Here is a 72,089-nt window from a genome sequence, read left to right as displayed (position 1 = left end):
TTTGGGCATGGTCATGCACTTTGTGGTCTCACTCTATTAAGAATACCGATGTCTCTCCCGTCATATAGGAGGGATAGATCCCATCTACATCACTACATCCCTCTGCATAATTCGTTACATACCCAGTAATCGCCTTTATAGTCCACCCAATTACGGGTGACATTTGACGAAACCAAAGTACATAACCCTTTATGTAGGGATCCATGGTGACTTCAGGTCCAAGGACTAGTAGTCATACTAATAGCCACATGAGAAAGTATGTGACACTCATATAACAATCCATGATACTTTCTCATGGCGGGTCATTCAGTATACATTCTCTAATGCATACCCATGTGTCAAGTTGATATCTCTATATCCATGACTTTTGAGATCAAGTTATCGAGTTGACCTACATGCTAGTCTTATTGCTTTAACATTGTCCCTGAATGTTAATACTCGACTAGGAAAGATTAAGAGTAGTGTTCCCTATATCATCTCACTATCGGTTCAGCTAACCGATTGATATAGGTAAGAACCTTCTACTCAAGGACGTTATTATACTTAGTTTATTTGGCACCAATACAAATAAGTATAATAACCAAAAACCAAATGCCTTTATTTATATAGAATATGATACAACAAGTCCATAATACAATCATCAAATGATTGGCTCTAGGGCTCTAGCTAACATAAGCTATACATATGAGTATTCTATTTTAGAATAAAAAGGGAAATGGAAATAGAATCAAAAAGAAATAAAAATAGAGAAGAGTTAAGGTTTGAACCTTGAACCTCTCACAATAGTAAAGCTAAATTGGTGTATGATAACCACTAGAGTCATGAATGATATATGAATAGAAAAGAATGGAAATTGTATTTAAAAGTAAGAGTATGATTAAGTAAGGGAACAAGAGAAAATCAAGTAGCTTTTCTCCTCTTCCTCTTGGTTAAGAGAAGAAGCAAGCAAAAGACAAGTTGCCTTTCTTCTCTCTTCTCTCTATTTTCGTGGGAATGAAGAGGCTGAGAGAGTAGAGGAGTCAAGGGGATGAATTGGGACATGTTTCATCCTCATTGAGAATAAATAGGAATGAGAAGAGAAAGGAGAGAAAGTTTGGCTACTTCTTCCTCCTTCCTCTTCCTCCTCCTTCCTTCTCCTTCTTCCTCCTCCACTGAGACCTAAACCTTTCCCTCTCTCATTTCTGAAATCCAAGCTAAGGTTTTCTTGCTAAGAAAACTAATTCACAAGAAGGAGTCTTTAAGATCTACTCCTTACAAGCAAGAGAAGAAAAGGAAGAACTAGGAAGAGAAGCTTCTTCTTCCTCTTCACAAGAGTACTTTCTCTTAACTAAGCAACAAGTTGTGAGTATCCCCTCACCTGTGGTACAAGTTGTTCATATGTTTTCCATGAGTTTAGATTGTGTAAAATAAAAACCTAAGGTTCTTCTTTAAACTTTCGGCCATGGTAAGATTAAAGGCTTAGGAAAGCTTAAAATAAAATCTAATGTGCTCATGGTTTTCTTTATGATATGATATGAAGTTCTTATGCTTATATGTTGTTAAAAACCTAGACACCTTCACTTAGGGTTTCGGCCATGGTGAGATTAAAGGCTTAGGAAAGCTTAAAACCAAATCTAATGTGCTCATGGTTTTCTTTATGATATGATATGAAGTTCTTATGCTCATATGTTGTTAAAACCTAGATAATATGCTCATGGTTTTTCTTTATAATATGATATGAAGTTCTTATACTTACATATTGCTTAAAAACCTAGATGCCCCTCACTTAGGGTTTCAGCCATGATGGAATTTAAGGGCCTAAGAAGGCTTGAAACCAAATATAACATGCTTATGATTTTCCTTATGATATAATAAGAAGTTAGCTTGGTGTCCTTATGCTTGTAGGTTGCTTAGACTTAGTTTCATGCTCCTTAAAGTTTTGGCCACAATCAATTAAAGGACCTAGGGAGCTTAGAACCTAAACTAAATATGCTCATGATGTTCCTTATGATAATTATTATGAAATTGGTTTAGGGTCTACATGCTTTTATGTTGCTTGTAACCTAGAAACATGCTTAACAAGTTTCGGCCACAATAAGTTAAAAGACCTAGGAAGCTTAGAACCAAAACTAAATATGCTCATGATGTTCCTTATGATAATTATTATGAAATTGGTATAGGGTCTACATGCTTTTTATGTTGCTTGTAACCTAGAAACATGCTTAACAAGTTTCGGCCACAACAAGTTAAAAGACCTAGGAAGCTTAGAACCTAAACTAAATATGCTCATGATGTTTGTTATGGTATATGATATGAAATTGGTGTAGGGTCTATATGCTTTTATGTTGCTTGTAACCTAGAAACATGCTTAACAAGTTTCGGCCACAACAAGTTAAAAAACCTAGGAAGCTTAGAACCTAAACTAAATATGCTGATGATGTTTCTTATGGTATATGATATGAAATTGGTTTAGGGTTTACATGCTTTTATGTTGCTTGTAACCTAGATCCATGCTTGCCAAGTTTCAGCCATAATAGGATTAAAAGACCTAGGAAGCTTAGAACCTAAACTAATCATGCTTATGATGTTCTTATGATAATTATTATGAAGTTGGTTTAGGGTTATATGCTTTTATGTTGCTTGTAACCTAGGGAAAACCCTTGCATGTTTCGGCCATTATATGGAATTAGGGTTAGAGAGCCAATCATGATTCACTATGTGTTTCACATGTTATGATATGAATTAAAAGGTGCTAGTCAATGATTTCCATGCATGATTATGCTTCTTTATGATATGTTTTATGCTTACTTATATATGCTTATGAATCATGTATGATAATGACTTTATGATGAGCTATATGCTCAAGTATGCATGCTTTATGATATGACAAGTAAAGGCCTAAGAGATGCTTCCCTTTTGTTGGGACTAAGAGCACTCTTTATGATATGACAAGCAAAGGCCTAAGAGATGCTTCCCTTTTTGGGACTAAGAGCACTCTTCATGATAAGATAAGTAAAGACCTAAGAGTTGCTTCCCTATTAATTGGGACTAAGAGCACTCTTCATGAAATGATAAGTACTATGACATGCTATTTTACTTTGTATGGCTTGTACCAAGGGTGGGCTCCATAAGCGCCCCTAGGCCGACGGTCTATAAAAGGGTCTAGTAAAAGGGATGGACTCCTAAGTGCCCCTAGGTCGATGGTCTATGAAACGGGCCTAGTTCCTAGTAGGTTCAAGATTTGCTACCTTGGATCTATTTAGGATGCGCGCATTTATGTATGTATTATATGATATGTTTTCTTTAAAAGACATCTTGCACATGACATGATGCATGTTTTTGAAAGACATCTTGCATACACTTATATGATATGATAAATTATGATATGATATGTTATGAGATGATATATAGCATGATGTTCCTTTATGACATGATATGATATGATGCTCTTTTATTTTATAAGACGATATAGCATGATGCTTCTTTATGATATGATATGATATGATGCTCTTTTATTTTATGAGATGATATAGCATGAGGTTTCTTTATGATATGATATGATATGATATGATGCTATTTTACATTATGATATGATATGTTAGGATGCTCTTTTACATGATATAATGTTCAGATGATTATGTCTCCATTGATGTGAACCCAACGAGAGAGATATCTCAAGAACCCACAACGAATTGAAAACAGAAAGAAGGAAGGTCTAAGTCGATAAGATGGATGAAAAGAAACCTCGACCCAATGCTTAGAAAAGCACGAACCTTGGTATAGAAGATGGAAGACGCCAAAACCTTGGGATTGAGGTTGATAAGTCTTCGAATGCTACAAGGAGATGCCTTGATAAGTTCAAGTTCAATGAAGAACCAACAAGCGAGAGCCTCACCGTGTTTTAGATTGAAAAATATATCAAAGATACATGTGTGGCCGTCACCCCCTTTATTTATAGCTATAAGGTGACCAAGAAACCCTAAAAGGCCAAAAGAAAGCCCATTTAGTAAAGGCCCATATAGACTACTTAGCCATTTTAAGCATATGGCATTATTACAACCCAAATAAAGGTAAAAATGAGTCCAAATTGAGCCAACATATCCATACTACATAGATATGAGACTTAAATACTAATTTAGCTCATCTAAGGATCGAATTAGGTTGACTAAGTCGGATGACATGCTCTTGGTCAAACCTTCTTCAATAGTAGCTTTGGCCTTCACATCTTCAATTAGCACATTAAGTGCTTCCTTCATCTTTTTAGCCCTAGCCCTTGTAATTGGTCCTCTGTTGATGCATAATGGATCATCATTAATATCTGGAGTGGATTGAGCATGCCCCATATCACTAGCTCGTTGCACAACTTGTTCTCTTTCATTTATTCCATCATTCCCCCTCTCCTCAAAAGGATTCGTCCTCGGATCTTGATCACCTACATCAAAAGGAGAAAGATCAGAAACATTAAATGTAGCACTCACATTATACTCACCTGGTAAGTCAAGCTTGTATGCATTATCATTGATTCGAGCAATGACTTGAAATGGACCATCTCCTCGTGGATGCAACTTAGTACGACGTTTAGCTGGAAATCTTTCCTTCCTCATATGAACCCAAACCCAATCTCCGGGTTCAAAGATCACTTTCTTTCGTCCCTTGTTGGCTTGCGCAGCATATTGTTCAGTCCTCTTTTCAATTTGCAATCGAACTTTCTCATGCAATTGCCTCACAAACTCAGCTTTTTTGGTACCATCTAAACTGGCATGCTCAAAGATAGGCAAAGGGGATAAATCTAAAGGAGTTAAAGGTTTGAACCCATATACCACTTCAAAAGGAGAAAAATTAGTAGTAGAATGCATAGATCTATTATAAGCAAATTCAACATGTGGTAAACAATCTTCCCAACCTTTTAAATTCTTTTGAATGATAGCTCTCAACAAAGTAGATAAAGTTCGATTTACTACCTCAGTTTGTCCATCTGTTTGTGGATGACAAGTTGTGGAAAACAAAAGCTTTGTTCCTAACTTTCCCCACAATGTCTTCCAAAAGTAGCTTAGAAACTTTGCATCACGATATGAAACTATGCTCCTCGGTACTCCATGAAGTCGCACGATCTCCCTAAAAAATAGATCAGCAATATGGTTAGCATCATCTGTTTTCCTACAAGGAATAAAATGAGCCATTTTAGAAAATCTGTCCACAACCACAAAAATAGAATCCATACCTCGTTTAGACCTTGGTAGTCCTAAAACAAAATCCATGGAAATATCAACCCAAGGTTCACTAGGAATTGGTAAAGGTGTATACAGTCCATGAGGTAAAGATCTAGATTTCGCTTGCCTACATATAGTACACTTCTCACAAAATTTAACTACATCCCATTTCATTTGTGGCCAAAAGAAATACTCTACCAACACTTCTAGAGTTTTTTTAACTCCAAAATGTACCATTAGTCCCCCACCATGAGATTCTTGGATTAATAATTCCCTTAATGAACAATTAGGCACACACAACCTATTCACTCTAAAAAGAAACCCCCCATGTCTATAAAACTTCCCAAATGCAGTATGTTCACAAACTTCAAACACATTTCCAAAGTCAGAATCATTAGAATATAAATCTTTAATGTATTCAAATCCTAACAATTTAGTGTTTAAAGTAGAGATCAAGGTATACCTTCGAGGCAAAGCATCAGCAACAATGTTTTCCATACCTTGTTTATACTTGATCACATAAGGGAATGATTCAATGAATTCTACCCATTTTGCATGACGTCTATTCAACTTACTTTGGCTCTTCAAATGCTTCAACGATTCATGATCAGTGTGAATAACAAACTCTTTGGGCCACAAGTAATACTGCCAAGTCTCTAAAGCCCTCACCAATGCATACATCTCCTTGTCATAAGTTGGATAGTTCAAAGCTGCTCCGCTGAGTTTCTCACTAAAATAGGCAAGGGGTCGACCTTCTTGTATTAGCACAGCTCCAATACCTATTCCTGATGCATCACACTCAATTTCAAAAGTTTTAGCAAAGTTAGGTAATGCAAGTAATGGTGCTGAACTTAGCTTCTCCTTAAGTAAGTTGAAAGCTGAAACTTGTTCACTATCCCAACGAAACCCAACATTCTTTTTAACAACTTCAGTCAAGGGTGCAGCTATAGAACTAAAATTTTTAACAAACCTTCTGTAGAAACTTGCCAACCCATACGTACCTCAGTTATCGTTTTTGGTGTTGGCCATTCACGTATTGCCTTAACCTTTTCTTCATCAACTGCTATTCCTTTAGCACTAACAATATAACCAAGAAACTCTATCTGATTAGTGCAAAAAGAACATGTTTGAAGGTTAGCATACAATTTTTCATTTCTCAAAACAAGTAGAACTTTTTGTAAATGATTAAGATGTTCATCTAAATTTTTACTATAAATCAAGATGTCATCAAAATATACTACAACAAAGTTTCCAATATAAGCACGTAAAATATGGTTCATTAATCTCATGAAAGTACTAGGTGCGTTAGTTAGGGCAAATGCCATGACTAACCATTCATACAAACCGTACCTAGTCTTAAAAGCAGTTTTCCATTCATCTACCTCACGCATGCGAATTTGATGATAGTCAGACTTCAAATCAATTTTAGAGAAAATGCAAGAACCATGTAGTTCATCTAGCATATCATCTAATCTAGGAATAGGATGACGATACTTTACCGTAATCTTGTTGATAGCCCTACAATCAACGCACATTCTCCAAGTTCCATCCTTCTTAGGCACAAGCAAAACAGGAACTGAACAAGGACTTAAACTTTCTCGGACGTACCCTTTTCTCATCAATTCTTCAACTTGCTTTTGAAGCTCCTTCATCTCCATAGGATTGCTCCTATAGGCTGGTCGATTAGGGATAGCTGCTCCTGGGATGAAGTCAATTTGGTGCTCTATTCCCCTAAGTGGTGGCAATCTATCAGGAACTTCTTCAGGAAAGACATCATCAAATTCCTGCAAAAGAGATTTAACAACACTAGGCAAAGAAGGGTTAAGATTGTTAATGTTGAAATAAGCCTCCTTATACAAAAGTATAATCATCGGCTGTTGAGAATAAAAAGCTCTCTTAACCTCTCTTTCTTTTGCAAAAAAGCTCCCTTTTTTACTCTCTAGATTTTTTGTTTCTTTTTCATTCTTTTTTTCACTCCTCTCATCCTCACTTTTTCTTTTCTCACACTCATTTTCTTTTCCATTTTTTTTTCTGATGCGAACCTCGACGAACAATGCCGCGAGACCCGGCAACAATAAGATTTGGAACTCAGTTCCGGGATCGTCCAAAGGAGGTTTCGAGGGATGGAATATTGACTCGTTGATTATAGAGAATCAAGAACCAATATTATGAGAAAATGGAGAATATCGACCCAATAGTTATAACAGAACCAAGAACCTATATATAAGAGTGCTGAGAAATTACAAGTGCTCACCCGTAATCCCTACAGAGTTGCTGAAGAACAACAAGGAGGAAAACTCTCTCAAAATAGAATGTTTGCTCCCTCTTTGATATCTACTCAAGACATTATATAGAACTGAAAATGGTAGTTTCCAATGCATGGAAAGAGAAGATAATGAATGCAAGTCTTCATGCAAACTCCTTCTAGCTGTTCTCCACTTGGGAATTCGTCCAAAATGTAGGTGGCATTAAATGACACACCAATTCCAACCAAAATGGTGTGTTTTCCCATCATTCTAGTATGGTATTTGACTAGGAACATGTTGCATCATGATATTTCATTCTTCCGCAGCTGATTGGCCCAATTTAGGGTCGACTTGTATGAAGTTGATCATTCGGCATGGCATCGACTGTAACTCCATAGCCTGCCCTTCCAAGATATGAGATGTCAATGCTTGCACAACACGTTGAACTTGCTTGACCTCTGTTTTCGTTATCGGCTCAGCTGGTATGTGCAAGTCTCCTTCATGCTCCTCTTGGTTCGGGACGTACATCTCGACTTGCAGTCCCGTTTCATTGGCTTGGAGCTGATCCGGAGTTGTATCATCCCCCCCTTCCTCAAAAGGATTCGTCCTCGAATCTTAAACAAAAGGGGAAAGATCAGAAATATTAAAGGTTGAACTCACTTGGTACTCACCTGGAAGATCCAACTTGTATGCATTGTCGTTGATTTTCGCCAATACTTGAAATGGCCCATCACCACGTGGGTTCAGCTTGGATTGCCTTCGTTTCGAAAATCGCTCCTTTCGAAAATGAACCCAGACCCAGTCTCCAGGTTGAAACGTAATCGGCTTTCGTCCCTTGTTGGCACGGGTTGCAATCTGCTCATTCCTCCTCAGCATGTGTTGCCTTGCCTTGTCATGGATCCTTTTCACCAAATCAGCCTTTGCTTGACCTTCAAGGCTAGCAATCTTATCCATAGGTAATGGAATTAAATCTAATGGAGTTAAGGGATTAAAACCATAGACAATCTCAAAAGGTGAATACTTAGTAGAAGAATGTGTAACCCTATTGTATGCAAATTCAATGAATGGTATGCAATCTTCCCATGCTTTCAAGTTCTTCCCAATGGCAGAATGCAACAAATTTCACAAGGTTCGATTAACGACCTCGGTTTGCCCATCAGTCTTTGGGTGACAAGTGGTAGAGAATAACAACGTTGTCCCAAGTTTTCCCCACAAGACTCGCCAAAAATGGCTGAGGAACTTCACATCTCGATCACTAACAATTGTTCGAGGGACCCCATGCAAACGGACCACCTCCCTAAAGAATAAATTTGCCACATGTGTAGCATCATCAGTTTTATGGCAAGGGATAAAGTGTGCCATTTTCGAAAATCAGTCCACAACCACAAGAATAGTATCTCGGCCATTCCTAGTTCTAGGCAAACCTAACACAAAATCCATTGACACATCAGTCCAAGGGTGGCTAGGCACAGGCAAAGGCATATAAAGTCCATGTGGTTGCACCTTAGACTTGGCTTTCTTACATGCAATGCACCTAATGCAAATCCTTTCAACATCTCTTTTCATATGAGGTCAGAAAAAATGTTCTTTTAAAATGTCCAAGGTTTTCACAGTTCCAAAATGCCCCATTAATCCACCCCCATGTGACTCCCTAACAAGCAATTCACGCATAGAACTTCGGGGAACGCAAAGTCTATTTTCTCGAAATAAGTAACCATCATGCATATAGAACTTATCAAATGTACCCTTTTCGCATGCTTTAAAGATATCAGCAAAGTCAGCATCATTCACATACAATTCCTTCAGGTGCTCAAATCCAAGAAACTTTGACCCTAAGGTAGAGATAAGGGCGTACCTGCGTGACAAAGCATCTGCTACCACATTCTCTTTTCCTTGCTTGTATTGGATCACATAAGGGAACATTTCAATGAATTCAATCCAACGAGCATGTCTACGATTCAACTTACCTTGGCCTTTCAAATGCTTTAGTGACTCATGGTCCGTGTGAATGATAAACTCCTTGGACCACAAGTAATGTTGCCATGTCTCCAAAGCTCGCACTAATGCATAGAGCTCCTTGTCATATGTTGAGTAGTTCAATGCTGCACCATTGAGCTTCTCACTGAAGTATGCAATTGGCCTCTTTTCTTGCATAAGAACGGCACCTATACCAATACCAAAAGCATCACATTCGATTTCAAAAGCCTTAGTAAAATCGGGTAGAAGTAGTAAAGGAGCAGTACTTAGCTTTTCTTTTAATGCGTTGAAGGCTTTCTCTTGTGAGTCTCCCCACTTGAATCCAATATTCTTCTTGATGATTTTCGTCAAAGGGGCAGCTATGGTGCTGAAATTTGGCACAAAGCTCCTATAGAACCCGGCTAAACCATGAAAACTCCTTACTTCAGTGATGGTGCTAGGGGTAGGCCATTCCCTGATAGCTTTCACCTTCTCCTCATCAACTTCCACGCCTCTGGAACTAACAACAAATCCAATAAAAACAACCCTATCTACGCAAAAGCTGCATTTCTTAAGGTTAGCAAACAATTTTTCATGCCTCAAAGCTTCAAGCACACATTTCAAATTACTAATATGGTCATGCAAACTCTTGCTATAGATCAGAATGTCATCAAAATAGACAACAACAAATTTTCCAATAAATGCACGTAGCACATGATTCATGAGACGCATAAATGTGCTAGGAGCATTTGTCAATCCAAATGGCATCACTAACCATTCATATAACCCCTGTTTTGTCTTAAAAGCTATTTTCCACTCATCCCCTTCCTTAATTCGAATTTGATGATACCCACTCTTCAAATCAATCTTAGAAAATATAGTGGATCCATGTAATTCATCAAGCATGTCATCTAAGCGAGGAATAGGGTGACGATACTTTACCGTTATTTTGTTTACAGCTCGACAATCCACGCACATCCTCCATGTCCCATCTTTCTTTGGAACCAGCAGCACAGGCACAGCACAGGGACTCATGCTTTCACGAACATGTCCTTTAGTCATAAGTTCTTCAACTTGCCTTTGAAGCTCTTTGGTCTCTTCTGGACTACTTCGATAAGCTGGTCGGTTTGGAATGGAAGCTCCCGGAATGAGATCAATCTGATGCTCGATTCCTCTTTTGGGTGGTAACCTAGGTGGCGTATCTTCGGAAAAGACATCCTTGAAATCTTGCAAAAGAGACATCACAGCACTAGGCAAAGAAACATTATGGTCAGCCAAAGAAAGATAGGCCTCCTTGTATAGAAACAAGATCATCGGTCTATCGGAGTTATAAGCACTTTTGATCTCTCTTTCTTTTGCATAGAAGCTCATTTTTCTTTCTTCTTTCTTTTTCAAGGCTGAACTCTCAATCTTTTCTTTTTTTCCACTCTCTTTTTTCATTCTCATTCCACCATCTTTTTTCTCATTTTCACTCTCATTTTCTTTTTCTATCTCAGCCACACTTTTTCCTCTTGCTGCAATAGACTTTTTGATCTGGATCTGTTCCTCAAATACTTGACGAGGTGTCAAAGGTGCAAGTGTAATGTTCCTACCATCCTTGCTGAAGCTGTAGCGGTTCTTGTACCCATCATGTGTGGTCCGTCTATCAAATTGCCATGGCCTTCCAAGAAGCAAATGGCTAGCTTGCATGGGTACAACATCACACAGAACCTCATCCGTGTACCTTCCAATCGTAAATGAAATAAGGACCTGCTTGGTTACCTTCATTTCTCCACTGTCATTGAGCCATTGGAGTTTATACGGCTTTGGATGCTTCAAGGTAGGTAGACCAAGCTTGTCCACCATTAACTTGCTTGCAACATTAACACAGCTGCCACCATCAATAATCAAACCGCATACTCGATCTTTCACATGGCAGCGGGTGTAGAAGATGTTCTCCCTTTGCAGCCCATCATCGTCTTCTTTGGCTTGCATATGGAGAGCTCTTAGCACAACAAGAGCTTGGCCATCAACAGCAAGCTCAACATCACTAGTATCTTCAACTGATGGAGTGGACTCATTTCCTTCATCTTCCTCTTCAGTTTCGATCTCCCCATTATCCAATATGATCATTGATCGCTTGTTTGGGCATTGAGAAGCAATATGACCTGATCCTAAACAACGAAAACATTTGATGTCACGATTTCTTTGAGGTTGGGAAGATGAGTTACCCCTATCTTTGTTGCTAGGTTGTGTCTTGGCCACATTCGTCTCTCCCTTTGATTTTGAAACTGTTTTCTCAGTTGGTTTTGATGATCCCCACTTCTGCTTCCAAGGGGATGAACTCGCAGCCTCATACTTGGAAGATGATCGCACTCCTTTCTTGAGTTGTCTTTCAACTTTCATTGCCATGTGTACCACATCGTCAAGCTCCACGTAGTGATGCAGCTCAACAATATTGGCAATCTCACGGTTCAGGCCACAAATGAACCGAGCCATGGTCGCCTCTCGGTCCTCCTCAATGTTAGCCCGAATCAAGGCTATCTCCATCTCCTTGTGGTAGTCTTCCACAGTCATGGACCCCTGCTTCAGACTTTGCAATTTCAAATGTAAGTCCCGATAATAGTGAGATGGAACAAACCTTCTTCTCATAACGGCTTTCATATCCTCCCAATTGTCAATGGGAAGCTCACGGTTTCGACGTCTACTTAGGGTCAGCTGATCCCACCATATAATGGCATAGTCAGTAAAAGCCACCGCAGCAAGCTTCACTTTCTTCTCCTCCGAATAATTGTGACAATCGAATACTAGCTCAACTTTCCTCTCCCATTCAATATAAACATCAGGGTCATTTTTACCTTGAAATGGAGGAATGGACAGCTTGATGGTGCCCATGTTACGATCTACGGCTTCCCTTTCTCTGTGTTGCCTTTGAGCATGCCTTGGTCTTTCGGGTCTGATAGCCCTAGCCCTCCTCCAAGTAGCATTGGAGACTACTTCATTGCTCGCCCCATCATCATAGTCATCATCTGGGACATTTGGAGCAAAATGTGGCCGCGGGTCGGGTCTCCGAGGCCTAGGTAATGGCTCTTGCTGAAGTTGTTCGAGTCGATCCTCATGCCTATCCAGCCGATCTCGAATCTCATTGAACACAACATTCATGCGCTCAAATTGTTGCTGCATAGCCCGCATGATCGTAGTCTGATCAGTCGCTCCTCCATCACTCGGATCAATCCTGCCACCATGCTCTTGAGACATAGTGAGCTGCAAATGAAATATTACAAACAAAGGGGAATCCTCACTCACTCCCTCACGTGTTGCACTCAGTTGAAAAAAAACACTCGTGTTTCACTCAGAAAATTGAGTTCTCTCTGCTTACTTGTTTTCCTCCAAAAAGTTCTAGAGAAACTAACCAAGTCAAATAAGTAATCACTTGTTCAACCCAACAAACTCAGAACACCGATTCTAGGCTCAATTGGATCGAGGTTACGATGTCAATCAAGGAATGATGGAAAGACGATATGAAGTAAACAGAAATGATGATATGATGAAGTAAAATAGAATAAAGCAAATCAAAGCAGCACAATGGAGATGGTAAGTAGAGTAGAAAAAAAATGCAAATGGAAATGGAATCACGGCAGCCACAAATGGCACTAGAGGTATATCACGAGATGCAGTCCAACAAATCAAACGATCTTTGTTCTTCCTTTTCTTTTCTGCTCACTCTTTTTTTTTTATTTTGTTCTTCTTTTTGTTTTTCCTCTTTTTTTTCCCTTTTTTCCCCTCTTCTTCTTCTTCTTCTTCTTCTTCTCTTCTTCTTCTTTTTAATTTATATATTTTTTTTTACTGAAACAACTAGAAAGTAGATGAAGATAACAAGATGAGTATGGACTGATTGTGATAAAAAATATTAACACTACGATAGATAGATAAACCTGATTTGGAGCCAAGCTCTGATACCAAAGATGATGCGAACGTCAACGAACAATGCCGCGAGACCCAGCAACAATAAGATTTGGAACTCAGTTCCGGGATCGTCCAAAGGAGGTTTCGAGGGATGGAATATTGACCCGTTGATTATAGAGAATCAAGAACCAATATTATGAGAAAATGGAGAATATCGAGCCAATAGTTATAACAGAACCAAGAACCGATATTATAAGAGTGCTGAGAAATTACAAGTGCTCACCCGTAATCCCTACAGAGTTGCTGAAGAACAACAATGAGGAAAACTCTCTCAAAATAGAATGTTTGCTCCCTCTTTGATATCTACTCAAGACATTATATAGAACTGAAAATGGTAGTTTCCAAGGCATGGAAAGAGAAGATAATAAATGCAAGTCTTCATGCAAACTCCTTCTAGCTGTTCTCCACTTGGGAATTCGTCCAAAATGTAGGTGGCATTAAATGACACACCAATTCCAACCAAAATGGTGTGTTTTCCCATCATTCTTGTATGGTATTTGACTAGGAACATGTTGCATCATGATATTTCATTCTTCCGCAGCTGATTGGCCCAATTTAGGGTCGACTTGTATGAAGTTGATCATTCGGCATGGCATCAACTGTAACTCCATAGCCTGCCCTTCCAAGATATGAGATGTCAATGCTTGCACAACACGTTGAACTTGCTTGACCTCTGTTTTCGTTATCGGCTCAGCTGGTATGTGCAAGTCTCCTTCATGCTCCTCTTGGTTCGGGACGTACATCTCGACTTGCAGTCCCGTTTCATTGGCTTGGAGCTGATCCGGAGTTGTATCATTTTCTCTCACAATCTTTTCTTTTTTTACTCTCATTTTTTATCCTCAATTGATCTTCATATACTTGCTTAGGAGTTAATGGTACAAGAGTTACAAGTTTACCATGCATCTTAAAAGAATATTTATTTGTGAACCCATCGTGTATGACCCTCCTATCAAATTGCCATGGTCTACCTAAAAGCAAATGACTTGCATGCATTGGTACTACATCACAAAGAACATCATCATGATACCTACCAATGGATAATGAAACCAATACTTGCTTAGTGACCTTAACCTCCCCGCAATCATTCAACCATTGTAGTTTATAAGGTCTAGGATGTTTAGTGGTAGGTAAGCATAATTTCTCAACCAAGATAGTACTAGCAACATTAGTGCAACTTCCTCCATCTATAATCATACTACATACCTTGTCTTTGATGTGGCAACGGGTATGAAATATGTTGTCTCGTTGTTCTTCATCTTCTTCCTTCACTTGCACATTTAGAGCACGCCTAGTGACAAGGGCTTCACCTTCAACGGCATACTCTTCTACATCACTTTCCATCAATGGTGTCAAGGCATTATCATCTTCAGATTCACTCTCAGTTTTAATATCACCATTTTCTTTCAAAAGCATACTTCTTTTGTTTGGACATTATGAAGCGATATGTCCTCTTCCCAAACACTTAAAGCATTTAATATCTCTATTTCTTGAAGATTGGATAGGTTCTTTACCTTTAACCATTGGAGAATCAGCATCTTTATTCTTCAAAAACTCGGTCTTACTCTTTGATGTAACTTTATCATCTCTTTTGTTCCAACTAGATTTCCAAGTGGATGAATTAGAACTTTGACCATGTTTGATTGAACCCTTCCTTTTGAGTTGCCTTTCAACTTTCATGGACATATGCACCATATCTTCAAGCTCCACATAATGTTGCAACTCTACTATATTTGCAATTTTTGAATCCAAACCTTGTAAAAATCTTGCCATAGTTGCTTCTCGGTCCTCCTCCACATTGGCTCGAATCATGACAATCTCCATCTCTTTGTGGTATTCCTCCACGGTCTTGGATCCTTGGGTTAGACTTTGTAGCCGTTGGTACAAATCTCGATAGTAATGTGATGGAATGAACCTCTTCCTCATAATTGATTTCATCTCATCCCAAGTGCCAACGGGTCTCTCGTTGTTTCTTCTCCTGCTTAGAATAACTTGATCCCACCAAATAATAGCATAATCAATAAATTCGACAGCAGCAAGTTTTACCTTTTTCTCTTCAGAGTAGTTGTGACAATCAAATACTAATTCCACTTTCTTTTCCCACTCCAAATATGCGTCTGGATCACTTTTGCCTTGAAAAGAAGGAATCTTCAATTTGATATTTCCCAAGTTTCTATCAACATAATCAGTCATCCTTCCCCTTCTACCACCAATTCTGATGCCACCAGATCTGCTACTAGAAACTCTATCATCAATGTCCTCAGAAATGCCATCATCATCATCGTTGTTGTCTTCACAGTTATATTGCCTTGAAATTCGTGTGGGAACTCTACCAGCTTGGCTATTTTGTAATTCAGTAATTACAGCATCTTGTCTCTCCAATCTATCGAGGATTTGATTGAATCTGATTTTCATGCGTTCCAAGTGTTGTCTCAAGGCACGTTGTTCAAGTGTTTCTCTAGGTCTTGCTTCTTCTCCACTTGTCGCCATTAATGCAATCTGTTGTCACTCAATCACTCAACTCGCTAATGTTAGCTCTTTAAGGAACTTAGAATTGTGGCAATTCCTTGTAAACGATCATTGACTGATTGAAAATCCCAAAGGTATAGGATAAAAGAAAGGAAATGATAGAAGAATGCAAATTGCAGAATTGAAAAATTAAATTAAGTTCAGAAAGGAAATTTGCAAGAATTGAATCTAGGCAAAACTTATGCGAATACGGGACTAAGAGATAAAGATATTTGAAATAAGAACTGAAAAGGATCTTGCCAGAACTTAATTTAGGCATGTGTAGAATTAAATCTAGGCAAAACTTTAAAAGAAATGCGGAATAGGAAAGTGCAAGTATATTAGGCAAAACTTTAAAGGAAATGCGAAATAGGAAAGTGAAAGTATATTAGGCAAAACTTTAAAGAAATTGCGGAATTGGAAGGTGCAAATATACTAGGCAAATTATTAAAGAAAAATGCGGAATTGGAAAGTGTAAATATAATAGACAAAACTTTAAAAGAAATGCAGAATTGGAAAGTACTAGTATAGAAATAACAATTCCCTACACTCAACTTTTTTTTTTTCGATTTTTTTTTTTTGAATTTCGGCCCTTTTTTTTTGCCGAAAAAAAATATTTTTTTTTTTGAATTTCGGCGTTTTTTTTTTTACAATTTTTTTTTTGCCGATTTTTTTTTAAATGTCAACTCTTTTTTTTTTACCGAAAATAATTTGCTAGCACCAAGACGAATAAAACTCACTAGAATTGAGATGATAATGATAAGCAGATAATTTTGAACAAATTGACAAAGTTTCAAGCACAAAGAGAAAAGGATAACCAAATCGATTTAGAAAAACTTGGCTCTGATACCAAATGATGTGAACCCAATGAGAGAGATATCTCAAGAACCCACAACGAATTGAAAACAAAAAGAAGGAAGGTCTAAGTCGATAAGATGGATGAAAAGAAACCTCGACCCAATGCTTAGAAAAGCACGAACCTTGGTATAGAAGATGGAAGACGCCACAACATTGGGATTGAGGTTGATAAGTCTTCGAACGCCACAAGGAGTTGCCTTGATAAGTTCAAGTTCAATGAAGAACCAACAAGCGAGAGTCTCACCGTGTTTTAGATTGAAAAATATATCAAAGATACATGTGTGGCCGTAACCCCTTTTATTTATAGCTATAAGGTGACCAAAAAACCCTAAAAGGCCAAAAGAAAGCCCATTTAGTAAAGGCCCATATAGACTACTTAGCCATTTTAAGCATATGGCATTATTACAACCCAAATAAAGGTAAAAATGAGTCCAAATTGAGCCAACATATCCATACTACATAGATATGAGACTTAAATACTAATTTAGCTCATCTAAGGCTCGAATTAGGTTGACTAAGCCGGATGACTTGCTCTTGGTCAAACCTTCTTCAATAGTAGCTTTGGCCTTCACATCTTCAATTAGCACATTAAGTGCTTCCTTCATCTTTTTAGCCCTAGCCCTTGTAATTGGTCCTCCATTGATGCATAATGGATCATCATTAATATCTGGAGTGGATTGAGCATGCCCCATATCACTAGCTTGTTGCACAACTTGTTCTTTTTCATTTATTCCATCATCCATGCTATATGCTTATGTGATTATGCTATGATATACGGTTTTTTTTGTAAGTAGGAAAAGATCTCACTAAGCCTATGTGCTTATAGTTACTTTCCTTGTACCGCAGATAAAGGCAAAGGATGGGTGAACTAAGGGAGCAGCATGAGAGGCAAGAGATGTGTGTGGTAGTGGCTCAGCTAAGGAAAAGACCTGCTTATATTAATTTATGCATGATATGAACCATGTCTATCTTATGTTAATGATTTGCATGATTCTTGTCACTTGTTCATGTTTATGGTAGAAAATTTATTTCATGACCTCATTCACTTAGAGGTATGCAATAATATATAAATAAGTACTTCCGCTGTTTTAGAAAAGAAATTGTAATATGCATGTATGTTCCCCGTACCGTACTGTAAAGTAACCCCACCCTACTAGCAGGAAGGGCAGGCGTTACATAGGTCACATAAATGAGAGTCGCATATCCCAACTCCATAAAGGATGGACTTTTGGACTCATTTGATTTTGAATCATATGAGGAATGCAAATCTTGTCTTCGAGGCAAGATGACAAAGACTTCATTTAGTGGACATGGAGAAAGGGCAAATGATCTATTAGAACTCATACATACTGATGTATGTGGCCCTTTCAGAATAAAAGCTAGAGGAGGCTATCATTACTTCATTACCTTCACTGATGATTTCAGTAGATATGGCTATGTGTATCTGATGAGACACAAGTCAGAATCCTTTGAAATGTTCAAAGAATTCAAGAATGAAGTACAAAACTAACTTGGTAAGAGTATTAAGATGCTTCGATCAAATCGAGGTGGGGAATACCTTAGCCAAGAGTTTCATGACCATCTCGTTGAGTGTGGGATCATATCTCAACTCACTCCACCTGGAACACCACAATGGAATGGTGTATCAGAAAGGAGGAACCATACTTTATTAGATATGGTACGATCGATAATGAGTCATACAGATCTTCCTACTTCCTTCTGGGGACATGCTCTAGAGACAGCCACTTTCACACTTAACCGAGTTACATCCAAGGTCGTCATAAAGACACCATATACGATATGGACAGGGTGGAGTATACGATATGTCTTTTATGAAGATTTGGGGTTGTGAGACTTACATTTGACGACAAGTCTCTGATAAATTAGGACCCAAATCAGATAAGTGCTACTTTGTTGGATATCCCAAGGAAACAAAGGGATATTACTTCTATGATCCCACACATGGCAAGCTGTTTGTTGACAGGACTGGTGTGTTTCTAGAAAGGGAATTTATTTCAAGAAAAACTAGTGGGAGTGAAGTCAATCTTGAAGAAGTTCAAGATACTAACACTAACACCTTGATGGAAATTGAACAGGTACCATAAGATGTTATGGATCAGGAGTTTGTTGCACCACAAGAGGTTGTGGAATAACAACCTGTTCAAGTATAACATGCTCTACGCAGTTCTGATAGGATTCATCGTCAACTTGAGAGATATTCTTTTCTCTTGTCTGACCACGGTGATATAGAGCTTATTGGTCTTAATGAGCCTACATCTTATCAAGAAGTTGTACAGGGCCCAGATTCTGAGAAATGGCTAGAGGTCATGAGATCCGAAATGGAATCCATGTACACTAACCAAGTATGGACTTTGTTTGATCCACTTGAAGGGATCAAACCCATTGGGTGTAAGTGGGTCTTCAAGGTGAAGACTGACATGGATGGAAATATGCATACCTATAAAGGTAGATTGGTGGCTAAAGGATTCAAGCAGATTCATGGTATAGACTATGATGAAACCTTTGTTGGTCCCCGTGGGTGTTTGGAAGTAATCAACCAAGTTGGTTAGGTCTTGCTTTGTGTTTAATCCTTGTGTCTGAGTGTGCAGGAGCTTAAGAGCACAGGAAGTCAAGCGGAAGACGCAGCTAGCGAGAAGGACTGCACGGAAAGGGAGCCGACAAGCTCGGTGCGTCCAAAGGATGAGAGAACTGCGGAAGAGTACTCCGATGGACGAGAAGAACGTGCGCGGTGTTCGAGGGACGAGTAGCCGGACGGAAGACTGCTCGAGGAGAAGGCTGGAAATTGGGTTCGGGTGAGCCCTATTTCGGTTGGCCGCAATCATCCAACCAAGTGAAGCTTCGGAAGTCAAAGTAAAGGAGAAAGATGTGCTGGAATTACAGCTCAAGGCGCCTCAAGCAGTATTTGAGGTGCCTCAAACCCTTGAGGTTCCTCCAAGTTTGTTTAAGGCGCCTCAAGCCTGGTCAAAAGAGCCGTTCGAGCATGGATAGAGTTCTATCGGTCAAAAGTCATGGAGGCGCCTTCAAGGCTTATAGAGGTGCCGTCAACCCTTGGGATAGACTTTCCAGGAGCTATATAAAGGCCCTTGGAGCTAGGAAAGAAAGAAACAACTCAAGCAATCAATTCTGTAGTCCTTTCTAGCAACTAGTGAGCATTTCAAGTGTGTAAAAGGCTTCTCCGCCTTCGGCAAAGGAGTTTTTTTTTATTGCGCTTTTCTTACTGCCCTGGATTAACAACCCTCTTAGTTGTAACCAGGTTAATTTCTATCTCTTTTTATTTCTGCTCTTAATTTTATTATAGTTGCTTTATTTTTGAGTTGAAAGATCCGAGGAGGGTAGTTTTAATTTTTCAGAAGCAATTCATCCCCCCTCTTGCCGGCCTCCATTGCACCTACAATTGGTATCAGAGCCAGACCGCCTCAGAAGGACTAACCGCTGACTGAAGCACAACGATCAGGACGATGGCTGATAAAGAAACCTTGTAAATGAATCGCCTTGAAATTCAGCTTGGGGGGAAGGGTATTGACGCCACACTCAAGCAAGATGAGAAGGTGAGTGATAAGTCATGGAGTTTTGATCGCCACAAGTTGCCTTGATAAGATCGAAATTAGTTCTTTGCCTAAGAACAAGAAGGAAGCTCTCACAAAAGAGAAACTCAAATTTTCATTCAAACTTACATGATTTGTCATACAAGAGTTCTCCTATTTAACATCCCTTAAGATCCCCTTTGCACTAATTATGCAATAAATATCATGCTTGCATGCATGGGTTTTATTATCCACTAATGCAACCACTAATCCCTAATACTAGCTTAATGCAACCATGCATGCATGGTATTTGTTATACTAGCTTAGGAACTCTCAAAAATGCATTAAAAACCCACAAAGGACATCAAAAGTCACTTTAGAAAAACCCCCCCATGCATGCACACGAAAATGGTCCTCATGTTGGTCCAATTTCACTTTCAAATTGAAGGAATGTGATCCACTTAGTTGTTGCCTCCATTGTGCATTGATCCTCCTTTTCCTTGAGCCTCATTATTAAGCCTTCCAAAGCTTGCTTCATTCTCTTAGTCTTGGACCTTGTCATGGGTCCCCCAATTCCCTTCAATGCCTCTTCTTGGCTCACATCATTCCCTCCTTCTTTAGGTGAATTCGTCCTCGAATTTAGGTCTTCATCTCCTACATCAAAAGGACTCAAATCAGCCACATTAAATGTTGCACTAACACCATACTCACCGGGCAAATCAATTTTGTAAGCATTGTCATTAATTCTTTCCAACACTTGGAATGGTCCATCTCCTCTTGGTTGAAGCTTTGATTTCCTTTGGGTAGGAAACCGTTCCTTCCTCATATGAACCCACACCCAATCACCGGGTTCAAGGACCACTCTTTTTCTCCCTTTATTGGCTCGATTTGCATATTGCACCATTTTCTTCTCAATTTGATCTTTAACTTGCTCATGAAGCTTCTTCACATATTCTGCCTTGGTTTTGCCATCCTTGTGAACTAAAGAAGAAGTGTTAGGTAAAGGAAGCAAATCAAGAGGTGGCAAAAGGAGAAAATTGAGTAGTAGAATGGACCGCCCTATTATAAGCAAATTCAACATGAGGTAAACATTCTTCCCAAGACTTAATATTCTTCTTAATAATTTCTCTAAGAAGAGTAGAAAGTGTCCTATTTACCACCTCAGTCTGGCCGTCAGTTTGTGGGTGGCATGTGGTGGAGAAAAGAAGCTTTGTTCCCAGCTTGTTCCATAAGGTCCTCCAAAAATGGCTTAAAAATTTGGTATCACGATCTGAAACAATTCTCTTAGGCATGCCATGAAGTCTTACCACCTCTTTGAAAAACAAATCTGCCACATGAGTTGCATCATCCACCTTGTGGCAAGGTATGAAGTGTGCTATCTTGGAGAATCTATCAACTACCACAAAAATGGAGTCCTTACCTTTTTGAGTACGTGGTAGCCCTAAAACAAAATCCATAGACAAGTCAGTCCAAGGAAAATTAGGAATAGGCAAAGGCGTGTAAAGTCCATGAGGTAATGTCTTAGATTTTGCCTTTCTACACACAATGCACCGTGCACAAAATTTCTGCACATCGTGTTTCATGTGTGGCCAATGAAAATGTTCAAGCAGCATTTCTAAGGTCTTTTGAACCCCAAAGTGTCCCATTAAACCCCCCTCATGTGCTTCCCTAACTAGCAATTTACGCATCGATGCAATGGGTGAGAAATTTACTTCAAGATGGTCACACATGAGAAATTTACTTCAAGATGGTCATCCCATTGCATATTTAGTGAGAAATTTACAAAGTCTGTTATTCTTAAACAAGTAGTTGTCATGCCTAACAAACCCATTTTGTGATTTCTTTTTACATGCAGCATATAATTGGGAAAACTCATTATCATGTACATACAATTCCTTAATATGTTCAAAGCCAAGCAATTTAGTTTCAAGTGTAGCTAACAAATTATACCTTCTTGAAAGTGCATCTGCTACAACATTTACCTTTCCTTGCTTATGCTTAATCACATAAGAAAATTGTTCAAGAAATTCGACCCATTTGGCATGCCTTTTGTTGAGCTTCCCTTGCCCTTTCAAATACTTCAAAGATTCATGATCACTATGAATGATAAATTCTTTAGGCAAAAGATAATGCTGCCATGTTTGCAATGCTCTAACAAGGGCATACAATTCTATGTCATAAGTGGAATAGTTGAGGGTGGCACCACTTAATTTCTCACTAAAATATGCAATGGGATGACCATCTTGAAGTAAAACAGCCCCAATACCCACAGGAGATGCATCACATTCAATTTCAAATGATTTGAAAAAATCAGGTAAAGCAAGAATGGGTGCATGTATGAGTTTATCCTTAAGTGTTTGAAATGCATTTTCTTGATTCTCTCCCCATCTAAAACCCATATTTTTCTTAACAATTTCATTTAGGGGTGCTGCCACTGTGCTGAAATCCTTCACAAACCTCCTATAGAAACTTGTCAACCCATGGAAGCTCCTAACCTCACTCACAGTTTTAGGAGTTGGCCAATCTCTAATGGCCTTAACTTTCCCTTTATCAACCTGCACTCCTTTAGAACTTATGACAAAACCAAGAAAAATCACATGATTAGTGCAAAAAGAACACTTTTCTAAGTTAGCATATAGTTTTTCCTTTCTAAGGACATGCAAGACAGATTGGAGATGTGCAATATGCTCAACAAAACTCTTGGAATATACCAAAATATCATCAAAGTATACTACCACAAATTTTCCAAGAAATTCTCGTAAGACATGGTTCATAAGCCTCATAAAAGTGCTTGGAAGCTCCTAACCTCACTCACAGTTTTAGGAGTTGGCCAATCTCTAATGGCCTTAACTTTCCCTTTATCAACCTGCACTACTTTAGAACTTATGACAAAACTAAGAAAAACCACATGATTAGTGCAAAAAGAACACTTTTCTAAGTTAGCATATAGTTTTTCCTTTCTAAGGACATGCAAGACAGATTGGAGATGTGCAATATGCTCAACAAAACTCTTGGAATATATCAAAATATCATCGAAGTATACTACCACAAATTTTCCAAGAAATTCTCGTAAGACATGGTTCATAAGCCTCATAAAAGTGCTTGGTGCATTAGTTAACCCAAAAGGCATTACCAACCATTCATACAATCCATATTTGGTTTTGAAAGTTGTTTTCCATTCATCCCCTTCCCTTATCCTAATTTGATGGTACCCACTTTTTAAATCAATTTTAGAAAAGAAGCAAGCACCATGCAATTCATCAAGTAAATCATCAAGTCTAGGGATTGGATGTCTATACCGAATTGTGATGTTGTTGATGGCTCTACAGTCAGTGCACATCCTCCATGTTCCATCCTTTTTAGGCACCAAAATTACGGGTACAGCACAAGGACTTAAACTTTCTCTAACCCATCCTTTTTGCAATAACTCCTCCACTTGATTTTGTATCTCCTTTGTTTCTTGAGGGTTGCTCCTATAAGCTGGCCTATTGGGCAGAGAAGCGCCAGGAATAAGGTCTATTTGGTGTTCAATTCCCCTCATTGGTGGCAATACGTGAGGTACTTCCTTGGGAAACACATCTTCGAAATCCTGCAAAATAACAACAACTTCACTAGGCAAAGAGTTAGTATTAGATTCCAAGCAAGTTTCCTTGCACAAAAGAAGAAATATTGGTTGCCTTGTCAAATAAGATTTCTTCACCTCACTTACTCTTGTAAACAAATTTTCTATTTTTCTCTCTTTCTTTTCCTCATTCTTTCTTTTCTTTTGAATTTTGTCCTCAAAATCAAGTATTTTCTTTTGTACACACTCTTTCTTTTTCTTATGCTCTTGCTCTTCTTTTTCTCTTTTCTCTCTCATTTTTATTTGATCCTCACAAACCTCCCTAGGTGATAATGGTACAAGTGTAACTTTGCGAGAATTGTGGACAAAAGAGAACTTGTTGGAGAATCCATCATGGTGAGCTCGCCTATCAAACTGCCAAGGTCTTCCAAGAAAAATGTGGTTTGCCTCCATAGGCACAATATCACATAGAACTTGATCTTCATATTTGCCAATGGAGAAATTAATCAACACTTGCTGGTTCACTACCAATTCACCACTATTACTTAGCCATTGGAGTTTATATGGTCTTGCATGTGGTGTAGTCTTGAGGTTGAGTTTGGTGACCAACCTAGTGCTTGCCACATTGGTGCAACTTCCACCATCAATGATCATAGAGCATGTCTTTCCTTGAATAAGGCAGCGGGTATGAAAAATATTTTCTCTTTGGTCCTCCTCATGCTCCTTGGCTTGGCTTCCCAATAATCTCCTAACCACCAAGAGATCTCCATCTTGCGCATAGGCTGCTCCATCATTTTCTTCATCGCTTGAGGAAGAGGAATGAGAAGAAATTTCTTCACTAGAGATACTCCCATTATCCCTCACCACCATAGTCTTCTTATTCGGGCATTCGGATACAATATGACCTTTTCCCAAACACCTAAAACACTTGATATCCCTACTCTTAGAAGTGGAAGAAGAGGTAGTAGGAATAGGCTTCTTAATGCTTGCTACCTCCTTAGAATTTGAAGAATAACCCTCCTTCTTTGGCTTGGCCTTCCAACTTGAAGAGTAGTTTAGAGAAGATGATTTCTTCATAACGCCCTTTCTCTTTAATTGTTGCTCTACTTTCATTGCTTGATGCACTAAGTCGTCAAGCTCCACATAATGTTGTAACTCCACAATCTCTCCAATATCTCGGTTTAGGCCATGGAGAAACCGAGCCATGGTAGCTTCCCTATACTCCACAATATTGGCTCTAATCAAAGCCACCTCCATCTCCTTGTAGTAATCATCCACACTCCTACTCCCTTGGGTGAGTCTTTGCAATTTGTTGTGCAATTCCCTATGGTAGTGGGAAGGCACAAATCTCCTTCTCATCAAAGTCTTCATTTCGTCCCAAGTGTTGTTAGGATGCTCTCCATACCTTCTTCTCTCCTTTTGCAATTGATCCCACCAAATTAAGGCATAATCGGTGAACTCAAGGGCAGCCACCTTTACTTTCTTTGCATCATTGTAATTGTGGCATGAGAAAATTTGTTCTATTTTCATCTCCCATGCAAGATATGTTTCAGGATCATTCCTCCCTTGGAAGGAAGGTATCTGGACTTTCACACCTCCTAGATCATCTTCTCGTCTATGGTCTCTACCTCCTCTTTCACGTCTTCTTCCCCCTTCATGCCTCCTTCTTTCTCTTGGTGAATCATAGAATGGTTCACTTTGACGAAATTCTTCATGATTAGAATTGCCCCCACGGTTCGAAACTTTTTCTCCTTCAAGTCGGTCCATCCTTTCGTGTATTTCTTCAAGTTGTCTTTGAAGTATTCTCTCAAATTGTTGAGTAAGTGCCTCCATTTGAAGCCTATTAAGATCTCGCCACTCATGCTTGCAACAAAAGAAGATGACAATGAAAATTACAAAAGAAATGTTAAACGTACTTCACCACTCTACTCACGTGGTTGCACTCAGATTTATCCACTCAGCTTCCTTTATAAGCTCTTAAGGAAAGAACCTTATCAATGTCTTTCTCAAGACAGCAAGTAAACAATCAAGTGAACAAGAAACCAACAAGAGAAATAAACGGATAAAACGAGAAATTCAGCAACGATCAAGAGCAATGAAAGGAATATCTTTTGAATTCAGATTTTACAAAGAAAGAATATTGAGTCCTTTCAATTCACAAATCCTCCTCTTTTTTTTATATATTATTTTTATTTTTTTTCAATCAAAAACCAATGACTAATGATTCCTTTTTTTTTCTTTTTGTTTTTTCGAATTTTCCTTCTTTTTTTTTTTAAGTTGAGGACCCAAATAGTGAATAGAAATTTGCGACAGATAGGGATGGAGAGATCAACAAAGATGGACAAGAACAAAGATGAAAACAAAACACAAACCTGAAAATCAAGGAGCCAAGGCTCTGATACCAAATGATAAAGAAACCTTGTAAATGGATCGCCTTGAAATTCAGCTTGGGGGGAAGGGTATTGACGCCACACTCAAGCAAGATGAGAAGGTGAGTGATAAGTCATGGAGTTTTGATCGCCACAAGTTGCCTTGATAAGATCGAAATTAGTTCTTTGCCTAAGAACAAGAAGGAAGCTCTCACAAAAGAGAAACTCAAATTTTCATTCAAACTTACATGATTTGTCATACAAGAGTTCTCCTATTTAACATCCCTTAAGATCCCCTATGCACTAATTATGCAATAAATATCATGCTTGCATGCATGGGTTTTATTATCCACTAATGCAACCACTAATCCCTAATACTAGCTTAATGCAACTATGCATGCATGGTATTTGTTATACTAGCTTAGGAACTCTAAAAAATGCATTAAAAACCCACAAAGGACATCAAAAGTCACTTTAGAAAAACCCCCCCATGCATGCACACGAAAATGGTCCTCATGTTGGTCCAATTTCACTTTCAAATTGAAGGAATGTGATCCACTTAGTTGTTGCCTCCATTGTGCATTTATCCTCCTTTTCCTTGAGCCTCATTATTAAGCCTTCCAAAGCTTGCTTCATTCTCTTAGTCTTGGACCTTGTCATGAGTCCCCCAATTCCCTTCAATGCCTCTTCTTGGCTCACATCAATGGCCGGAGCAAATATTCATCCTCCAAAGTTCGACGGGGATTTCGCTACATGGAAGTTAAAAATGGAGGTATTTTTTAAAACTAAATTTGATATACTTTTGATAATGAAATATGGATATGCAGCGCCAAAAGATAAAGAAGAAAACACGTGGAGCAAGAAGGAGCAAGCCTATTTTGTCACCAACGGAAAGGCTGAGTTCCACCTGCTCAGCGTTCTGCCACCTCAGGAGGTAAATCAGATCGGAAGCTACGACTCCGCGAAAGATCTCTGGTAAAAATTCCTGGAGCTTCACGAAGGTACCTCCGAAGCGAAGCTAGCGAGGCGCGACATGCTCCGGAACCAATTGACAAACCTCCGGATGAACCAAGGCGAGAAGGTAGTGCAACTCCAAGCGAGGATTAAAGAACTGATCACGCAATTAAACAACCTTGGAGAAGAAGTATCGAACCGGGACTCAATCCGATACGCGCTCAACGCCTTCCCGAGAACTCAAGAATGGGCGTCCTTAGTAGATGCGTACTACATCTCTAAGGACTTCGAGGTAAGTACTCTAGATAATCTATTTTCAACTTTTGAACTACATGAATCTCGAATTGCAGAGCCCATTGGAGTAGAAAAGACAACTCAGAACATTGCTTTGGAGGCAAGAGCAAACGGTTCTGACTCCGAAGCCTCGATCGACGGAAACGAGACTGCATTAATGGTAAGACGATTTAATAAGATTTTTAAATCTAACAAATTTAGATCGCAGAAGCATGAGCGAAAAAGGAGAACGATTCGTTGCTATAATTGCAACGAAGAAGGGCACATCAAGGATGATTGCCCGAAATTAAAGAGCAAGCAGAAAGAAAAGGTCAAGTACAAGAAGCCAGAATCCTCCAAACACAAGAACCTGAAGGCCACTTGGTCAGATTCGTCGTCTTCCGAATCAGACATCGAAACCTTTTCGGGGTTAGCTCTACTAGCTAACCATCAGCTGGAAGAAGAGTTAAGCTCAGAGATGGGCATCGATGAAGGGGGAGGAACATCAGAAGAGGAAAGCTGCAGTGAAGGGCTCACCGAGTCAGGTAAGTCAAGTACGCAATTTAACCCCGACTCAGTCTTTTCGCTTTATTAAGTCTCTTTCTAAAGACTTATTCAAATTAGAAAAAGAAAATGCTGAATTAAAATTGAACCTAGCAAAAGCATGCCCGTTAGAAATGTATGATCATCTAAAATTAAAAAATGATAAACTAAAATTAGAAATTGAAAAATTGAAATCTGATGCATGTTTAAAAACAAATAAATTTCCAAACTCAAAATTAAAAATTTATGGAAAATTGAATTGGTACATTAGAAACCATCAGGGTCAACTTAAAAGAGTACACAAGAACTATGTACCCCTAAATTTTTGAATAACCCTGTAGGAAGGAAGCTCTATTGAGTTCCGAAATCTGTACTAAATTAATCTATTTAATTAAGGCTTTTAGAAGCAAAATTAAATGTTAAAATTTCTTTATGAAGCTTTGTCTAAGGAAGTGGTTGTTGCTCCAATAACCAAGAAGGCCTAGTGCCTCGCCACGACCTGGAAGCTGAAATATTGAAATAAAATATTTAATTAAACTTTCTGAAAAAGCATTAAACTAGAATTAAATAATGCTTTGAAAGTTTTTTAATTAAATATTAATTTTTAAGTTAGAATTTTTTTTTTGAAAACTCTGACGAAAATTCTAAAAATTATGTTTACTTAGAATTTTTTTTGGAAAATTCGTCTTTTACACAAATTTTTCTAAAATATTTTTGCTAAAATTTTTTCTGTTACCCCGCTTTTTGCTGTGATCAAAGGGGGAGAGATAGGTACAAGTTTAGAGAGGAGAGAATTTTTCTTAAAATTAAAATTATTTTTTGGTTATCTCTTAATTTAGTAGTTGCAATTTTATTTATTGCAAACTAATGCTTAACATTCTAGTTTAGTAATTTCCTTTAAAATTACTGTTTTGTATCTATTTTTACCCTAACTTGAACTTGGGTTGATGCACATCAAAAAGGGGGAGATTGTTGGTCCCCGTGGGTGTTTTGATGTAATCAACCAAGTTGGTTAGGTCCTGCTTTGTGTTTAATCCTTGTGTCTGAGTGTGCAGGAGCTTACGAGTGCAGGAAGTCGAGCGGAAGACGCAACTAGCGAGAAGGATGATATGGGAAGGGAGTTGACGGGCTCGGTGCGTCCGAAGGACGAGAGAGCTGCGGAAGAATAATTCGGTGGACTATAAGAACGTGCGCGACATTCAAGGGATGAGAAGCCGGACGGAAGACTGCTCGAGGAGAAGGTCGTAAATTGTGTTCGGATGAGCCCTATTTCGGTTGGCCGCAATCACCCAACCAAGTGAAGCTTTGGAAGTCAAAGCAAAGGAGAAGATGTGCTGGAAATATAGCTCAAGGCGCCTCAAGCAGTATTTGAGCCACCTCAAACCCTTGAGGCACCTCAATCAAGCTTGGAGGCGCCTCAAACATTTGAGGTGCCTCCAAGTTTGTTTAAGGCGCCTCAAGCCTGGTCAAAAGAGCCGTTCGAGCATGGATAGAGTTCTATCCGGTCAAAAGTCATGGAGGCGCCTTTAAGGGTTATAGAGGCGCCTTCAACCCTCAGGATAGACATTCCAGGAGCTATATAAAGGCCCCTGGAGCTAGGAAAGAAAGAACAACTCAAGCAATCAATTCTGTAGTCCTTTCTAGCAACTAGTGAGCGTTTCAAGTGTGTAAAAGGCTTCTCCGCCTTCAGCAAAGGAGTTTTTTTTTACTGCGCTTTTCTTACTGCCTTGGATTAACAACCCTCTTGGTTGTAACCAGGTTAATTTCTGTCTCCTTTTATTTCTGCTCTTAATTTTATTATAGTTTCTTTATTTTTGAGTTGAAAGATCCGAGGAGGGTAGTTTTAATTTTTTAGAAGCAATTCACCCCCCTCTTGCCGACCTCCGCTGCACCTAAACCTTTTCACCAGTTGCGATGCTCAAGTCCATTCGGATCATGCTTGCTATTGTTGCTTACTATGATTATGAGATCTGGTACATGGATGTCAAAATCACATTTATTAACGGAAATCTACTCGAGGATGTGTACATGAGCATGCAGGAAAGGTATGTAAGTAGCAATGATCCATTTATGGATTTAAGCAAGCTTCTAGAAGCTGGAATCTTCGATTCGATGATGCGATCAAAACGTTTGGTTTCATTAAGAATGAAGATGAACCTTGTGTCTACAAGAAGGTTAGTGGGATCACAGTCATCTTTCTCATATTGCATGTAGATGACTGGTGTCGGCCTTTTAGCATGTCACGAGGCGCTCCAAATTAATTAAAATTGAAACTCATTAAAATTAAAACAAACTTGTGTAGTATGGAGTCCCAAGTCGTATTTTTCCAAGGATGAATTCTAGAAGTGGTTCCAATCAAAATCTAATTTCAACTAAGTCAAGAATAACATCAAAGAAATGTTGTTCTTATCTAAATTGATTCTTTTCCATCTCATCAAATTAGCATCAATTAAGTTTGGCTCGCAAAGCATCATTAAATCAAATAATTCAATTCTCGATCTCCATAACAAGTAAACTCAAGGTTTAGACACCCTTTACTAAACCAATCTACATCCAATTCTCAATCACAATCATTTTAACAACCAAGCTCAAGAATTTAATAACAATAGCATTAAATAGAGGTAGCAATCTATTCATCAAAATAAGCATTCACATTTAAGCATGATCACAGTCTTAGCATATCAAATGAACCAAACACAAGCTGTGCTAACTAGATAATCTAACCTACAAACAAGCAGTAAACAGAATTGTAAATTCAAAATGAACATAAATTGCAAATAATATAGTAGCTGCACAAAATTCGGATTGATGAGACTTAAATGAAAACTGAAATTGCAAATGAAAATATTAAGAATAGAATTAAAGAATTGAACTTAAACTGAAACTGAAACTGAAATGAGAATTGCTAAGCAAGGAATCATAGGCAAACTATCTATCAGATCTTCAGATCTGAGTAAATTCAAGAATAAACCAAATCAAAGACAAAGAAAAACCAAAACCTAAAACATTCCACAATCCGCATCCAAACTCAAACTCCCTTGAACCTGCTGTGGACAGTGATTCCATTGGAAACCTCCCTTCAAGCATCCAACTACAATCAACCAAGATTCCTTCTATTACCAGGGGATGCTCACAGCTCTTGAAACCTCCCTCGAAGCTCGAATTCGACTGGAACCTCCCCATCCGAAGAACAGAGGAGAATCCAATGAATCCGGAAACCTCCCTCGATCGCTCTTTGATCACCGGAGGTTGAACGCCGGTAGCTGGAGATCGTCGTCGTTGAAGAAGGTAAGCTCTTGGATCTGATTTGAGGAATGGGAGCTGCAGTCACGAAGAAGAAGATGCACACACTGTAGCACAAATCGCGAACCGAGCTTGAAGACACTGTAGCTTCTCACAAGGCTTTTAAATCCTTCTCAAAACTGATCCAGCGGCTGAGAATGATCAAGGCTCAATCAACAATGAAAAATAGCCCAAAATCCGATCCAACAGTACTGATCTTCATCAATGGTCCAGATCTACTGCTCATTAGGTTAGATGGACCAGATTCTCAACGGATGGCTCAAATCTCTCCCAAGCTTCAACGGTCGGTCCAAATCGCTCCCAAGCTTGATCGCTTCGTTTAACCCTAGATTTGAGCCCAAATGCGGTCTGATCTGATCGGGTCCATGACCCTTTTGATGCCTACTAAATGATAATCAAATATTAGCATCAAATACTGTGATAATTGGCTAAATTATAATTAAGTCCAAGATCACATGCAATTTATGAAATGTAATGTAAATGTAAGATTAAGCTATGAGTAAACCATCAAAAATATGCATTATGAATTAAAATAATATAGCGAAATCATGGTTATCAAATCCCCCACACTTAGCCTTGGACGTCCCGTTCAAGTAAAGAAAACCTAAAAATCCTGCCTAAATGGCACCCCCTAAACAAATTCCTAAACATGATTAGAAAATAAAGAAAGTAAACCATCTAAGATAATCACATTCCAAAATCTCAAGCATTCATGGACTTAAAACTTTACTCTTGGTTAACCACATAATAATTTCCATCTATCATGAATAAATTGAAATTGATTCACACTAAAAACCTCACAAGGTAGAGTTTTTGTGGCCCTCATCTTATATCACATGTAGTCACAAAAATGGAGGGCACTCATGCTACTTGTGCTTCTTGCACTACCATATGCTTACTTATCTTCTACTCTCTACCATGATCATAGATACAAATCACGATATAAAGGTTAATCATGAACAAGAAAATGTAAGAATATGAATTAAGTGCACATCAAAGCATTAATTGAAGAAAATATAAGAAAATGAAGAATTAGCTAAAAAGAAGCTAAGAAAGAAAGTATGAGTTTTAGTTTTAGTGGAAGACATGGATACAAAAGAATGCTATATAAATGAATACTTGACCATACTTCCCTCTTTTAACTTCTTCCTTAACATTCTTCTAATTGCTTCACCACTGTTCAACAATTTCAGTTCTCATTCCTTTAATTTCAATGAACGCATCACTAAAAACTAACCCTTGAAAACCATTTCATTCATTCCCAATTCCAGCAATCTTCATTTACTTAGCTGCAATTCTTAACCTTTCAAAATTCCGGCACAAAACTTCATAATAAAACTTAACCTTAATTGCATTTGTCTCCTTCCTGTTTAGCTGCAAAAACTCACTGTGCACCTCCCTTTCAATTGTTCCTTCAAGTTCTAACTAATGATCCTACTCATCCTTGAACTCTACAGCTTAACCTTGTAGTACATCACTGACCAGTTGCAAAATGACCATGAATTTCAGCTCTGCAATTTCAATTTTAGCACTTCATTTTCATCATCTGATATAGTACCAATTTAAACCTTCTTGTTCTCTAATTATGCATTCAACCAATGAAACAATCAGATCATACCTTATCTCCCCCACACTTATATCCTTGCTCGTCTTGAGCAATGATACTCAACAAATGCTCAACCAACTCAACAATTTTAGCAATATTCTACACTTCACAGAATTTGGCACATTGCTAGATTTCAAAATTTATGCATTTCATTACTCGCTTAATCATTAGTGGATCAAGATCATGAATCTATAACAGCCAATGTACATAATTAACATTCAAATACTTATCAAAATCCTGCCCAACAGAAATATAACACAAGTCTGCAACTTCAAATTAAGGACAGTCAATAGAATTTCATATTTCAATCTCTGATTTCATAAATCAGATTAAAACCCCTTCAAAAGGCTGCTAGGAAACATTCACCAGCATTTCCACATAAACTTAGTCCTCTATCTTCAGAATTGGAATTGTAAGAAATCAAGGACAGTCAACATTTAAGAAATTTCAGCTGCCTAAAGTTCAAAGTTGTAGAAATAGCTACCATTGTTTCTGAATTTCTGAAATTCTAGCTTCTACACTCCACTATGTTTAATTGTTTGTCAAGAAACTTTTAATAACCTCTTCCATTTCTGAAAAAATATGCCCACTTCACAACCAAATTGAAACTCACAGAATTTACTCAGCTTACATGTCTTCAACACTGCATAACACTCAACATTATTAATTAGTAGTACAAGGTCTTCAAGCAAATCCTTGCAGAATTTGATAACTAACAATGCCAAATTGATACATCTTTGACATCATGAAATGTTCATTTCTAGACTAAGTCCAGCAACTCACTTCCTTTGCATTGTCTTGAATTAACACAATTCAACCTTAATTCAATTCTGAAATTGTTCAAAAGAATTTCTGGATTATAATTTCTTCAAATATTCAAGTTATGACACCATCTTGAAGTGTTCCATTAATAAAATGATGCACTACAAAAGAAATTCGAAACCTAACTCATAATATTCAGATTCAAAATTCTGCAAATTCAATTTAAACCTGTACTTAGTATCCAGATTCAAAATTCTGCAAACTTTTTCCAAAAAATTGAGCTTTAGAAGTTGGTTCGTTTGGTATTGAGTCAAAGGTCTTTGAGTTCCATTCATTTCTAATCAGAAATAGTAAAGAAACTTAACCCAATCTATCATCTTGAAATCAGAACAAACTTCCTGTGCTGATAAGATTCAGCTCCTTTCCTGTCATTTATATATCTTCTATTTCTGTAGCTTTCTTTCTACATTTAATCCACAGCAAGACCTAACCAAATCCATCTCAAATTATACCTTCAATGACTGCAAATTCAGAATTTCATCTCCACTGCAGAATGGACAGATACAGATTTTCAGCTTCAACTTCCAGTACCTAGCTTTTGTCACTGTTCTGTATCATAATCTTACTCTAAAATTCAGATAAACTATGGAGATGTAAGATCTTCTTTTGTCAACACTATACAAGCAGCTAGTTTCCAGATTTTTAGTAAACAAATAGCTTTTAATTCAGTTATCACAGCAAATACAGATTTCCTGATTTTTCTGTACAGTCGCTGAATTTTGTATCAACCTAACATCATCTAGCCTCCAAAAATTTCAATTTATTTACATCTTGCCTCTTGAGATCCCTATCAAATCACCCTCCAAAGATTTCCGGATTTGTACAATTCATATTCCAAAATTTGTACAGATTCTGCATAGAAATCTGCAGATTTCTGCATTTACAGTTTCAGAAGAATTTTGTATCAAGTTGCTATTGTCCTCATTTCTACAGAATTCCTGTTCCAAATGAAGGTGCTCCATGAGTGGAATGGTGCTCTACAAATGAATTTCGAATCTTGATCCATTTTAATCAAATTTCAGTAACTACAAGAACTCACTGTTTCAGCAGTTTGCCTCTCTGTTTTTAGCACTGCATTTCTGTTTTCCAGCCACTATTACATTCTGATTGCAGCTTCTAAAAGATGTTACTCTGTTTGTATTTAACTCTTGCTTCTTGATTAGTGGAGTTGACTTCATTTGTAATTTAAAACCCACAGATCCGAAGTATCCTTGCTTAAATTTCAGCAATTCATAGTTCGTGCAGCTCCACTGATTTCCATTTCAGCAGTTTGTTTCCATCTCCTCTGCTAATACTCAATCATAGCTTCTGAAATTTGTTATTTCACAAAACTTAGTTACTGAGTAGCTAAGAGCCATTCATTCAATGAACATCATGGAACAGATTGGAATGAAGTCACTAAACTTGATTTCTAGATTCTTTTCTCCTATATATTTTTTTCTTGTTAGGTCTGACATGAAGAAATTTTTTTCTGCTCTGGTCCATTCTTTTAAATGATTCCTGAATTTGGAACTCTGAAATTGTTGTGCGGCAATAATGTGCATATTTTGTAGTCATGTAAAGAATTCCTGGATTACTTCTTATAGGATCAAACTCAGCAGCTTGAAATTTACAGAATTTCAACCTTCACCCTTTAAACAGATTGTAAGTTGCTGTAAAGAATTCAACCTCTCCAACATATTAAAACCAGCAGATTTGAGAGTTTCATAAAACAAAAATCAATAACCCTTACAATCAAGCTTAACTAACATCAAAAATTTCGGCCATAAGAAAATGCATCCAAAATGTAATCCACAAATATTATCCAAAAACTCTTTCCCCCACACTTCAACTTAATCCACCTTGGCCAAAATATCCATCATATAACAAACAATGTATCCATATCCAAAAGATTTACAATTGAGAAGACATAATTTGATATGATGATTATCAAGAAGAATAGCAAGAATTTGTGTGGAAGAAAGAAACAAATAGATTTACCTTCATAAACATGATTAAATCCATTGGATTGTGATTTTGAAAGAATCAAAGCAAGTTCTAGAATGCAATAACACAAGCGCATCACTCAATTAAGGCTCATCCTCACTAGGTATGAAAAAGTATCAATCCACTTTATCAATCAAATTTCCATCATTAAGTAGAAACCTTAAGAAAATTAAAAATCCATTATTGACATTAAGCTCTAAAATAGATTCTCAAATCTAGCTCACATTCCCTACATCTAACATGTTATAGAAAAATTGCTAGGGGTGCCATTTTCTTATTCACACTCAAAATTAAATGCAAAAAGGAAACTACCCATTGTAAACATAACTAAATGCAATAAGGAAATCAATCTTTACACTCAAAGAATTTATTAAGAAAAGACTAAACATTAAGCATGAATTAAAATGCAAAAGAAAATTAAGTTGGAATAACTCCCCTTTTTCCCGGCGGTTGAAGAAGGTTTAGAAGTAGAAGCCACCCCAGAAATGGAGTAATCATGAATACAAACAAGTCTTTTTTATTCTTCATTTTTCCCATGCAAATTCTTTCTAGAGGACGGAGGCGATTCAGTTCAAGCATCCATTTCGGAAGCTTGTATTCTCCTACACAATCAATAAAGGAAAACACCTCCCACACACATGTGGGGTAAAAAGAAGATAGGAGAATATTAGTTTTGATAGAAGATATGTCAAAAAATGGATCACAACTAATAAAATCAACAAATTGTACCTCTATTGAATTTTTTGATAAATCACAAGAAATACTCACCTTGTCATTTTGAAAGGTACCTGGAGTGGTGATTGTTACCTCCTTTTCATCAAGATATGGCTCAAGCTCTTGTTCTGGTGAATGTACATCCTCATGTAGTGATTCTTGGTTGCATGGCTCAATAGCACAAGTCCCTACAGTTACATTTTCAATTCTTGGTGATTCTTGAGGTAATACTTCCAGTAAGCAATCCCCTACACTTAAATCATCTTCAAAAACATGTTCAGAACTTGAATCACTATCAACATCTTCAACAACAAAATCATTAGGATCAGAAATTTGCATAATTACATCATTATCACAAAAATTACTAGAAAAATCATGTGAAGTGATAGAAGTAGGGTCAGGCCTGACAGAAACGCCACTTTCCATCTCTCCACTAGAATTTCGTGCTTGTAGCTGATTGATAGATAATGCAATTTAATCTAACTGAATCTGTATGTTCTGTATCCTTGAGAATTGTTGCTCTTGATGCTCACTCATTTGTTGCATAATCTCCCTTAATTTCCATGTTGACTCATCCATTTGAGGTTCATTTTGTTGAAAAGGTTGTGGGATAAAATTTGTTAAAACCTCTTGAAACCTATATGAATTTTGGTAAGCTGGATATGGCTCAATAAATTGTTCTTGTGCACTTTCATACCTGAAACATGAATTATCCACCCAATTAGCATTAAAAACATTTGAAAATGACTCATACCTATTTCGTTGATCCATGTTTGGGTAAATTTGATACTCAGGCTGAAAATGATAACTCTCAATTCCACCTCCAAAATTCTGAAAATATAGATCCATGCTAATGAAATCTCCTATTCTTCACTACAACACTAAAAATCAAGATTAGAAGATTCAAAAGCATAAAGTTTCATACACATGAAAACATGAATAGTAAAAGCACTTAATAATTCAATAATAAACCAACATGAAAATACAAAAAGAAATAAGCAATCAAATCAATCAACATGCTAACAAATAATATTAATTAATCAAATCCAATGAACAATCTAAAATTAACACACACTACTAATTAGTTGCTCCCCGGCAATGACGCCAAAATTTGGTGTCGGCCTTTTAGCATGTCACGAGGTGCTCCAAATTAATTAAAATTGAAACTCATTAAAAATTAAAACAAACTCATGTAGTATGGAGTCCCAAGTCGTATTTTTCCAAGGATAAGTAGTGAGTGTGTGAATTCTAGAAGTGGTTCCAATCAAAATCTAATTTCAACTAAGTCAAGAATAACATCAAAGAAATGTTGTTCTCATCTAAATTGATTCTTTTCCATCTCATCAAATTAGCATCAATTAAGTTTGGCTCCCAAAGCATCATTAAATCAAATAATTCAATTCTCGATCTCCATAACAAGTAAACTCAAGGTTTAGACACCCTTTACTAAACCAATCTACATCCAATTCGCAATCACAATCATTTTAACAATCAAGCTCAAGAATTCAATCACAATAGCATTAAACAGAGGTAGCAATCTATTCATCAAAATAAGCATTAACATTTAAGCATGATCACAGTCTTAGCATATCAAATGAACCAAACACAAGCTGTGCTAACTAGATAATCTAACCTACAAACAAGCAGTAAACAGAATTGTAAATTCAAAATGAACATATATTGCAAATAATATAGTAGCTGCACAAAATTTGGATTGAAGAGACTTAAATGAAAACTGAAATTGCAAATGAAAATATTAAGAACAGAATTAAAGAATTGAACCTAAACTGAAACTGAAATGAGAATTGCTAAGCAAGGAATCGTATGCAAACTATCTATCAGATCATCAGATCTGAGCAAATTCAAGAATAAACCAAATCAAAGACACAGAAAAACTAAAACCTAAAACATTCCACAATCCGGATCCAAGCTCAAACTCCCCTGAACCTGCTGTGGATAGTGATGCCATTGGAAACCTCCCTTCAAGCATCCAACTATTCTATTACTAGGGGATGCTCACAGCTCTTGGAAACCTCCCTCAAAGCTCACATTCGACTGGTAACTTCACCATCCGAAGAACAGAGGAGAATTCTGTGAATTTACAAACCGGATCGAATGGCCAAATCGACACAACCTTGCTATGGAATGAAGATCGGAAAGAGATTAGTAGCTCCTGGAAACCTCCCTTGAAGCTCTGGTGGAAGTGAATAACGCCGATCTGGAACCTCCCTCGATCGGGTATACGGCGATGAAGCAGAACCCAAGTCGCGATCTGGAAACCTCCCTCGATCGCTCTCTGATCACCGGAGGTTGAATGCCGGCAGTTGGAGATCGTCGTCGTTGAAGAAGGTAAGCTCTCGGATTTGATTTGAGGAATGGGAGCTACAGTCGCGAAGAAGAAGACGCACACACTATAGCACAAATCGCGAACTGAGCTCGAAGACACTATAGCTTCTCACGAGGCTTTTAAATCCTTCTCAAAACTGATCCAATGGATGAGAATGATCAAGGCTCAATCAACGGTAAAAAATAGCCCAAAATCCAATCCAACAGTACTGATCTTCATCTATGGTCCAGATCTACTGCTGATTAGGTTAGATGGACCAGATTCTCAACGGATGGCTCAGATCTCTCCCAAGCTTCAACGGATGGTCCAAATCGCTCTCAAGCTTAATCGCTTCGTTTAGCCCTAGATCTGGGCCCAAATGCGATCTGATCTGATCGGGTCCATGACCCTTTTGATGCCTACAAAATGATAATCAAATATTAGCATCAAATACCGTGATAATTGGCTAAATTGTAATTAAGTCCAAGATCACATGCAATTTATGAAATGTAATGTAAATGTAAGATTAACCTATGAGTAAACCATCAAAAACTTGCATTATGAATTAAAATAATATAGCCAAATCATGGTTATCAATGACATACTTCTCATTGGAAATGATATTTCTACTCTTCAGTCAGTGAAAACTTGGCTTGAGAATTATTTTTCAATAAAAGATTTAGGTTAGGCAGCCTATATTTTAAGCCTTAAGATCTATAGAGATAAATCTAAAAGATTGCTTAGCCTAAGCTAGAGTACGTACATTAACAAGGTGCTTAAACGTTTTGCTATGGAGAATTCCAAGAAGGAATTCCTGCCTATGTCACATGGTGAGAGTAGATACCAGTCAGATCAATGTCCTTCTTCTAAGGTAGAAAGAGACCGCATGGATCAGATTCCTTATGTATCTGCTATAGGGTCGATCATGTACGCCATGCTTTGTACTCATCCAAATGTCTCGTATGCGTTAAGCATGACGAGTAGATACCAGTCAGATCCAGGTGAAGGTCACTGGACAGCAGTCAAGAATATTCTTAAGTATTTGAGAAGGACACAAGATTATTTCTTGATCTTTGGAGGCAATGAAGAGCTTGCTGTAAAAGTTACAGCTGTTGCTGTAAAGGGTTACAACTATTGCTGTAAAAGGGTTATAATGGTGCAAGCTTCCAAATTGACAAGGACGATTCTAGATCGCAGTTAGGGCATGTATTGTACTTAAATGGTGGTCTTAGGTATTGGATACTACAACGATTTGAGGGATCATCGATATATGAGATATGATGATATGCAGAGTCCCGACCAATGCTAACATTGCGGATCACTTAACCAAGGCTCTGGCACAGGGAAAGCACGATGACCACACTAGGTCAATGGGTATTCGATACCTCAGTAATTGGCACTAGTGCTAGTGGGAGATTGTTAGTATTAACCCTAGTACCAATTATGAGATGATTGTAAAGGGCTCATTTTGTATCATATATTATTATTAATAAAAGGCAAAGGTGGTTATTATATTTATTTTAGTTGAGTGCCGATTGAATAAATATAATAATGTCTTTGGGTAGTAGGTTCTTATCTACAGCATATGAATTGGTTGAATTGATAGTGAGATATTATAGAGAACACTACTCTTAACTATTCCTAGTCGAGCATTAATATACAAGGACAATATTAATGCGTTGAGACTAGCATGTAGGTCAACGGATGACTTGATCTCATAAGTCATGGATATGAGATATCAGGTTGACATATGAGTATATATTAGAGAATATATACTGAATGATCCGCCATGAGAATATTTCATGGATCGTCTTATGAGTGTCATAACCATTCTCATGTGACTATTGGTATGAATAGTCCTTAGACCTGAAGTCACTACGGTTCCCTACATAAGGAGTTGTATACTTTGGTATCGTCAAACGTCACCCGTAATAGGGTGGACTATAAAGTCGATCACTGGGTATGCAATGAATTATGCGGAGGGATGTGAGTGATGTAGATGGGATCTATCCCTTCCATATGACGGAAGCGATATCTGTGGGCCCTTGATTAGTAGGAGACAAGAAAGTATGGTCATGCGTAAATAAGTCAATATGAGATATTGAGCTTATTTGATTTTGTGTGTCTACTTGGTGATCAAGAAACACAAAGATTAATAAGAGGATGACACGGTCTATGCCTCATTGATCAATGTAGATGTCAAGGATAGAGGGACCAAGTCATACATGATGATAGCCACGGATAGGTTTGGTCGGATCTCGACTTTCTCGTCACTTGGGTAACAATGATGCATTGTTAGATGCCACTCATTGTTTATGTATCGCAAATGTTGATTTGGATACATTGCCAATGTTACGAGAGTCTATAGGGTCACACACTAAAAACAAGTTGATATGGAGAAGGGTTCATGTGATGAATCACAGGTTAGGTCGGATCTCAATTTTCTCGTCACTTGGGTAACAATAATGCCTTGCTAGATGCCACTCATTGTTGATTTGGGTACATTACCAACGTTACGAGAGCCTATAGGGTCACACACTAAGAACAAGTTGATATGGAGAAGGGTTCATGTGATGAATCAATGGATTAAGTGTAATCCGAATTTGACTCATTGAGTTAGACTCAAAGGGATCCAATTGTTGGATTGAGTTCAATTGCATGGGAATCAATGGGTTAGACTCATTGGATTAAGTTTACAAAGGAAGTTGAATGGTCAAAATTCAACCATTGGATTGAATGGTTGATTTTGATCCATTGGATTAGAAGATGAAAGGGTGGAGACTCTTGGTATATACCATGGGATGGTTATGTAAATCATTTTGGAAGTGATTTTCATTAGATGTGAATGTGAAGAGACCCTTGGCATTCTCCTTCTTCCTCCTTCCCTATCTTGGTCAAACACACCATTGTGGTTCCTAGCACAACCTTGTGTGTTTTTCTTCTCCATCTTGTTGAGTTTGTGAGACAAACGAAGGCAAGGCTTGTTCGTGTGGATATCGTAAAGGTGCGGATGCTTGAATGCACTGAGATCTGCATCTAAATAAGAAGAGGTTGCTGTCGGGATTGCAAAGGGCACGCAACAAAGGTATAATCCTATCATGTAGCTTAGTATAGATTATGAATAGAAATTGTTTCTTCCCTTCGCATGGATCTTCTGGATAAGAGGATCTAGTAGTTATTTTTCCACTGCGTTTGGTGCGCTAGATCCCAACACGATATACTCATCTAAATTCTTACTATAAATCAAGATGTCATCAAAATATACTACAACAAAGTTTCCAATATAAGCATGCAAAATATGGTTCATTAATCTCATGAAAGTACTCGGTGCATTAGTTAGCCCAAATGGCATGACTAACCATTTATACAAACTATATCTAGTCTTTAAAGCAGTTTTCCATTCATCTCCCTCACGCATGTGAATTTGATGATAGCCAGACTTCAAATCAATTTTCGAGGAAATGCAAGAACCATATAGTTCATCTAGCATACCATCTAATCTAGGAATAGGATGACGATACTTTACCATAATTTTGTTGATAGCCCTGCAATCAATGCACATTCTCCAAGTTCCATCCTTCTTAGGCACAAGCAAAACAGGAACTAAACAAGGACTCAAACTTTCTCGGGCATACCCTTTTCTCATCAACTCTTCAACTTGCTTTTGAAGCTCCTTCATCTCCATAGGATTGCTCTTATAGGGTGGTCGATTAGGAATGGTTGCTCCTGGGATGAAGTCAATTTGGTGCTCTATTCCCCTAAGTGGTGGCAATCCATCTGAAACTTCTTCAGGAAAGACATCATTAAATTCATGTAAAAGAGATTTAACAACACTAGTCTAAGAATAAGCCTCCTTGTACAAAAGTATAATCATCGGTTGTTGAGAATAAAAAGCTCTCTTAACCTCTCTTCCTTTTGCATAAAAGCTCCCTTTTTTACTCTCTTGCTCTATTTTTTTTGTTTCTTTTTCATTCTTTTTTTTCACTACTCTCATCCTCACTTTTTCTTTTCTCACACTCCTTTTCTTTTTCATTTTTTTCTCTCACAATCTTTTCTTTTTTTCACTCTCTTTTTTTATCCTCAATTGATCTTCATATACTTGCTTAGGAGTTAATGGTACAAGAGTTACAAGTTTACCATGCATCTTAAAAGAATATTTATTTGTGAAGCCATCGTGCATGACCCTCCTATCAAATTGCCATGGTCTACCTAAAAGCAAATGACTTGCATGCATTGGTACTACATCACAAAGAACATCATCATGATACCTACCAATGGATAATGAAACGAACACTTGCTTAGTGACATTAACTTCCCCGCAATCATTCAACCATTGTAGTTTATAAGGTCTAGGATGTTTAGTGGTAGGTAAGCACAATTTCTCAACCAAGATAGTACTAGCAACATTAGTGCAACTTCCCCAATCTATAATCATACTACATACCTTGTCTTTGATGTGGCAACGGTTATGAAATATATTTTCTTGTTGTTCTTCATCTTCTTCCTTCACTTGCACATTTAGAGCACGCTTAGTGACAAGGACTTCACCTTCGACGGGATACTCTTCTACATCACTTTCCATCAATGGTGGCATAGCATTATCATCTTCGGACTCACTCTCAGTTTCAATATCACCATTTTCTTTCAAAAGCATAATTCTTTTATTTGGACATTGTGAAGCAATATGCCCTCTTCCTAAAAGTTTAAATCATTTAATACCTTTGACCAATGGAGAACCAACATCTTTATTCTTCAAAAATTCAGTCTTACTCTTTGATGTCAATTTATCATCTCTTTTGTTCCAACTAGATTTCCAAGTGGATGAATTTTGACCATGCTTAATTGAACCCTTCCTTTTGAGTTGCTTTCAACTTTCATGGACATATGCACCATATCTTCCAACTCCATATAATGTTGCAACTCCACTACATTTGCAATTTCTGAATTCAAACCTTGTAAAAATCTTGCCATGGTTGCTTCTCGGCCCTCCTCCACATTGGCTCGAATCATGGCAATCTCCACAGTTTTAGATCCTTGGGTTAGACTTTGTAGTCGTTGGTACAAATGTCGATAGTAATGTGATGGCACAAACTTCTTTCTCATAATAGATTTCATCTCTTCCCAAGTGCCAACGGGTCTCTCATTGTTTCTTCTCCTACTTAGAATAATTTGATCCCACCAAATAATAGCATAATCAATAAATTTAACGGCAGCTAGTTTTACCTTCTTCTCTTCAGAGTAGTTGTGACAATCAAACACTAATTCAACTTTCTTTTCTACTCCAAATATAAGTCTGGATCACTTTTGCCTTGAAATGAAGGAATCTTTAACTTGATATTTCCCAAGTTTCTAGCATTACCAGATCTGCCACTAGAAACTCTATCATCAATGTCCTCATATACGCCATCATCATCATCATCATTGTTGTCATCACAGTTATATTGCCTTGAATTTCGTGTAGGAACTCTACCCACTTGGCTATTTTGCAATTCTGAAATTACAGCATCTTGTATCTCTAAGCTGTCGAGGATTTGATTAAATCTGATTTCCATGTGTTCCAAGTGTTGTCTCAAGGCTCGTCGTTCAAGTGTTTCTCTCGTTCTTGCTTCCTCTTCACTTGTCGCCATTAATGCAATCTGTTGACACTTAATCACTCAACTCACTAATGTTAGCTCTTTAAAGAACTTAGAATGGTGGCAATTTCCTTATAAGCGTTCGTTGACTAATTTAAACTCCCAAGGGTATTAGGATAAAAGATAGGAATTGATATACAAATACAAGTTGCAGAATTGAAAACTGATATTAAGGACTGAAAGGAAATTTGCCAGAATTAAATCTAGGCAAGACTTTAAAGAAAGATACGGAATTGGAAAACGTAGGTATATTAGGCAAGACTTTAAAGAAAGATACGGAATTGGAAAACGCAAGTATACTAGGCAAGACTTTAAAGGAGATGCGGAGTATACTAAGCAAGACTTTAAAGAAAGATACAGAATTGGAAAATGCAAATATACTAGGCAAGACTTTAAAAGAGGTGAGGAGTATACTAGGCAAGACTTTAAAAAAAAATATGGAATTGGAAAACGCAAGTATACTAGGCAAGACTTTAAAGGAGATATGGAGTATACTAGGCAAGACTTTAAAGAAAGATATGGAATTGGAAAACGCAAGTATACTAGGCAAGACTTTAAAGAGAAATGCAGGATTGGAAAATGCAAGTATAGAAATAACAATTCTCTATACCCACCTTTTTTTTCTTTCCATTTTTTTTTTAAATTTTTGGCTCTTTTTTTTTGCTGAAAATATTTTTTTCCTTTTTTTTGGAATTTCGGCCTTTTTTTTGCTAAAAATATTTTTTTCCATTTTTTTTGAATTTTGGCCTTTTTTTATAGCAACAAGATGACTAAAAACTCACTAAGATTGAGATGATAACGATAAGTAGATAATGTTGAACAAAATAAACAAAGATTGAAGCACAAAAGAAAAAGGATAATGGAATAGATTTAGATAAACCAAAGCTCTGATACCAAATGATGTGAACCCAACGAGAAAGATATCTCAAGAACCCACAACGAATGGAAGAAGAAAGAAAGAAAGAACTAAATCGATAAGATTGATGAAAAGAACCTCGACCCAATGCTTAGGAAAGCATGAACCTTGGTATAGAATATGGTAGACGCCACAACCTTGGGATGAAGGTTGATAAGTCTTCAAATGCCAAAAGGAAATGCCTCGATAAGTTCTAATTCAATGAAGAACCAACAAGTGAGAGCCTCACCGTGCTTTAGATTTAAAAATATGTCAAAGATACTTGTGTGGTCGTCACCCCCTTTATTTATAGCTATAAGGTGACCAAAAAACCCTAAAAGACCAAAAGAAAGCCCATTTAGTAAAGGCCTATGTAGAGTACTTAGCCATTTTAAGCTTATGGCTTTATTACAACCCAAATAAAAGTAGAAATTGAGTCTAAATTAAGCCTACATATCCCTACTACATAGACATGAGACTTAAGTGCTAATTAAGTTCATCTAAGGCTTGAATTAGTTTGACTATGCCAATGACTTGCTCTTGGTCAAACCTTCTTCAATGGTAGGTTTGGCCTTCACGTCTTCAATTAGTACATTAAGTGCTTCCTTCATCTTTCTAGCCTTAGCCCTTGTAATTGGGCCTCCATTGATGCATAATGGATAATTATTAACATCTAAAGTGGGTTGACCATGATCCATATCATTAGCTTGTTGCTCACTTTCTTTGACTCCCTCCCCCCCCCCCCCCCCCAAAGCACAAATTGATCCTAACAAGTGGTATTAGAGCAAGGTCGCTCTTCACCGAAATCACGACGGAAGGGCCAAGAAGCTAGAGGGTGAAGAAGTTGAAGCAATTTCATCAAGTCGAAAACTTCATCAAAAGCTCAACTTCAAGTGAAATTCCGAGATGGACTCGGATTCGATACAAGGGTGTCTCCACCATTCACAATGACAAGCTTCGATTCTTGGAAATCAAGAATTGAATATTTTTCGATGATGGAGATAGAACCATTGTTTGCTCTCATGGAAGGTTTTGAAGATTCAAAAGGTAAAATTCTTAAGAAAAGAAAATGGAGCTAGGAGCAAATTCAAAGGTGCAAAGCAAATGACAAGGTAACCAAGTTATTGGTTAGTCTATTGCCACTCACAATCATTTGCAAAATTGGATAATACAAGGACACAAATGAACTTTGGAGTAAATTGGCCATGCTTCATGAAGAACCCTCCACTGTACCAACTCAAGAGAAATCCAAATAGGGAAACTCATTGGAGCAAGACCAAGATAAGGAGGACTTCGAGGTTGAGAGGTGCTCAACATCGGAAGAAGAAGTCTAGGTAGCATCATCCTCATTGGATTACAACAAAAAGGACAAAGAGGGAGCATACACTTTATTCAATGGCCAAGAGGATGAAGATGAAGAAGCCTGCACCTCTAGGATTGAAGGGGGAGCGACATTCATTAACACCGGATCAAGAAGAAGGAGAGGCTTCTACTTCCGGGTCAAGTGAAGAAGAAGAAGATGGTGCCACCTTCACAAATCAAGAAAAATCAAATGGAGGATCAAATGTCATCCCTACACATGAAGGTATAATAAGTTCAATTAAAAATAAAAATCATATTATATGTTTTGAGTGTAGGGAAAAAGGGCACTATAAGAGCAAATGCCCAAAGTTGAGCAAGAAAAAAAGTCAACCAACACTAAAGGGCAAGGAGAAGGCCAAGGAGACCGCCCCCACAACAAAGAAAAACAAGGAACACATTGTGTGTTTCTTGTGCAAACAAAAGGACTTTATCGAAGCCAATGTCCAAAGGGAAAGAAGTCGGTCAAGCCCAAAAGAGGAAGCATAAGTCAAGGGGGAGCTCTTAAGAGCAAATCCAAGGTAACATTTATTGATACAATTCCTCTTAGAAATAGTAAAGAGCATGCTAATTCTAGTTTATATTATTTTAATGCTATTTACCATAAAAATAGGAAGCATGATAGTATTAAGAAAAAACATATAGCTCTTTTTGCCAAAACCACTCAACCTAAGGCTAGAAAGATATATAACAAATTAGGCAATAACTTTAAAGATTTTAAATATATGCCTAGGAAAAGGAAAAATCAAGGCTTTAGTGAAAAAATATAAGGTAGGAATTATGGAAATAAAATCAAGTCTTGAGGTCAAGACTTGATAAAATATAGAGGAACCCTTAGAAAAATAATGAATGAAAAACAAGGGTCCAAGAACAAAAACCTAGGCATAGGAAACCAAAAGTCATCCAATGGCCATAAAGGTTTGGGATACAAACCTAAGGCTAAGAAGGATATTTTCCTTCATACCATAGGGTTCCATATAGTTATGGAACCAAACCTAGGTCTAGGAGTCAAGTCAAAGATACAAGGGAAGTTATCCCTAGGAGTATTTTTACAACAACAAATGTGACTAAGACTTCTAAGAAGTCTAAGAAAGTCACAAAGAAGGTCACAAGGGAAGCTATCCCTAGAGTTGACCTAGAGAAAGTGGCCAATGCTTTTAAGAAGCCTAACAAGGTCATTATGAAGGTATCAAGGGAGGTTATCCCTAGTGAATACCTTGAACATCCAAGGAGAAGCAATAGGTTTTGGGTTCCTAGGAGCATCTTCTCTACCCCTAGATGGGTTAGAGAGTGTTAACTCTAATTGGAAGGGTAGTTAGCCCAACCTTGATGAAGTTGACACTGGGAGGCATTTTCAAGGTTTTTTTGACTGATCCTGTCTGAGAAACTGGACAAAACGGAAAGCTGGAAGAAAACCTATTGTCGATGAAGAATAGTACCTGACTAAATGTCAATCCGAGAAACTCAAAGCGGATTGGGAAGAGTAGAATCATAGAATACCTGACTAAATGTCAATCTGAGAAACCCAAAGCGGATTGGGAAGAGTAGAATCACATAATACCTTCCTAGTGCAAAGCTCCAATGGAGAGAAAGAAATCTAACTAAAGAAAAACCCAGATCCGGATCTTCCAAGGCTTCCTGCGCACAAGAGACCAACCAACACTATCGTCAGTGACCTAATACCGGGGTGGGAATCCCTGGCTAGGCCTTCCGACGCTCAAGTTAGTGATCTTTCTCGGTGTGGAAAAGGGAAGAAGAAGAAGATGAACAGTAGCTGAGAATTAGAGTTATGAATGTACGAAATGATGTGTCTTTCTCCAGCCAACAGAGAGGATTCCCCTTTTTATACCACTTCATATAACCTCCGTAGTCATGAAGTGGACCCCGGTTTGTTAGAGTTTGTTATGAGATGACGTAAACTGCGTACTTGTGGTAAATGACTTTTAAGGAATCTTTTTTGTACCCCAGATGTACCTTCTTTGTTGTCTAGTATATGCAAAATAGTCTAAAAACACATTTCTCGCCAAATATATAACACCTGTTATACAATCACATACTGCAAATATCTTCATGGATTGCTTTATTTAAAATATTTATTTCTATCCTGTTTCACAATTCCTTTCAAAGTGTTTCTATCGTTCCTACTTACCTCTCTTGTTTTAACTAGGTTTGATCAATTATCATTACCTCTCATGAGGCTCCTTGGGTACTGCCTGTCTGTGCCCTTCTGAATTTGTTATCATAGCTAGCATTGGGCTATATTTTGTCATGTATGTAATCTTGATCAATATTGGTATATCTTTTCAAGATATCATTCGGCCCGGCCGATATTAGCCTTTCTCCCTGAAGGTATATCTCGATCGATATTGGCCTGCTTCCTGAGAAGTATATCCCGACCGATTATTGGCCTTCCTTCATTGGGGGTATATCTTGCTTGATATGTGTCTGCCTTCCTGGAGGCATATCCCGGCCGATATTGGCCTTCCTTCCTGAAGATATATCTCAATCGATATTGGCCTTCCTCTCAGAAGTATATCTTGGCTGATATGGGTCTGCCTTCCAGGAGGCATATCCCGGCCGATATTGGCCTTCCTTCCTGAAGGTATATCTCGATCGATATTGGCCTTCCTCTCGGAAGTATATCTTGGTTGATATGGGTCTGCATTCCTGGAGGCATATCCCGGCCGATATTAGCCTTCCTTCCTGAAGGTATATCTCGATCGATATTGGCCTTCCTCTCGGAAGTATATCTTGGCCGGTATTGGCCTTCCTCCCCGGAGGTATATCATGGTCGATATGGGTCTGCCTTCCTGAAAGCATGTCTTGGCCGATATGGGTCTGCCTTCTTGGAGGTATATCTCGATTGATATTGGTCTGCTTCCTGGGAAGTATATCTCGACCGATATTGGCCTTCCTCTCGGAGGTATATCTTGGCCGATTTTGACCTTCCTCCCCGGAGGTATATCTTGGTCGATATGGGTTAGCCTTCCTGGAGGCATGTCCCGGCTGATATTGACCTGCTTCTGGGAAGTATATCCCGACCGATATTGGCCTTCCTTCCTAGAGGTATATCTTGGTCGATATGGATCTGCCTTCCTGGAGGTATATTTCGATTGATATTGGCCTGCTTCCTAGGAAGTATATCCCGACCGATATTGGCCTTCCTCTCGGAGGTATATCTTGGCCGGTATTGGCCTTCCTCCCTGGAGGTATATCTTGGTCGATATGGGTTAGCCTTCCTAGATGCATGTCCTGGCTGATATTGGCCTGCTTCTGGGAAGTATATCCCGACCGATATTGGCCTTCCTCCCTGGAGGTATATCTTGGTCGATATGGGTCTGCCTTCCTGGAGGCATGTCCCGACCGATATGTGTCTGCCTTCTTGGAGGCATGTCTCGGCCGATATTAATTCATCTTCTCAACACGGCTATCTTCTTTCCCTTCCTTACCGGGGATCCGTGAAACCTAACCCATATCACTAGCCTTCCCTTCAAGTCTAGTCGAAGGAGGTGTAGCCGACTGACTAGACACAAGTCTGATTTTGTTTTTTCTTACCCGTGACTCTGCCACGGGTACTGAAGTGACCTTACAAATTTTTGTACAGCTATCTTGTGAACCTGAGGACAGTGATCCCGTGAACCTTAATACAGTGATTCCTTGGGTCCTTTGATCCTTAAATAGGGCTACAACCCTCTCTTCGTTCATCACTTACCTCAGTTCTTTTCCTTCATTGCTAAATTTTCCTGCTAAGAGTATCGCTTCGGATCCCCCTCTTTGGGGGCGACTCTTGTTGGACAAGACGAGACCTATATATGAGTTTATTCAAGTTTTTGCTTCGGCTAACTGTACGGTTCGAGAAACTGTTCCAAGGGACGAAGTTTTTCGAGATATAGGATCTCCCTTCAAAGGCACGACTGTTCTGCACATCCGACGGGTTTCAGAGGAGTTCCCCCTACTTACGGAGGACTAATTAAATAGCCCAAGGATGTTGCTCTAGTTGTAGAGCTCTAGGGCTTGAACAGGGGAGAGTCTCTTTCAGTCACCTTTGCACCTGGGCCTGAATAGATCTGTCCCCTTCCCCTTGCCCTTGAGTCCCCCTGCTTCATAGTTTCCTTCGTGCCAGGTAAAAGATTTCCACTTCTGCTCCATGGTAGGTTTGACTCCGATGGGATTGAAATTTGCTAAGCATCTCGGGAGCTTATGTCTGTAATTTTTGTTGACCTTTTGAGGTTTAATATTATGGAGGGGAAATGTAATGTTATGTAGTTGATCAGATTCTAAATGTAAATTCAAACAATCTTTTGTATTGAATCGGGTAATTCTATTGAATCTTTCTAATTCATGAGAACGGACGTGATGCTGTGCCCAATACCCACGCGTATATCATAAACATTTTTGACAAATATTCCTTTGTTTTATTACAGACAAGGTTGTCTCGGTCAATGTTATACTTATCTATTATGGCTAATCACTATGCCGACCGATATTCACTTGTTTATCACAAACAAGGTTATCTCGACCGATGTTATACTTATCTATCATAGCTAAAGTTATGTCAGCCGATATAAGTAGAATTATCCTGATCAATGCTAGTTTACACTTTATAATGACATTAATTTGGACCATGTTATATGCATAAATAGCTCTCCTTAGTTTTTCTTGTCCTTAACCTGGATTTAGTCAAACTCAATCCCTCTTCCTTTATTACGCCTAGTAAACTACGTCTTCTTTCAGAATTTCCTTGCTTGTGATTGGCTTTTCCCCTGGTAAGAGAATGTCGGAAGCGTATGACGAGGTGTTACCAACCCCAACATGATCCGAGTTGTCGCGCCCAACATAAATGTTTCTTTATGATTATGTGACACATACTTTCTCTCTCTGCTACATCATGTGAGCATTTGTCCTTTTTTCTGTAATCCACAACATCTATTGAGATAAAAATATTTTGATCTAACGACGGCTATGTGTTTTTCAAACTCTAAACCCTTTGTCTTCTTATCAACTTTGCCCCTTCCTTTCTTGCCTTAGCATTCTTTTCTTGCTGCAGTCTTTGACCTCGTGCTCACCGTTTTTCAGCGATCTCTTTTCTTGCTCCCAGTAACTTGTTGTCCTGTTAGCCTTTACTTCTGTCTATGGCTGTGGAAACGATTGCTCCTTGGTATGTCCAAATGTCTTCCTCCTTTGATAAAAATGCTAGGCTTGCCATCCGCCGTCAATATGAAATCCCCAGGGAATATAGTATCTTAATCCCGAAACCAGACGATCATCCTCATCGGCTCCCCGCTAATTGCGTGACTTTTTTCAAAGATCAGTTGATAGGAGGTTTTAGGTTTCCCATTCCTCCTTTCCTAATCGAAGTAAGCCAGTATTTTGATATTCCTTTGCAGCAGTTTACACCTAACGCCTTTCGTTATCTGTGTGATGCTTACATGCTATTTCGTCTTTTAGATATCCCCCTACTCCTCAAAATTTCTTCATGTTTTCTTACCCCAAGTATTTGGAACCTGGTGTTTTCCTGTTCCAATCCCGGACCAAAATGGTCCTTTTTGAGGATATGCCCTCGTCTCTTAAAACTTGGAAATCTTGTTTCTTCTTCATAAAGTTTCTAGGACCCATTCCTTGGTCTTATGCCTGGAAATCCTCTTTACCTCCCTTGCCCGACGTCAGGGAGTTTCATCTTCATCCTTCTTTTCCTATTTATTGTGAAAAGTTGTTATGTCGTCGGCTTTCTATCCCTAAGTGGCTAAGGGTCGATCTTCTATACTTATTTGGTCTAAGCCCCGTTAAGCCTATGACACAAGGCTCTTTAGGTAAAATCCTGCTTCCTTCTTGTTGATTTTAACTAACTAAAATATTTTTTCCTTATTTTTATTCTGCTTTAATCGATGAAGAACTGCGTTTGGAAGAAGACACCATTCGTGCGAAGGAATAAGAGCTTCTTGCTGCCATTGGTTTGCCACCTTCGGTTGAAGATCCGATTCCTTTGGTTGAGGCGTCCAGCTCTCAAGTGGTTCCGGAGGCTCCTGAGGGTCCTTCTGCGGAAATTTCTGTTATTCCATTGCCAGCTGCCTCTTCTCTGGTGGTGGCTGCTCCTTCGTCAGCTACTCCCCTTCCTGTTATCGAGCTTACATCTCCTGTGAGCTCTGGTAAATCGATAGCCAAAGTAGCTCCTGGTAAACACCCTGGGTGTAAACTCACTAGGGCTCCTCCTCCCAAAAGGAGACTTATCCTTCCCGCCGATGAACTTGTCTCAGAAGGTTTTGTTCCTGCCGACCTTCCTTCTGACGAACCTACTTTGGCTGAGCTCTGTCCTTCTCTCACCTTCCCTGCCTCACCTTCTCCCAACACCAGTTCCCCTGGTGATGTTTCTTTCACCTTTCCATTGTCTATTACAGAATCTGGATCCTTACCTTCCTCACCCTCTTCTTATTTAGTTTTTGCTTCTCCTTCTATTCCTACTTCCTCTTTCTCCGCGGGTTCTTCTGCCATTCCCGTCCTCCCCATATTGCTAGGAGGTTCCTTTGCTAATGCTTGGGAGAAAGTTCGTCCTATTTTTGAAGAACTCACCACTCCCGAAACAATTGATCGCTTTTCCCATAGTGATAATCAAGTATGTTTATTGGTGTCTACTTATTATCCATCAGTGAATATGTTATAACCCTTTATTATATTTCTAGCGATGGATAGAAAATATGGGCTTGTCTCGGCTAATGCACAATTTTTACAATGAGAATAAGAAGTTGAGATCCGAGAACGACAAGCTAAAATAGCAAGTTATTGAGTTATCTTCTGCCACATTTTCCGCTGCTTCCAAGAAACAACTTGAAGTCCAAATTGAGAGTCTCCAGTTGCAGTTCAACTCAGCTACGGATCTTAACAATGAATTAACTTCCAATTTGGAGAAACGGACAGTTGAGCTTGGCAAGTTAAAGGCTGACTATGAGTCGGCCTTGGCTGATAAACTTAAGGCCTTGCAGCTGAAGGATGACGAAATAACTTCCTTGAATACTTCCCTAAATTCAGTTAAAACCGAGGTCTCTATCAAAGAAGCCGAACTGAAGACTTCCCAGACGGCTTTGGTCGTTTACAAGGCAAATGAAAACATTCGCTTCAAGGACAGGGCCACTATCATGATCAAATCTACTGAGTTCAACAGGCCTATAGTGAAGTCGATCCTAGCAGCCTTCACTGCTGGAGCTGAGGGGGCGGTGTGACAATTATGAGAGGAAAACTTCTTAGCTCGCGATCCTTGTAACGCCCGCCCTCCTTGCTAACCCTAAGGGACGGGGCTACGATACTCAACGTACATATTACAGCGGAAGACTTAAAATCATTTTTCTTGGTTTAATAAAAACCGAACTACACTAATATGGTTTCCATAACATGATAACAAGTTAAATAAAAACATAACATCAAGTCAACCATGTAGTACTACAATTTATGAAACCAAAGTGTAATTCCTAAAAGTTCTTAAAGCAGGTTCTTATTTGGTTGCCTAGCCACCGCCACACACATCTCTTTGCCTCTCCTGCTGCTCCTTTAGCTCATCCAGCTTTTTCCTTTATCTGTGGTACAAGGAAAGTAAGCTATGAGCACTCATGGCTCAGGAAGTTCCTTTCCTACTCACTAAAACCAAAAATCATTACATAATCAAAGAATATATCAACATAACATGATCTCAACTAGTCATGGCATAACATATCATACTCTTTAAGCATATCATGCAACATAACAAAATCATAATTAGTCATGGCATATCATCTCTTAAAGCATAGCATGAAATATAACATAATCATATCTAATAATCATGGTATATCATCTCTTAAAGCATAGCATGAAACATATCATAGTCATATCTAATCATGACATATCATAAATCATAGCATTATCACAACATGATCATAAAGTATATGCAATATGATTTTGAAAACATGTATCCGAAAAACATGTGTATGTCTCATGATCTTTAAAACCATTTCTTCTTAAATATATACTTGAACATAATATCAACATATTCAGGGCCCCGGCTTGTACCATACATACATAACATAAATGCGCGCGTCCTAAGTATATCCAAGGTAGCAAGTCTTGAATCATACTAGGAACTAGGTCAAGATCACAAAGCATGGCCTAGGGGCATACTTAAAGAGTCCATCCCTTATCAGCCTAGATCACAAAGCAAGGCCTAGGGACGTACTAAGGAGCCCATCCCTTATTAGCCTAGATCACAAAGCAAGGCTTAGGGGCGTACTAAGGAGCCCATCCCTTATTAGCCTAGATCACAAAGCAAGGCCTATAGACTGATTAGGAGTCCACCCTTGGTACAAGCCTTACAAAGTAAAGTAGCATGTATAAAAATGCATCATTTAGTCACATAGCATAGCATAAAAGTATGCATCACTTAGGCATACATTATGTCATAAAAGTATGCATCACTTAGGCATACATCATATCATAAAAAGTATGCATCACTTAGGCATACATCATGTCTTAAGAAAGTATGCATCACTTAGGCATACATCATATCATAAAAAGTATGCATCACTTAGGCATACATCATGTCTTAAGAAAGTATGCATCACTTAGGCATACATCATATCATAAAAAGTATGCATCACTTAGGCATACATCATGTCTTAAGAAGGTATGCATCACTTAAACACATAGCATATCATTAAAGCATGCATATTTCTATCCACATAGCATATCATAAAAACATGCATATTCTAAGCACATAGCATATCATTAAAGCATGCATATTTCTACTCACATAGCATATTATAAAAGTATGCATATTCTAAGCATGCATATTTCTAAGCACATAACATATCATTAAAACATGCATATCTCTATCCACATATCATATCATAAAAAGGTATAAATCACAAGCATACATGGTTAAGCATAAGGGTGTATCATGTGATTATACTATCATAAGAAACATGGTAACATAGTTAACTTGGGTTCCAAGCTTCCTAAACCCTTAGGTTCCTATCATGGCCGAACCCCCTTAGGTCTCAATTTAGGTAAAAACAACCTCCAAGCATGTGAAACCTAAATTATCATTACATGAATTTCATAGGAAGCATTATAAGTATGATTTACTTGGTTTCTAAGTTCTCCAAGTCCTTAAACTCATGTGGCCGAACCCTATCAGTATATAAACAAGGTCCCAAATGTCATGAAAGCATGGAAACCTTAAACCATATTTATAGCATTTTTTTTCAAGTAACATAGTAAGCATATTGAGCTAGTTCCTAAGTCCTTCAAGCCCTTAATATATGTCAGAGTCAAACTTTTAACAAGTGTTCATTAGGGCTAAAAAAAAACAAACATACAAGCTTGTGAACTTGAACTAACATCATGTATAAATTCATAACAAGACATTATACAACATGTATGGCCGAAACTTACCCTAGCCTCAATTAGGTCATTAAACAACATATAGCATGGGAACTTTGTCTTTCTACTTATCATATTCCATGTAAAGTGACATAAGCATATTTAATTCTTATTCTAGGGTTTCTAGGGCATCTATTCCTTCATGGCCGAAACATACAATGTTCCATTTAGGTCATGGAAAAATTATACAAGCATGTGACACAATCAACACATTATCCTATTTTCATAAGAAGCACTTTTAACACATTTGGTTTCATTTCTAAGGCCTCTAGGTCTTTTAAACCCTACTTGGCCGAAACTTAACAGTATATAAATTTGCTTCAAATAGCCTAAAAGCATAAGAAATCATACAAGTTTCATAGCATGTATAAAGACAAGCATAATAAACATACATGTGAATTGTGTCTTAGGCTTCCTAGGTTTCTTTCCCTTTTTCTTTTATTTTTCCTCATGGCCGAAACCTACCAATCTTTAAACTAGGTTTTAAGTGGCCTAAAGCATGGAAAACCTAAGTAAGTTTCATGGCAAAAATTACTAAGAACATCATATACAAAGTTGGTTCATAAACAAGCTAGGACCCTTGTGATCTTACATGTCATATATCATGTAACTAATTTTTCTATACTCAATTTAAACATAAGAACATTAAACAACTTTCATATCATAATATCACAGAGGTCTTGAGCATATTAGCATTTTGTTTAAGCTTTTCTAAACTATCCATCTTATCATGGCCGAAAATCTAAAATAAGAGTTCATGAATTTCTTGCAATGTTCAACATGCAATCCTTTAAGAAAACTCTATATTCTATCATACAAACATGGTTACTTAAATTTAAAGATCTTCCTAACCCTAAACCCTTTTCTTGGCCGAAACATATAAATGGATTTCTTTTGGTTCCAACTAACTTTTAAGCAAGAAAACCAATAAAAGATCCTTAATAGTTCATGGAGAGAATCTTGCACTAGTTTGGTTACACAATATTTTCCCTAACCTCCTTAGAATATTTTTGGCCGAAATTCTAGGGTTAGGTACTCCTCTGATCAAGCATCATTTAGGTATAAAAACATGAAGAAAATCCTTCCTACATAGCATAGAAAAAAATATCATGAAATAAGGACTTGTTTAAACCTTCCTAGATTTGAAAACCCTTTATTTAGCCGAATTTTCTTAAATTCTTTCCTAGGTTTTCTAATCCTCATAAAATCCGAAAATCACATAAAAAGCCTTGTACCACAGGTGAGGGGAAGCTTACATCCTTTTCGCTTGTGGATCTAAGGTATGGTGATGAAAGAAGTAGTCTCTCCTTCTAGTTCCTTTCCCTTGATTCCCTTGCTAAGTCCTCCTTGTATCTTAGGCTTCTTAGGGGAAAAACCTTGGCTTTGGGGCCGAAGATGGAGGAGAGGGGACTGATGGTTTCGGTGAGGGAGAGGAAGAATGAGAGAAAATGAGAGAAAAATAAACTTCTCTTTTCTTGCTCCCTTTTATGTTAAGGGGGAAGAGGTAGCAAAATTGATTTTTGCTTTCCTTCTCCCTTAGCCTTTTTTTTTCCTATTTCCTATTTATTTTATTTATTCATTTATTCTTACCATTCATGATGAAATAAGGGGGATTGAATCCTCTTAATTCCCTCTTTAAGTTTTCGGCAAAAACAAAGAGGAAGAAGGAGAGAAAGGGAGGAAGGCAAGTTGCCTTTCTCTTGCTCCTTTCTTGTTTTCTTTTGGCTAGCTTTTACTCTTACCTTTATCATGAGTTTCCCTCCTTTGCTATCAACATCTTCTCTCTATCCCAATTGGTTTCTACTAATTAATTCTATGACATATAATATAAGAGGTTCATGGTTCAATCCTTGACCTCCTCTTCTTTTTATTTCATTTTATTTCTTTTTGCTTCAACTCACTTCCTATTATTTTTCTAAGGAAAAATCCCACATTCATATATTTATCTTACAAGCTTAGTGGGTATTACAATCCTCCTCCCAACTTCCTGGACCGTCGCAAACTTCTCGATAACAGGCCTCCTGATCTATTTCCCTAGTTGACCATAGGATGATTTTCTTACTTGAATTCAAACTCTTGTAAGGTGGACTAGGATTTTGTGATGACAGCCTAGTAAATTTATGTAAAGTCGAACTTCCCTCTTTATTGTTAAATCCGCTCCTCTTCATGGTGATTGTGTGTTTCGTTTAAGTGTGTTGAATGTCGCCTGGCCGGCTGCCATAAAACTTCGCTTAACATTTTATAATATACTTCATTTCGACCGTTCCATCGTGACCGGTCGATGCAAGTTAGTATGGACCAATACCGTCCGATATTTTGTAGTTGATTAAATCCCGTTCGATCTAATACAGCCTATTGCGATATTCTCCATATTGGTCAGTTTATTATACTCGATCAATGTATTTTTGTATTTATGAATATCATCTAATATATGATATTTAACTAAATTTCACATGGTTTATTATGGCAGGCGTCACCTAGCTTACCCTTATAAAAACCTATATATTAACAGAGTATTTATCTCGGCCAGTTTAACATGGCTGACCGATTCATACTTATGTTTATGAGTCCCGTCCGGTAGTTTCTTAATCAAGTCCTATTTACTATGCTAATTTCGATATCGATTGGTTTACTATACCTGGTCGATATATCCTTATGTGGGAATATATCTCCTAATGTCCTATACTCAACTAAATTCTGTTCGGTCTATTATGCCCGTCTGGGTTTATTATTTTACTCAAACAGATAATCCGAACTTATAGCACGCGACCAATTTTCCCCATATTTGTTCAATTCTCTTAAGAGTCAAACCCATATTGAGAGAAACTTGGTTGCGTTTCCCAAGGAAGCTTATGTTAGTTAGAGCCCTAGAGCCAATCATTTGATGATTGTTGTATAGACTCATTGTATCATATTCTTGTATATATAAATAAAGGCATTTGTTTTGGTTATTATACTTACTCGTATTGGTGCCAAATAACTAAGTATAATAGCGTCCTTGAGTAAAGGGTTCTTACCTATATCAATCGGTTAGTTGAACCGATAGTGAGATGATATAGGGAACACTACTCTTAATCATTCCTAGTCGAGTATTAACATTCAGGGACAATGTTAATGCGACGAGAATAGCATGTAGGTCAACTCAATGACTTGATCTCACAAGTCATGGATATGGAGATATCAAGTTGACACATGGGTATACATTGGAGAATGTATACTAAATGACCCGCCATGAGAAAGTATCATAGATCGTTATATGAGTGTCATATACTTTCTCATGTGGCTATTAGTATGACTACTAGTCCTTGGACCTGAAGTCACCATGGATCCCTACATAAGGAGTTACGTACTTTGGTTTTGTCAAACGTCACCCGTAACTGGGTGGACTATAAAGGGGATTACTGGGTATGTAACGAATTATGCAGAGGGATGTGAGTGATGTAGATGAGATCTATCCCTCCTATATGACGGGAGTGACATCGATATTCTTGATAGAGTGAGACCACTAAGTGCATGGCCATGCCCAAATGAGTCAATATGAGATATTGAGCTCATTTGATCGAGTGAGTCTACTTGGAGTTCAAGATTTTGATTGATTAGAGGATGACACGGTCTATGCCTCATATTGATCAATCTAGATATCTAGGATAGAAGGACACTTGTCATATATTGTGAGGAGTCACAATTAGTAGTCACAAGGTGATGTTGGATCTCAACATTCTTATAACTTGGGTAGAAATGATGTGTTGCTAGATACCGCTCATTACTTATGCTTCTAAATGGGTTTAGGAGCATTGCCAACGTTATAAGAACCTATAGGGTCACACACAAAGGACAATTAGATGGAGATTAGGTTCATATGATGAACCAAGAGGATTAGATTCATGTGATGAATCAAATTGGATTAAGAGTAATCCTAATTGAACTAATTGAGTTGGACTCAATTTGATTCATGTGTTCAATGAGTCTAATTTAGATTATGACTCATTGAATCAATTTAATTAAATGAATTAGATCCATTATATTAAATTGGCTTGAATCAAATGGTTGGATTTGATAAACCATGGGAGTTATAATGACAAGTTTGACTTGACTTGAGAGGAAGAGGAAGAGTCAAGTTTGACTTGACTCTTTGCCACCTCAATTGTGAGTTGATATTAAGTGGCTAATAATGGTGTTACACATCATCATGTTTAGCACATGTGTGTGCCACGTCATGGAGGTTACAAATCTCCTCTTTAATGGCCATATTAAATGAGAAAGGAGGTTACACTCCTTAATGTGGCCGGCCACTTATGGTGGAAGGATGGATTAATTTTTCATTCAAGCCAATTCATTCCATCTTCTTCCTTGCTCTCATTCTCCTCTCCCTCTCCTCCTCCTTGGTCGAACCACATAAGGTGCTAGCACACCTTTGTTTGGTCTTCTCCACCTAGTTTGTTCATGTGGATACTTCTAGAGGATCGTACGCTTGACGATCTCGAGATCCGGCGAACCGTTGGACGAGCGGGATTGCGAAGGGCATCGTATCGAGGGTAAATTCCTTCTCTAGTGTATATCTAGGCTTTAGTAAACTCGTACTCAAAATTTTGTTTATAAACTTCGCACGGATCCGGTGGCATGGGAGATTCGGGGTTTCCTCAACGCAAAAAGGTGATTTTTGCGGCCCGAAATTCCTAACAGTGGTATCAGATCCACGTGCGAAGTCTTGTACGAGTTTAATTTGTATTTTTAAGAAAAATATCAGTTCTGTAACTTTATGTAATTTTATGGTTTTTATGATTTTTATGGGTATTTTTCTCGTAGAAGCGAAGCATAAGTGTTTCGACACTTGTAGGCTTCGGCTACCGAGAAGATTTTTCCGAAACGGCAAGGTTTCGCCCCAAATCTTTTTGGGTCAGCGGGCTAAGGCGCTGTAGGATCTCTAAGGAACACTCGCAATGGTTATATCGCGGGTAGGGGCGCTGCCCCTGACCCCGCAAGGGGCTTCGTTCCGCGATTGCACCTGAAAACCCGCTAAACGGGACCGCCAGGAATTTTTACTCATAAAAATTGTAAAAAATAGTATTAAAATTACAGAAAATTATGGAAATAACATAATTTAGAATTATGTATGATTTGAGATGGTCATGACCCAAAAAGACCCAATTTGATTGACATATTTGTGTTATAATTCATAATACGGCCTACGTGCCGTCATGTGATTGTGCATGTTGTATATGTGATTCGCGACCTGCGCGTCGTGCCTTCCTTTATTTATATTCTTGTTGTAAATAGTTTAGACTCGAATGTAACTCGAGTTTCACCCTTTTGTAATGTACAAAATGAGCCGGTGGATGGTCCACTCGAGACGGAGCTACGAGGAGGGCACGAGCAACACAAGGTGGTCAAAGGAAGGAGCTTGAGAAGCTGTTGACCCTAGGTTGACCATCCGATCTTCTCATTGGCTTGAGAAGATCGTAGTAGGGCCATGACTAATCACAAATAGTATAATTAATTGCTTGTGTGTGTGTATTTGATGCATGCTAGTAAAGTAGTTAATTAGCACCTTAACGATTAGATTAGATCTAAATCATGTACAAGATGCACCCTACGATTAGATTAGATCTCAATCGCGTCAACTCTAAAATGCCTACTATACCTTGATACCTATCACTACCTCGATCACATGTGTTGTTGAATCTGCCAAAGTAGAGCAACACATATTATCTTGGTAGGGTACGGAGGGACAATCTTGGTCCCGCCTATCAATGCATGGGTGAGTAGAGACTCAATTTGATTAAGTACAACTAGTTAAATCGAGTTTAACTGTAGGAATTCTTCCAACGGTTGGAATGTAACACCCACTAAGCTTTTAAGATAAACATATGAATGTGGAATTTTGCCTTAGAAAAATAATAAGAAGTGAGTTGAAGCAAAAAGAAATAAAATGAAATAAAAAGAAGTGATGGTCAAGGATTGAACCTTGAACCTCTTATATTATAATTTATAGAATTAATTAGTAGAAACCAATTGGGATGGAGAGAAGATATTGATAGCAAGGAAAGGGAATGCATGATAAAGATAGGAGTAAAGATCTAAGAAGAGAAAACAAGAAAAGAGCAAGAGAAAGGTAACTTGCCTTCCTCCCTTTCTCTCCCTCTTCCTCTTTGCTTTTGCCAAAAATTTAAAGAGGAACTATGGGGATTCATTCCCCCTTATTTCATCATGAATGGTGAGAATAAATTAGAAAATAAAATAAATAAAATAAAAATAGAAAATGGGTTAAGGGAGAAGGAAAGCAAAAAATCAATCTTGCTACCTCTTCCCCCTTAACATAAAAGGGAGCAAGAAAAGAGAAGTTTATTTTTCTCTCATTTTCTCTCATTCTTCCTCTCCCTCACCGAGAACACCAACACCCTCTCCTCCACCTACGGCCCCAAAGCCAAGGTTTTCTCCTAGAAAGCCTAAGATATAAGGAGGACTAAGCAAGGGAATCAAGGGAAAGGAACTAGAAGAAGAGGCTACTTCTTCCATCACCATACTTTAGATCCACAAGCGAAAAGGATGTAAGCTTCCCCTCACCTGTGGTACAAGGCTTTTTTATGTGATTTTCGGATTTTATGAGGATTAGAAAACCTAGGAAAGAATTTAAGAAAATTCGGCTATAGAAAGGGTTTTCAAATCTAGGAAGGTTTAAACAAGTCTTTATTTCATGATATGTTTTCTATGCTATGCAGGAAGGATTTTCTTCATGTTTTTATACCTAATTGATGCTTCATCAGAGGAGTGCCTAACCCTAGAATTTCGGCCAAAAATATTTAAGGAGGTTAGGGAAAACATTGTGTAACTAAACTAGTACAAGATTCCCTCCATGAACTACTAAGGGTCTTTTATTGGTTTTCTTGCTTGAAAGTTAGTTGGAACCAAAAGAAATCCATTTATATGTTTCGGCCAAGAAAAGGGCTTAGGGTTAGGAAGACCTTTAAATTTAAGTAACCATGTTTGTATGATAGAATATAGAGTTTTCTTAAAGAATTGCATGTTGAACATTGCTAGAAATTCATGAACTCTTATTTTAGATTTTCGGCCATGATAAGATGGATAGTTTAGAAAAGCTTGAACAAAATTCTAATATGCTCAAGACCTCTGTGATATTATGATATGAAAGTTGTTTAAGGCTCTCATGTTTAATTGGAGTATAGAAAATTAGTTATATGATATATGACATGTAAGATCACAAGGGTCCTAGCTTGTTTATGAACCAACTTTGTATATGATGTTCTTAGTAATTTTTGCCATGAAACTTACTTAGGTTTTCCATGCTTTAGGCCACTTAAAACCTAGTTAAAGATTGGTAGGTTTCGGCCATGAGGAAAAATAAAAGAAAAAGGGAAAGAAACCTAGGAAGCCTAAGACACAATTCACATGTATGTTTATTATGCTTGTCTTTATACATGCTATGAAACTTGTATGATTTCTTATGCTTTTAGGCTATTTGAAGCAAGTTTATATACTGTTGAGTTTCGGCCAAGTAGGGTTTAAAAGACCTAGAGGCCTTAGAAATGAAACCAAATGTGTTAAAAGTGCTTCTTATGAAAATATGATAATGTGTTGATTGTGTCACATGCTTGTATAATTTTTTCATGACCTAAATGGACCATTGTATGTTTCAGCCATGAAGGGATAGATGCCCTAGAGACCCTAGAACAAAAATTAAATATGCTTATGTCACTCTACATGAAATATGATAAGTAGAAAGACAAAGTTCCCATGCAATGTGTTGTTTAATGACCTAATTGAGGCTAGGGTAAGTTTCGGCCATACATATTGTATAATGTCTTATTATGAATTTATACATGATGTTAGTTCAAGTTCACATGCTTGTATGTTTTTTTTTAGCCCTAATGAACACTTGTTAAAAGTTTGACCATGACATATGTTAAGGGCTTGAAGGACTTAGGAACTAGCTCAATATGCTTACTATGTTACTTGGAAAAAAATGCTATAAATGTGGTTTAAGGTTTCCATGCTTTCATGACATTTGGGACCTTGTTTCACACCTGATAGGGTTCGGCCACATGAAGTTTAGGGACTTGGAGAACTTAGAAACCAAGTAAATCATGCTTATAATGCTTCCTATGAAATTTATGTAATGATAATTTGGGTTCCACATGCTTGGAGGTTGTTTTTACCTAAATTGAGATCTAAGGGGGTTCGGCCATGATAAGAACCCAAGAGATTAGGAAGCTTAGAACCCAAGTTAACTATGTTACCATGTTTCTTATGATAGTATAATCACATGATACACCCTTATGCTTAATATGTATGCTTGTGATTTATATTTTTCTATGATATGATATGTGTTTAGAAATATGCATGCTTTGATGATATGTTATGTGCTTAGAATATGCATGCTTGATGATATGCTATATGCTTAGAATATGCATGTTTTTATGATATGATATGTGTTTAGAAATATGCATGCTTTGATGATATGTTATGTGCTTAGAATATGCATGCTTGATGATATGCTATATGCTTAGAATATGCATGCTTTTATGATATGCTATGTGGATACAAATGTGCATGCTTTGATGATATGCTATGTGCCTAAAATATGCATGCTTTTATGACATGATGTATGCCTAAGTGATGCATACTTTTTATGATATGATGTATGCCTAAGTGATGCATACTTTCTTATGACATGATGTATGCCTAAGTGGTGCATACTTTTAATGATATGATGTATGCCTAAGTGATGCATACTTTTATGACATGATGTATGCCTAAGTGATGCATATTTTTATGCTATGCTATGTGACTAAATGATGCATTTTTATACATGCTACTTTACTTTGTAAGGCTTGTACCAAGGGTGGACTCCTAATCAGTCCCTAGGCCTTGCTTTGTGATCTAGGCTAATAAGGGATGGGCTCCTTAGTACGCCCCTAGGCCTTGCTTTGTGATCTAGGCTAATAAGGGATGGGCTCCTTAGTACGCCCCTAGGCCTTGCTTTGTGATCTAGGCTAATAAGGGATGGACTCTTAAGTACGCCCCTAGGCCATGCTTTGTGTTCTTGACCTAGTTCCTAGTATGATTCAAGACTTGCTACCTTGGATATACTTAGGACGCGCGCATCTATGTTATGTATGTATGGTACAAGCCGGGGCCCTGAATATGTTGATATTATGTTTAAGTATATGTATGTAAGAAGAAATGGTTTTAAAGATCATGAGACATACACATGTTTTTTTTTCGGATACATGTTTTCAAAATCATATTGCATATAATTTATGATCATGTTGTGATGATGCTATGATTTATGATATGCCATGATTAGATATGATTATGTTATGTTTCATGCTATGCCTTAAGAGCTTGATATGCCATGTCACCTTATGATGATACTATGATATGCCATGATTAGATATGCTTAGGTTATGTTTCATGCTATGCGTTAAGAACTTGATATGCTACGCTATCTTAAGATGATACTATGATATGCCATGATTAGATATGATTATGTTATGTTTCATGCTATGCTGTAAGAGATAATATGCCATGACTAGTTATGATGTTGCATGATATGCTTAAAGAGTATGATATGTTATGTCATGACTAGTTGAGATTATGTTATGTTGAGACATTCTTTGATTATGTGATGATTTTTCGGTTTTAGTGAGTAGGAAAGGAACTTACTGAGCCATGAGTGCTCATAGCTTACTTTCCTTGTACCACAGATAAAGGAAAAAGCTGGATGAGCTAAAGGAGCAGCAGGAGAGGCAAGGAGATGTGTGTGGCGGTGGCTAGGCAACCAAATAAGAACCTGCTTTAAGAACTTTTAAGAATTTCACTTTGGTTTAATAAATTGTAGTACCATATGGTTGACTTGATGTTATGCTTTTATTTATCTTGTTATCATGTTATGGAAACCATATTAGTGTAGTTCGGATTTTATTAAACCAAGAAAAATGATTTTAAGTCTTCCGCTGTAATATGTACGTAGAGTATCGTAGCCCCGTCCCTTAGGGTTAGCAGGGAGGGCGGGCGTTACATGGAAAGATATGACATAAATCACATTTATATTAATTTTGGGCGTATTAGCCAAAGCTAACTCAAGTTTTAATATAACTACGGATAATGATCCTATAAACAAGAGTTGCATAGAGATGTAATTGTTAAATCTTTACCCCAATCATACTAAATCTTGAGCGTATTAGCCAAAGCTAACTCAAGGGTTAGTATGATGTGGATCTTGTCCCACATGAATTATAGAATTTAGTGGGAGCATCATTTAATTAAAGGCCTAATTAAATGATTACTAGAATATGATGTTTATTTATTTTCTGCATTTTTCTGTTGTAGATAACCATGACGTCAAACACGAACACCTTCTCTCTGTGTTTTGTCCTTGACAAGGACAAGCTCAACAGAGCAAATTTCTTGAGCTGGTACAGGAATCTGAGAATAGTTCTCACCCAGAAACGTAAACTGTACGTTCTGGAGCAGCCCATTCTGGAGGCTCCTCCTGCCAATGCCACGTGAGCAGACAAAGATGCTTACAAGAAGCATCAAGATGACGCATTAGATGTATCATGTCTAATGCTCGCGACCATGAACTCTGAGTTTGACAAGCAACATGAGTTAATAGGTGCTTATGATATGGTTGAACATCTTCGTCAACTATATTAAGGACAAGTGCGGCACGAGAGATTTGAGATCTCAAGGGCACTATTTCAGTGCAAGATGTCAGATGGGGCTCCCGTAGGTCCATATGTACTCAAGATGATTGGGTACATAGAAAACCTATAGAGGTTGGGGTTCCCACTTGGCCAAGAGCTGGCCACTGACCTGATCTTGCAGTCCTTGCCAGATAGCTATAGTCAATTCGTTCTAAATTATAACATGAATGAAATTGACAAGTCATTGCCCGAGCTGCTTAGCATGTTAAGAACTGCTGAGTTCAACCTTAAGAAGGTTAAGCCCAACTCTGTTCTGATGGTTCAGAAACATAAGGGCAAGGGTAAGCCTAAAGGAAAGGGAAAGTCCCAAGCCAAGGGCAAAGGCAAGGCACTAAAGCATAAAGGAGGGGTCGCCAAGGATGCTACCTGTTTCCACTGCGGTCAGACCGGGCACTGGAAGAGGAACCGCAAGGTGTACCTGGAAGATCTTAAGAAGAAGCGAAGTGAGACTTCCACTTCAGGTATATATGTTATAGAAGTCAATCTATCTATTTCTTCATCATGGGTATTAGATACCGGATGTTCTTCTCACATTTGTACTAATGTGCAGGCGCTGAGAAATTGCAGGGCATTGATGAAGGGCGAGGTGGACCTACGAGTAGGCAATGGAGCACGGGTTGCTGCTGTTGCTATAGGAACTTATCATCTATCTCTGCCCTCTCGGTTTGTATTAGAATTAGATGAATGTTGTTATGTGCCAGCTTTAACTAAGAACATAATTTCAGTTTCTTGTTTGGACAAGAAAGGTTTCTCTTTTATAATAAAGGACAAATGTTGTTCTGTTTATTTAAAAGATATGTTCTATTGTAGTGCACCTCTGATGAACGGACTCTACATTCTAGACCTTGAAAGCCCTATCTATAACATAAATACCAAGAGGTTCAAGTCAAATGACATGAACCAAAACCTATCTCTGGCACTGTCGCTTAGGTCATATAAATGACAAGCGTTTACCCCAACTCCATAAGGATAGTTTGCTAGACTCATTTGATTTTGAATCTTATAAGACGTGAGAGTCATGCCTACTAGGCAAGATGACCAAGACTCCATTTAGTGGGCACAGCAAAAGAGCGACTGATTTGTTAGGACTTATACATAGTGATGTATGTGGCCCTTTCAATGTCGCTGCTAGAGGTGGTTATAGGTACTTCATTACATTTACTGATAACTTCAGTAGATATGGTTATGTGTATTTGATGACACATAAGTCTGAATCCTTTGAAAAGTTCAAAGAATTCAAGAATGAAGTACAAAACCAGCTTGGCAAGAGTATTAAGATACTTCGATCAGATCGAGGTGGGGAATACCTTAGCCATGAGTTCCGTGACTATCTAGCTGAGTGTGGGATCCTATCCCAACTCACTTCTCCTGGAACACCACAGTGGAATGGTGTATCCGAAAGGAGGAATCGTACCCTATTAGATATGGTATGGTCTATGATGAGTCACATAGATCTTTCTACATTTATTTGGGGCTATGCTCTAGACACGACAGCTTTTATACTCAATCGAGTTCCATCCAAGGCTGTGATAAAGACACCATATAAGATATGGACTGGGAGAGATGCCCAGGTGTCTTTTATGAGGATTTGGGGTTGTGAGGCTTACGTTCGACGTCAAGTCTCAGACAAATTAGGACCCAAATCCGACAAGTGCTACTTTATTGGATATCCCAACGAAACTAAGGGATATTACTTCTACATTCCCAGTCAGCACAAGGAAGTTGTGGCAAAGACTGGGGTCTTTCTAGAAAGGGATTTTGTTTCTAGAAAGACTAGTGGGAGTACGTTCGATCTTGAAGAAGTTCAAGATGCGGACCATAGCACTGAAGCCTTGATGGAAGTTCAACTGGAACCACAAAGAGTTGTGGATGATGTTGTTCCACAAAGAGTTGAGGAACAACAACCAGTTCAAGTAGACATACCTCTTCGTAGGTCTGATAGGGTATGTCGTCAGCCTGAGAGATACTCTTTTCTCTTGTTTGACCATGATGACATTGTGCTCATAGAGGATGAGCCTACCACTTATCAGGAAGCTGTGATGAGACCAGATTCCAAGAAATGGCTAGAAGCCATGAGATCCGAGATGGAATCCATGTACACTAACCAAGTATGGACTTTGGTTGATCCACCTGAAAGGGTTAAACCCATTGGGTGTAAGTGGGTCTTTAAGAGAAAGACTGACATGGATGGACTTATTTATAAGGGTCGCTTGGTAGCTAAAGGTTTCAAGCAAATTCATGGTATTGACTATGATGAAACCTTTTCTCCAGTAGCGATGTTTAAGTCCATTCGGATCATGCTTGCTATTGCAGCATACCATGACTATGAGATATGGCAGATGGATGTCAAAACCGCGTTTCTGGATGGAAACCTGCTCGAGGATGTGTACATGACACAACCTGAGGATTTTGTAGATCCACAGTATACTAGCAGAGTATGCAAGCTGCATAGGTCCATTTATGGACTAAAGCAAGCTTCTCGGAGCTGGAATCTTCGATTCAATGATGCAATCAAACAGTTGGTTTCATCAAGAACGAAGATGAGCCTTGTGTCTACAAGAAGGTTGTAGGGAACACAGTTGTCTTCTTTATATTGTATGTGGATGACATACTACTCATTGGGAAAGACATCCCTTTACTGTAGTCTGTCAAGACTTGGCAAGGGACTTGTTTCTCAATGAAGGACTTAGGTGAAGCATCCCGCATTCTAGGTATACAGATCTATAGAGATAGATCTAAGAGATTGCTTGGCCTAAGTCAGAGTACATATATTGACAAGGTACTCCTACGGTTTGCCATGCAGAACTCCAAGAAGGGATTTCTGCCGATGTCACATGGTGTGAGTCTTTCGAAGACTCAAGGTCCCTCTTCTAGATAGGAGAGAGACTGCATGGATCAGATCCCTTATGTCTCAGCCATAGGATCTATCATGTACGCCATGCTATGTACTCGTCCTGATGTCTCATATGCTTTGAGCATGACGAGCAGATACCAGTCAGATCCAGGTGAAAGTCACTTGATAGCGGTCAAAAATATTCTTAAGTACTTAAGAAGGACTAAAGAAAATTTCTTGATATATGGAGGTGATGACGAGCTAGCTGTAAAGGGTTATAGTGATGCCAGCTTCTAGACCGACCAGGACGATTACCGATCGCAGTCAGGGTTCGTGTTTTGCATAAATGGTGGTGCTGTAACCTGGAAGAGTTCAAAGTATGACACAGTAGTTGATTCTACCACAGAGGCCGAGTATATTGCTGCATCAGAAGCAGCAAAGGCGGCAGTTTGGATCCTCAAGTTCATCACTGAACTTGGGGTGGTTCCTAGCATTGCTGACCCTATTGAGCTCTATTGTGACAACAATGGAGCTAGAGCACAGGCGAAGGAACCTCGCTCACACCAGCAAATCATTTGATGATTGTTGTATGGACTCATTGTATCATATTCTTGTATATATAAATAAAGTCATTTGTTTTGGTTATTATACTTACTCGTATTGGTGCCAAATAACTGTAACGCCCGCCCCTTATCCCACTCTTGCCTAGTGAGGGCGGGGTAACTTTCTTCGACTTAGCTTACATAACCATACATACAGCGGAAGCATATATATTTTTTTCTAGAATCATACTAAGCATATGAGCATGAAATAACATGGTTCAACTTAAATAGTCATATTATTCATTTCTAACACATGCATAGGGAATCATGAAAGACATCACATAACATAACATATTATTCACAAGTTCACTTCAGCAGGTCATTTTATTTCTTTAGCCAAGTCACCATCACACATCTCTTGCCCCTTCCTGCTACTCCTCTAGTTTATCCATCCTTTACCTTTATCTGTGGTACAAGGAAAAGTATCTGTAAGCACTCAAGGCTTAGTGAGATCCTTTCCTACTCACAAAACCAACATATCATGTAAAATCATCATATCTTACATCATAGAATAAAGGACGCTCATATCATCATATAAATAAAACATATCATATCATGGCATGAATTTCAATAATATCGTAACATAAAGTAACAACATGTTATGGCATAAATCTTATCATGGTATAAGTAACATCATATCATATCATAAATCATATCGTAGCATAAGTAATCATCATATCATGGTATAGATCATATCATAGCATAAGAAATCATCATATCATGGTATAGATCATATCATAGCATAAGAAATCATCATATCACGGTATAGATCATATCATAGCATAAGAAATCATCATATCATGGTATAGATCATATCATAGCATAAGAAATCATTATATCATGGCATATATCACATCATAGCATAAGTGAACATCATAGCATAAGTGAAAGCATCATGACATTTCTTTTCATAGCATCAAGGCATCATATCATAGCATAACTGTAAGCATTATTTCACATCATATCGTAAGCATGGATGCAAGATGTCCTTTAAAACATGGGTAATGTCATGTGCAATATGACTTTCAAAACATGATTTATGTCATGTGTGAGATGTCTTAAAATAGTATCATATAGTACTTGAAAATAATTTCAACATGAAAGGGCCCGGCTTAGTACCACATACATACATAATGCGCACATCCTAAGTAGACCCAAGGTAGCTAGTCTTGAACCTACTAGGAACTAGACCCGTAGCTCGGCCTAGGGGCACGTAAGGAGCCCACCCTTTACTAGGCCCGTAATTCGACCTAGGGGCGCATAAGGAGCCCATCCTTTTGGTACAAGCCATTCAAAGTAAAATACATATCATATCATATCTTTATCATTTCATAACTTATTCGTGTCATTCATAGCATATCATATTCATGTCATTCATAGCATATCATGTCCATGTCATTCATATCATATTATGTTCATGTCATTCATAGTATATCATGTTCATGTCATTCATAGCATATCAAGTTCATGTCATTCATAGCATATCATGTTCATGTCATTCATAAGGTATGCATAAATGGGCACATAGCCATGCATACTTGGGCACATAGCCATCATATTTGGGCACGTAGCCATCACATTTTGGCACATAGCCAATATAGGTATCATTCTCATGTATGGTTCATAAGCATACTTAAACGAGCATATATAATATATCATGGAAGGAAAAGAAAACATGATCATGCATGGATCACGAGTTAATTTTTCCTAATTCATAGCATGGCAAAGGAAAGTACATAATGAGTCATAATTTGGTCTAAATCCTCAACCAACTAAGGGTGGCCGAAACATGCATAGGCTCACTTAGGTTGCATGAAATCATACAAGCATATGAACCCAAATTCATTTCTATAACATTTATCATAAAGAACATCATGAGCATATTTGATTTAGGTTCTATGCTTCCTAGGTTTAGAAACCCACATTGACCAAAACA

The sequence above is a fragment of the Zingiber officinale genome, chromosome 2A, assembly GCF_018446385.1.
Source record: "Zingiber officinale cultivar Zhangliang chromosome 2A, Zo_v1.1, whole genome shotgun sequence".
NCBI classification, from domain to species: domain Eukaryota; kingdom Viridiplantae; phylum Streptophyta; class Magnoliopsida; order Zingiberales; family Zingiberaceae; genus Zingiber; species Zingiber officinale.
Note: the sequence above shows the minus strand (reverse complement) of the source record.